Below are 72,089 nucleotides of genomic sequence, written 5' to 3'. Positions count from 1 at the left end.
ATTTATAAGCCTGTAAGATGTTTCTAATTTCCCTATCAAATACAGGAATGTTGGAAAGGGGTAGGCAGCTCATGTGAAAGGGAATGCCTCTTTAAACAAAAAAAATTATCATAACCAATTAACAATTGGTAATTTAGTGGTAAATACAGGGCCAAATACAGCATTTGACTGGAAGGGGGTGTCTTTGCACAGCAACATGACAGTTTTATAAATCCTCTACTACAGGAAATTCTTCTGCATGTTGAATTGTTAACAGCACATTGCATTCACAAGGTTATACAAAACCTGCCAGACATTACTCAGAGCAAACGTTGGAAAGCACTACTGAGGAGAAGGATCCTGGAAAGCACTACTGAGGAGAAGGATCTGGGAGTCCTGGTGGATAGTAAACTTTCCATGAGCCAGCAATGTGCCCTTGTTGCCAAGAGGGCCAATGGAATCCCGGGCTGCATAGGGAAGAGTGTGGCCAATAGGTCGAAGGAGGTCGTTCTCCTCCTCTACTCTGCACTGGTGAGACCACAACTGGAATACTGCGTCCAGTTCTGGGCTCCTCAGTTCAAGAGAGACAGGGAACTACTGGAGAGAGTCCAACGTAGGGCAACTAAGATGATTAAGGGATTGGAGCATCTCCCTTATGAAGAAAGGCTGAGAGAGCTGGCACTCTTTAGCCTGGAGACGAGAAGGCTGAGGGGAGACCTTATCTATGTTTACAAGTACCTAAAGGGTGGGTTGAAGGATGATGGAGCCAGACTCTTTTCAGTGGTTCCCAGTGAGAGGACGAGGGGCAACAGGCACAAGCTGGAACATAGGAAGTTCCATTCAAATAAGAGGAAAAACTTCTTCATGGTGAGGGTGACAGAGCACTGGAACAGGCTGCCCAGGGAGGTTGTGGAGTCCCCTTCTCTGGAGATTTTCAAGACCCACCTGGATGCAGTCCTGAGTAATGTGCTCTAGGCAACCCTGTTTTGGCAGGGCAGTTGGACTACATGATCCCTAGAGGTCCCTTCCAACTCTGACAATTCCGTGATTCCATGATTCCATGAAATGAGAGCCAAAGAACATCCAGCTTTTGAATGAATATTGTCAATAGGTTTGTACTGGGGAAATGGCTGTCGAAGCAGGCGGCTACGGATGTATTTATTATTCTCATTATTATTTATGTTACAACAGCATGTAGGCATTCTAGACAAATTTAGGCCTCCTTAGGCATGTTGCAAACACATAGGAAGAGATGTTGTCTTAGAGAGCTTAAATCTAAACAAGATAGACAAGACGAGGAAAAGCGAAGAGAGATGTGGTGACTTACTTGTGGCCAGGCAACAAGTGAGTGACAGGAGGACAGGTCAGGTCAAAGGAAGATTCCCCAAAGGAATCTACTCCTGCTCTGGCTGCTGGTCCAGCCAGCTGAACTACAATAGCAGCATCAAAGACCCATTTTGTAAAAGTGCCTAAAATGGTCTAAGACACCCCAGAAGATAATTTTGGATGGATCCGCCACCTGTCCTGTTCCCTGGTACTGCAGCCAACGACATTCCCTTCCTGGTCCCACCGTTAGGTCTATAAAACAGGATACTTAAGAGGCATGTAACCTAAGACAGCATTTATTATTTTATTTTTAAAAGCAAAAATATAAGCTGAACCACAGAAGTCGTGTACTTAGCTAATTTTTACGAATGTTTGCCCTTGTCCTGCCATTTTATCCCTTACATCTTTATGCATATTCTTGTCTCTGGGTGTATGCTACTAACTCTTCGGAACGCCGACTGTGTCTCCCTGCATACTAGTATTGTTCTTCAGCACAGTGAAACTGCAGACATTTAGCCTTTGCAATAATTGTAAAAATCGACATAAAAGCATAGAGATAAATTATATAAACTATAGAAATGAGACAAAACCACTAGAACAATAGTCTGGTGCAAATCTTCGTTATGGTAGAACAAATAAATATATGTGATTCAAACACTTTCATTATCTCCTGTCCTTAGTGACAGCTTGGGAGGACAAAGATGGGATAGAGGCTGCATGAAGACTTGAAAGAAGTCATACGCTTCCAAGGCCTGCTGCAGTCTGCTGTAAAAAATCTTCTAGTGCAGTCCAAATGACACCAGCTATGTAAGTCCTACTCTTCTCTTCCCTGTCACAGACCCTCAGTTCCAGCTACATATATAAGATCTGGTGGAGCTGCATTTAGAAAAGCAATTTCTTGATGCCTTAATGACTGTCAATTACCAGGACTCCACTACCTGTAGAAGTTGAGTACCTGTCCATATAAAATATTTATATACAGGCCACTGCTGGCTACTGCACAGGTGAGATGGAGTACAGGACAAGCACATCTAATGTATCTGTTCCCATCTTCTTTTGTTGAAAGTGCCTTGATTTAGACATCAAAGTTAGCTTGTTATCAGTGGCTATCATTACTCCCTCCTTGCTCAAGGTCTCCAGATATACATTGTTTAGTAAGGTACGGTATTTTTTATTTGCTCTTGGAACAGGCATTTGTTACCCTACAATGTTCTGCATGACTGAAAACCACCTCAGACCATGCATTTCAAATGGGTTGGTAAATCAGAGGTTCTGCATTGATAACATCTGTCACAATTACTCTTGTGTGATTAACAAGAATCTATTACAAATGTGACTTTTATTTTTGAATATTCAATTACAGTTTGTACCCACTTAATTGCATTCCCACTTCTTGTTTCCAGGACTACTCTGGCATACGATGCGAGCAGAGACAGGACCATTAGCCTTCATTACTAAACTGAGTAATGGAAACACTCAGAATTGTCCTGATACTGCCATTCAGTGTCATATTGCCAAATGCCTATTTTCTCTGACATTTCTGCTCGTAACTGCAGATACTGTAATTTCTGTGCGACCTCTGCATTTTTTGTGTGCTCATTTTTAAATGACAATGTTGTGAAATAAATCTGTTTACTGGCAGTTTCTCTAGTCTTATTAAAAACCTTTTCAATATTCCTTAGGCTGTTGGAAAGCAACATAAATCTACAGGAGATGACATGTTGAGAGGGAAATGGGTAAGCGGTGCAACTGTAAATGCTTTACTAGGTTAAGTAAAAGGGAATGTTATAGGAAATCCCTCAGACAAAGCCTTTCTTTCTCAACATATGGGCTACATGATTTATCTCATTTTTGGTTTTGCCTTGCCAATGGTGCATGTATTTTTCTCGTACCATATCTGAATAGAAAATGCTTATGAATGGAAATTAGTTATAAAAAGGCGGTGCCAAGTATCCCAAGTTTTGATGCAAGCAACCATGCAAGATGAGTTAAGCATACATTGTAGTCAGTTCACTGGGCATAGGACTGAACTGTTTGTACAGCCCAGATTTTCTTAAGTTTGTATTTTTGCTTTGAAGTAGCTTAAGCAGATTTAGTATTCAAGGAGCTAACCTTCAACTCTTTTTAAAAATGAAGTCTCCTTAAAATGTCAGCATTGAAATCCTGTGAGAGGTTCTGTTCAGAAGTGAAGGCTCCCTCTTTCCTTTTTAGCAGGGAAATAAGCTCCTTATGAAAATGTATCTTATTTATTTTCTTATTCAAATGTTACGTTATGCTGCTAAAAAGACATTTCCATTACGTTATGAGCAATTTTGATCAAGTGAAATCCTTGAGGACACTTCACCAGAAGTAGAGAAACGGATTTTAGACTGATAGAAAATACAAAGCTGTTTTTCAAACCTAAAATTGGGTAACTGTGCTTGCTCCTCAACATGGATTCATTACATGGATAGCTGCTGTGGTGAGTGCATAAACAAATATTAAACACTGTGCAAATATCATACTAATTTATCCAGTAAAGGAATAGCAATCAGCCTTTGGCAGTAACCATTACAACATCTCTGGATGACTAGAGTTTTAACTTGTTGGGTCCAAACCTTTCTTTTATTTTCTCCTGAGATAAGTGTGTCTACAACTTTTGCCTCCACATGTCCAGCTGATCCTGCTCAACAGCATGTTTCACATGTGTGATAGCAGGAAGGACATTCATGGTCTCATGGCTACAATCCAGAGGGTGTATAAGATGACTTTCCAGACATTTGCATTTTTATTGGTAGTTTTTATTGTCTTGACAATATTTGGAGTAAAAAAAAACCTCCCATGTGAACTAGGATTCATTATTCTTCTTTTTCTTTCCTAACACCATAACTCACAGCTTGGTGTTCTGTGTATCTTTATACAGATGGAATAATTCATTTTAATCGCCTACCTTAAAACTTTAAAACTTAAGGAATAGAAGCTGTCCTGTTTAGGCTGTCTAGTTACTGAAGTTTATCACTAATCTGCAATTAGTATATGGTTTTGAGACTATAATTAAAGTGTACATTTAACAATATCCTGCAGAACAGATAACTGATATAAAAGAACAAAATCTCTTCAAATATTACTTTCCTGATGGGCAGGAAAAAATAATGAAGCAGAAAAACTTACTAGTTCATTGCTTTTCTGGAACATAATATTTTTTCACAGTCACACAGAATAATAAAGTTTACATAGCTCTCTGGTATACTAGCCCTGAACAATTATATTACCTCTGGTATTCAGTTTACTTCTCTGTCATATTTCTGTCACCTCATTTTTGCATGTAAGAAACAAACTGTAGAGGCTAGAAATCTTTTTGTTGCTAGCTACTTATATTCCTCTTACATGCTAAGCAACTAGGCTTGCGCTCCGTGCAATGACAATAGTAGCTGTTGATCATTACTGCAGTGGGAAAACCTCATTGTGGAGGAAAGCAAATTAAGACACTGGATTTCAAAGGTGCTGGTATATAGGACAAAAAGAGAAAACCTTAAAATTTTTTCACTGAATTTCACTGAATTTTTTAGAGTTGGAAGGGACCATAGAGATCATGTAGTCCAACTCCCCTGCTGAAGCAGGATTGCCCAGAGCATGTCAGAGCATGTTACTCAGGACTGCATCCAGGCGGGTCTTGAAAATCTCCAAAGAAGGGGCTCCACAACCTCCCTGGGCAGCCTGTTCCAGTGCTCTGTCTCCCTCACCATGAAGAAGTTTTTTCTCATATTTGAGTGGAACCTCCTATGTTCCAGCTTGTGCCCGTTGCCCCTTGTCCTCTCACTGGCAACCACTGAAGAGAGTCTGGCTCCCTCCTCCTTCAACCCACCCTTTAGATACTTATAAGCATTGATAAGGTCTCCCTTCAGCCTTCTCGTCTCCAGGCTAAAGAGTCCCAGCTCTCTCAGCCTTTCTTCATAAGGGAGATGCTCCAATCCTTGAATCATCTTGAAATCCTTGAATCATTTTTGAAAGGATAGCTTGTGGAACTTGTCAGTATAGCATGCAATTGAGCACAGCAGAACTTCACTGGGTTTTTTTGTGATTCTATGGGATGATACGATCTTTTAAAGATGGCTCTCTTCTGTTGTTGACTGACTGTTGGTATGTAGGCTATATGCAAGTTCATACCCAGACAACCAGTCATGGTGCTGAAGACAGACTTAATCACTATGCTTGACCATAGACCAGAACAATGCAGGCACCAAAGGATGAAGAGACAGAGGCAAGACCTAGAGGCTGGTGGGCAGCAGACACTGTTTCATTTCTCTCACATGGCCGTGCTTCTGCACAACCTCAAAGGAGGACAAGCCTTTCACAGTCGTGGCTCTGCAGTGGTTATTGGCATAGCTAATGTGAAGTGGACATCTCTGTTGTCAAAATATCATCAAAGATAATCTGTTTTACCTAATCATGCAGAAATCACAAGAAATCAGGTAACTGAGCTGCCCCATTCCTTGAATGGCACGCCCCCAGTCATCCATCATTTTTGGGAGCATCTTTCCCTTTAAGTCTTTCTGAAAATTGTGTCCAATGCTTTGATGGATGTGAACTGCTAAGTAACAGTAACTGCTAAGTAACTGCGGCACTCTAATCTCTGTTATTAATACACAGATAATAATTATATTCCATTAGTGAATTGGCAGGATATATTCAATTCCTTTTGCTTGCAGTGAAATTCATTAGTAGCTTGGCAAAAAAAAATGGCTTAGTCCATTTCCAAATAAGTAAATGATTTTCAGTGCTTCAGTCATAATCACGGAAACTCTTACTTGGAAGAATTAACAAGTGGCTAAGAATTGATTTACTACTGGCATTTTACATTGAAGGATGCCACTTAAATGTACTTCAAGTGTGCTTAGACTCCTAAGATGATGTATATTAGGATCAGGAGCAACATGGGATGTAAGACTTCAACACACCCATGACCTGACCATCACTGCTGTTTCTTTCACAGGATCTATTTTAGCACTACTTCTGCTTTTTGTCTACAATATTCCAACTATTTCAGAAATTCAACAATTTGATGAGGAGTTTGTCTCTAATTCCCGTTCCAAATCTAGTCTATTGTATTGTATACCCATTTGTCTTTGAATTAATATATTTTCAGCTTAAATATCTCCTCTTGCTGCTCTTTGTATATGAAGATAATCCACTCTCAGCTTTCAATACAAGGTTATTTCCTATCACCAGATACTTTGTAATTCTTTATGTATGCAGCCCTTGTCTGCGCATTGACTGTTTGAGGAAGTAATCTATTACTATCAGGACTAAAACTAGTTATTTTCTGCCAATATAATATCTTTTTTCCCCCACTCTCTTCCAAATTTCAAATGTTTACATGATCAAGCAGTTTGAAGTAGTATTTCTTTCACCAATAATATTAAAAGTGTGTCCATCCACATTCAAGTTAAATTCTTCAGGCCTCTATAACCCAGTATATAACCTCATCAAATGCTCTTTTCAAAGCCTTTTCCATCTTGAGAGCTATTCTATCATGTTTCCCCCACTATGTAGCAGAGGTTTCACATCTTGCTTCAATAGTTCCAATTCTTCCACCTCATTACTTGTTTCCTGCATTAGCCCACAAACAACTTTCTTGTTTCCTTCTGACCTCACAATGTTTCCTAAATCAATTAAATATAGCCAACTTGATCAATTCTTCCATCCACGGAAGTACTTTCTTTTCCCGCCCTGCTGTCCTTATTTTTTAGCATAGAGAATATTCCTGAATACAGACTCATTTACATTGTTTTTTGCCTGTTACTTATTAACACCAATTGTGGAGATAGCATGTGTCTCTCCCAGTCACAACACATCCCTTCCAACCTAGATTGATGTTTTCCTTTATCTGTTTTTGTAATCTCGGTTGCACAAGGTCAGTGCTCCAGACAGTCAGGTGCAAACCCTCCCCTGAGAACTATGCTTTTCCTGTGAACGCTTCCTAAAGGTTAAATGCCCCAAAGTTGCCCTCCCAGGACTAATTCCTCAGCTCTCTGTTCGGGGTGATCATATTCATGGCTTCAACCTCCTTCTCAAGGAGAAAGAGAAAGGAGTGGGCCACATCTCACCAATGTTTAAACATTTGTATGACATTTCTATGGCGTGACTCACCTCACGGTAATGCATGCAATAGATTGAGATTAGTCATATTTGATAAGTGTCAGTTTCTCTCCTTTGACCCCAAAGGAAGCCCAAAAGGCCAGGTCAGGAGTGGAGAACTCTGAGGCTGTTATCTTCATCACTAAATGGAAGGTGCTGAGGCATGCTTCTGGGCACCATCCGGTGCGAGGCTACACTTTCCATCTCTGCCAGCCTTGCAAAGGGGGGGCTGATTGCAAAGCTCCTGTCGGGGAAGGCCCTCTGCAACCCTTGGAGCAGTCCAGCTCCCAAGCTGTGCCTGTGCATCTATTTGGGAGACTGACACTTGGCTTGAGACAAAAGAGGGCTGGAGATCACCTTAATGGCCTGGGAACATCTCTATGCATTTTTTCACGTATTAACATTGCCTTCTTTAAACCTCTTTGAAGTGTGTCCCAATCCTGGTGGGAAGTTCTCCAGCCTTTCTGGGAATGGGTCTGATACTGTCCCAGCTGGGAAGATTTCATGGCACTTGGATCTACCGAGGTTCGCTCTTTTCAAGTGGAAAACTACTCAGTATTTGCAGTCTTTTCAGTCCTTTTGATGAATTTTAAACTGCGCTTGGCAACTAAAATGTAAAGAGAAGGAGACTTCATACATTTCATGTCATTGCTTGGTATTCACCTGTCATCAGTCCTTGTGTGCCTGTGGTGGAAAGTGATTGGTTCAATATTCAATATTGATTAAAAATGCTTACATCAAAGACCTTAACTTCTTTCTCTACCCATTTGCTTCTCCACTGTTAGTTTTTGTGCTCACTGTCCCTTTTGTGAATTTGACATAAAAACATGCAAAAAAATCCCCTAAATTATTCTTTACAAAAAAAAGCTATTATTGGTTAAAAAAAAAAAAAAAAAAAAAAAAAGAAATTTCAAGTGATTTCTACATAGATTTTCCCAAGCAGGGTTTTGCTGTGATTTTGGCCACACATGGCATTTTACCTATGATGTCATGTAGTGATATAGCTCATTAATGCTTCTAAAGCAATTATCAGCACACCCTTACTTTATGCTTTTTCTTGCCTTTTTGAATGAGAAGGGTAATGGACTTGCTTTCATTCTGAGATACCAGTGACAAGATATTAAGGCTCTTGTCTTAAAACATGCTTCAGTTTTTCAAAGGTGCTGGTGGGAATCAAACTCTGAAATTGTAAGAGAAACCAGAGTGTTACGGCCTCAAGGGAATGTCTACACTATTTGACACTGTTTGAAAATCCCAGCCTGTGGTTCATTCCATGAGTGAGCACCTCAGTGCCCTGGAAAACAAGCCAGTGTGCCTTATTTTCCCCATCCATAACTGGACAACATTGTCCAGATATTTTTGCAAAGCATCTGGGGGATAAATACACCGTATATTTGGCATGTGTCATTTTAGTAGCATTTGGATAGCCACCCAGTTGTGTCTTTCCTTTGACTTCAACGGACGTTAGATCAAGCTCTTAATAGGAGGACAAAAGGACAGATTTAGTTTTCGGTCAGCTACAATTTTGATTTTTAAATAATTGTATTTATAACACATGCAATGCCCAGGATGACTTTATGGCCGACTACAACGGGAAAAACTATCAAACCCTTGCTTCAATCTGCTCACGTGAAAGATGGAACCCAGCTGAAATCTCTAAGCACGTGCATTCTTGCTCTCATAGCACATTTTGTGCTCCTTGCCAACTCTGCAGCCCAAACTACAGCCCTCGTACAACACTCCCAAGAGAAAGATCCCTGGCAAGGGGTGTGCAGGAAGGAGTCCCACTGGATGTAGATTGCCCTAGAACTCAGGAACCTCTGCTCTTTGCGGCCATGAGGACAAGGAGGAGATGACTGAAAAGAGAGCTCTGTCTCTAACACAGGAGCTGGTTTTTGGGGCAGGGCTGTAGTCACGGTGGCTGCTGATCCCCTGGGCTAATCTCCCACTCTACTGGGGCTGCCTCACCTCTGCGGAGCTGTGCCCATGACATAAAACTTCAGGTGATGCTGAGTGATAATAAAATAAAAGTCTTTATTTTTAATAGATGGACAAACCAGACCCCAAACCAGACAATATTTTCCTGAATTGCATGGGCACTACTGAATACAATACAAATGAAGTTAAAACATATATATTTATATTATGCTTCCTATCTGCTTTGTTAGGTATAGTTTTAATATAACATTTCTGACACAGACAAAAATATACTTTTTCTTTTTAACAATAGCCACAAATATTGCCCTGATTAATAGCAGACTTACAATAACTTACTGTATAACAGCACACGGTACTTGATCAAATACGCTTGAAGGGCAGAAGGAAAAATGAATAACAGTTTTTTTCCTATGATACTTATATTTGAAATCCTAAATTGTTGTACTATATGAAAATAAAAGACTAAATCTTTTACTTTACTTTATTTGATCCACTTAATGTTTACATTCAGTTCAGGTTCACAAAAGTATGTTTTGTTTATAGTACATATACCATCCCATATGGACAAATATAGATGAAACTTTTTTGACATCTCAGCTATGTTACTAACCTTGATTTTATGAACACATCTCATGCAAAGGAGGTAAAAAACTCTGTCAAATAAGTGTTATTCACAAATGTTAAGAATATGAAAGTAAAATGTATGATTGTGATATGAATATTTTATCTAGAAATTGTAGGCGCAGAAACAATAACCTCAGTGTCTGAAAATGAGCTGTTTGCTTCACTGATTACAGATCCAATTTAGTGCACAGTACTACTGTCTACAAATTGCAAAAGTGGAGAAGGAGCATCTGATGATTCCCATGAAAATAAAACTTACTTGAAGAATCATGTCCTGTTGGCATTTTGCTCATGAAAGTAACTGTGTTGTATTTTGTTTTGTTCTCTTTTTTTCTTTTTTTTTTTTTTTTTTTTCCCCAGCTATGAACCACAGATATGGCCTTTGGTTATATGAACAGCTCTGTATAAATTTAATGGTAGGATAGCTGAACTAAGGCAATAAAACTGGTAAACAGACTTTGCACAGGGCTATTCAGTTTGGCTTTTGGAGTTGTCCCACCACTACGCAGCCCGCCACCGCAACCACGGCAGCTCATGTTGGACTCATGCAAGGACATGCACAGAGACCTGGTATGTAGAAAGCAGAGTTATGGTCCCGTGATGCACAGTCTTCAGTGCCACTTCTCTCCTTTGCATGATAAACCTTCCATAGTGTGCTACTTGTAAAAGTGCAATAACCTTTCAATCTCTGCAGAGAGGATCGGAAAATTTTGTCGGAACCATTTTCCACCAGAAAACACATAGTTCCATCTAAACAGGAATACTTTGTGGAATCACAGTGATTTCACAAAAATATTCAATAGCATAAACAGTATAAAATATTCTGATAATGTTGAAAGCATCTCGCTTGAAATTTCTGGAATGATGCATTTTAATTTTTCACTTACCTTTTTCACTTTGAGCATTTTAAAAGCCTTTATGTTTTTATGGCAACAAGGGAATACATGGGAAAAGGAAAGATTTTTATTTTTCAACCAAAATTTCTTAAAAGATTACAGCTGAACCCCCTTCTCCTTCCCTTCTCCTCCCAGTATTGGGATTTTTGAAATAAATAATACAGAAATGTTGCTATATTCAAAACATCTGGCCACTATGCAGCTTCTCATAGTGAAATTCTAACAATTCCTAGGCAAAACTGAAGTAAGAGAAAATTTTCAGGAAGACATACAGGTGGCTGTAGAATGGGATCCCCTAACTTAATTTGGAACTGCAGCATAAGGCATTGGCTATGTAAGCGGGCTAAACTGTGGCTTGATATTTTCCATAAGAAGGTATTCAGGCTAGTGGATTTGAGCCAGAAATGGATAATAATTCAGCAGGGGCTCTGTTCTCCCCTCTCTTTCTTCCACACAATCTCTTTCCTCTTCTGTTTTCCATGGTTCATGGGGGAATGAAAACTGCGAGGCTCACATCTGGTTTGTGAGATCCTCAGGACCCTGAATTTCATCAATGGCTCGTTCACTCATTCCGCAGAAATTTTTAATTTCTTTGCTATATTGGCTCTTCCTGGTTTTTAGTGTAGATCGTGATTTTGATTCCCTTCCCCCAGAGCACACTCAGTGTTTGTTAGCACAGTAGTACCGCAGTTCACAATACATATTCAGAACTGAGACGCAGTGTTATTTTTAAATGCAGTGTATGGAGAAAAAAATCGGCATCTCTAAAATTGATTTTCTCTACATATAAAATATATATATGCTGTTAAAACTCCACAAAAGGAGCAAAAACATATCTAAGGATTCAACCTTGTGAAAGTTTATGTCAACATCAAATGCACAAGTTGATGGCTTCTTCCTTTAGCAGCAAAACCTATTCTTACATCTCCTATCCTCCAGGATAGCTCCTCGTGCTGTGAACATTAAAGAAGACATTTCACCGGTGACCAGCAACAGGAGGTTATCCAGATTTCACTTGAACATTTTGTGTCATGCCCAGATATTATAAAGAATTATTGGAGCATAACTCTTAGTTGTACAGAAATCCATCTATTAGATCTCCCACTGTGAAAGGCACATACCAATGGGGACAGACACAATCATCTCGGCCATGGGCAAATGGAAGCGACATTGCAGGCTACCTGCTGGCCAGGGTGAAGTCAGAAGAGGCCTCATCTCCCTGCTTTGCTGCTTCTGGCCAGCATTGCCATTCATGAGCAAAGTCTCGTTTCTGACTGGTCACTGCTGGTGCTCCTCAGAGTCACCGTGATCTCCCAGGATGGCAGCTGTTACTGAAGGAGTCCAGCGTTTAGTGGAGGACAACCCTGTCCCTTTCACTACGCTTGCGGGTTCAGCTCTCCTTTCAGTTCCCCTCCAAGCTGCTGCTGCTGTTTTTGGAGGTTGAAACTCACAGACATGGAAAGCTGTCCAGCAAGCCAGTTTTTCCCAGGGGAAATCAAATTTTTGAGAAAATGTGATTTTCCATGGAAAATCTACACTTTCCAGAGTAATACCAGCAAGTCCAACCCAAAACACTTTTTGATACCTTTGAGAAAACTTTTCTATTAAGTGAAAAATGGAAATTTTCCCCATGGAAAACCCTCTCAGCTGTTTTTTCAAGCCTTCTTGACTCTTCTTACATTTTAATATTTGTTCCATTGCTGTAGTTGCTTGGTGTCAGACTGCTTTGCTCAGTGTTCATTTTGATGACAAGTCAAGAGAAGGCTTCTTTTCTTCTTAACATTGCAAACTTCTATTTAGTTTATAAGAATTCTATCATTTTTCACAAGCTGAGTTTCAACTCCATTTATTGCTTTAAAAATTTTGTTATCCTCCATTGGTGACAGCCACTAGCCACAGGATAAAAAGAACACCTATAGTAACATACTTTGTTTAGGTTGTCTTGCATTAGATATAACATCGTTTTAAACTGGTGACTTCATTTTAACTTTCTTAATTAATATATGATGTTTAGCACTCCTATAAGGAATTTATTACTATTTGCGTGGTTTGCTGTCTTATACAAATAATAAAATACTAGATTTGTATTATTTGAATTTCTTTATGGGGAAAAAAACGGTCAGACCAAAAACCCAGGGAAGTTATCTATCTGTCTTTGCTCAAGCAACTAGCTCTTTAGTAATAAATCACTTATAGCTGTGACAATATATTTTCACTTAATGCCAATAAAATGTTGACTGATAGTATTTCAGAGTGACTGTATTATAACCTCTTCATATGATGTCCTAGATAAATAACTGTTGCACTTTTTCTGCTACATATATTTTCAATTGTAAATATTTTTTTTAATTACACAGTATATATTCTGGGTGGATAGTATGGGATCCGAGCGTATCTTTTGGTAAACACTCTATGATCTAATCCAACATGTTAGATAATAACAGAAAAGAGTTCCTCCCATGGGATACTCCTGCTCCTAGAAACAACTTAAAGAATTGTGCAGCTGCATTTTATTCCCAGTTCTTGCTTTTCTTCTGATAAAATGCCTCTTACCATTCTTTGTAGAATATCCTGCTTTTCATTGCTTTGCCTGTGGCTACCAGATTTTTTAATTATCTTCAGTGTTGGACAGCTCTGGACTCGAATCAACATAATTGAAGGCTTCCTTGTTTGTGAAAGTTGAGCTCAAAGTTAGACTGTGTCGTGGATTCACAGGTGCGAGTTCGTTTAACACAATATTGTCACTTTTTACAAGAGTTGCTTTGTCCATGTGTTCTCTACTGTACCTGGCAACAACAGCATCAAGGAAGTCCAGCTTTGGTGGCAAAGTCCCACTCTCAAATAAGTATTTGGCTAAGTAGGAGACTATAATGTTAGTAAAGAAGGAGGTAAGCATAGCGAGTGTTTTAAATGGGAATCGCTGGATATAGATATTATTTTCACCCAGATAGCAGCCAGGATAGTAGATCAAGGGCTGAAGGTAAAGGTACGGTTCTCCTCCAGTTATTCTGAGAACAAGGCCAAATAAGTATCCTGCAATGGCACCATAGGTATTGGTTCCTTTAATAAATAACACACACAGGAGCTGGGGGAATATGATGATATAAACAAGGTCAGAGCTGAGGTACCACAGGCCGTACACTGATGAAGCCAGCAGTGCCATTGCTGTTGCTGATGCTCCAAACAGAAAAACAGTGATTCTCATGACCCACACGATTTCCCTGTCTGAAGCCTGCAAAAAAAGGGCAGTGATAGGTGTTTTTTCATAGCAATATATGTATGCTTACATTTATGCACATAGTAGATATAAAATGCTACACTGTAAAAGGAAACTTTGCATGGCATATTCAACAATATTTACAAAAGTCTATCTCTGTATCTCCATCTCATGTGCAAAGAAAATAACCCAAAGGTTATGGTTGCCATTCCCAAAGCATAAGAAAAGTCTGATAAAGTGTCAGAACCCCCCCCCAAAAAAAAACAACAGCAGAGTGTTAGAAATAACGTTTAAATATAAGCACAATATGGCTCAACCAGAAAAAACTGTCAGCGTCATAATTTCTTCTTCTCCATTTCCTAAGAAAAACTCCAACTCACTAGCCCATTCTGATATCAAATGATTTCCTGATAAATCAATAATTCAGAAAGACGTCTCATTTTGTTAAGGATTTAAATAAAACTTATGGCTGCGACAATTATTAAGATTGTTTGGATAAACTGCAGAACCATGAGAACTCTTCAAAGCTTCCTCCCTCCCCTGAGCTAGCTTTTTCACCTCTGTTGTCAGTCACAACCATAAATACTTTTATGACTTTCAGTTTATTCAATATACTGTTAGGAATGAAATGTTATACTTTTTCTAGTCATACACAGGAACGTGAAAGAGGTGTTTCATTATGAAATTACAGTCTATGCATCACCTAGTTAAGTTCTCACCTAAAATTTTCTCTAAAAGTAAAAACAAAAATGTAATCTCACATTTTGCCGAAAGGAAAGCTGATAAATGTTCCGAGCAAACATAGAACTTGCTGATAAAATTGAAGAGTCAGCCGACGACATCACAGCAGCAGATACAGCGCCGAGGCCAAAGAACGAGATATAGACTGGGCAAAGATACTGCAGCACAATAGGTAGAATCATATCTGCTTCTTTTTTAGTTATGGGGTCAGGGACACCATACTCAGTCTCATTCCAGGCTGCAATATGGATGCGGGTATGTTATTAGTAACATTAGTAGTCATCAGCTACAGCATATTGCCACATTTTCACTCACACTTAATGACCAAACTGTTACTAGGGCCAGACTGACGGCATTTCAGAGAGGCAGTGTCTCACTGGTTTCTGTTAGGCAGATTTAGTCTGCTCAGCATTTTTCCTTACCTTTAAGTTAAGTCTGACCACTGGATACTGTGCTTATCCAGTAGGATGTTTAATATTAAAACTTTGCATTGCTCATAAATGTCATTTTCCTCAATAAATCAAGTCTGTGATACATGTTTAACTATCCTCTTCGATTACAGACTCAGAGCTCAAAGCGATGTGGTAAACATTTCCAACAGAATATTTCTAACAGTTTAGCTACGTGGTCACCGTGATGGGAGTCACTCTCACTATGACAAAGACCTTGATGAGGATGTTTTGGTCAAGAAAAGAAATTCCTGATAAATCATAGAATCATTTAGGTTGGAAAAGACCCTTAAGATCATTGAGTCCAACTGTAAACCTAACAAACTGCCAAAAACACCACTAAACCATGTCCTTAAGCACCACATCTACACAACTTTTAAATACCTCCAGGTCTGGTGACTCAACCACTTCCCTGGGCAGCCAGTTCCCATGCTTGACAACACTTTCAGTGAAGACATTTTTCCTAATATCCAATCTAAACGTCCCTTGGTGCAACTTAAAGCCATTTCCTCTCATCCTATCACTTGCTACTTGGGAGAAGAGACCAACGCCCACCTCACTATAACCCCCTCCTTTCAGGTAGTTGGAGAGAGAGAGGTAAGATCTCCCCTCAGCCTCCTTTTTTCCAGGCTAAACACCACCAGTTCCTTCACCCACTCCTCATTATTATCGTTAGGACCAAATTAAAGTACCAGAATCAAACTCAAACATTAAGTAGAAATATTACATCTGAAGATACCTAGAATATGCAAAATGAGTTAATCTCAGCCACTGAGGTAGGAGCAATTTCCCCTTGGAGAAATATTCTATAACATTATTTTTCAGCGTACTCTCCTGTTGAAGAAGTCATGAGTTGATTAACAATGTCACCTGGCTAGATTAAATCTAACATAAGCTTTATAGGGTTTTCACACATTTATTGTACTACTCATTTTACGTTTATTGTACTATTCATTTTTAATCATTTACCTGTAGATGCTCCAATTGCACCAATGAGTACTGCAGGAAGAGCCATCACAAGACAGCCAAAAGCAGCCAGAAATGACAGAACTTGAGCATATGTGGCAGAAGATGAGGAAAGAACTCGCTGGAAATATGCTTGCCACGGGATTCCTCCTAATGTCTGCAAACACAATGAGCAGCATCCTGTCACTGGGGGCTAACTCTGGAATTTTTTGCTATCATCATACAGAGAGCATGTAGAAGCACCACCTGAATGCTGAATGCCATGTTGCTGCTCTTTCATTTATTTATTGAATATCAGTCAGTCAGTAATAGCTGTAACTTCCATTCTCACAAGTAATGTCAAACCTTTGTAAGTCCACTTAAATCCCATTCTTTTATACAAGTTATTCCTTTGTAATAATACTTTGCACTTACATAGCCTCTGTAATCCCCAAGTATTGTGAGTTGTATAAATACTTGATAAAGCCTTATGAAAGGTTATAAAATACTATTGTCATATTTCAGATTTGTAGAATTTGGCCTCCACTACCCTCCCCCTGCCAAAAGTAGATTAGACTCTGATAGGATTTGAAAGCAAGATTTTATCTTCCTTTATGAATGCATGTGGCGATCTAAATAAGTCAATGTTCTGTATACACTGAACACAAGAATCTGAAAAATTATTCTCCCACTGTCTTAAGCAAACACGATACCAATAGACTTTAAAGAGAAAGCAGGAAAAGAAAGTTTTCTTTTATGGTGGCAACCCTTCTCTGGTTTTGGGTATGTAACAGTGAAAATCCTGATTAGATTTAAAATTATGTCTGCAAAATATGACACAAAAGAATATTACCAAAGACTAAAAATCTAGTGCTAACAGTTCTGTCCTGAGAGCAGGATCTGAATAGTCTCCACTAAGTAAGTAAGTGCCTATGACTAAACACCATGGAATGAAAATAAAGCAAATTGCTCACTAAACGTGCACAATTCAGTTCTACATACTAAATGAGGCAGGAGGCATTTGGACCAAACAGTGTGTATACAGGTGTTTCATACACATTTCATGCACACACAGGGACCAAATGAATGCTTCACAGGCAACTCAGATTTGACTTGCTATTTATGACTGTTTTCCTTTGAAGCCTTAATACCGTTCCTTTAACAAAGCTTTCCAAGCATGTGTAAATTTCTTGAGCTATGATGAAACAAATGAGATTAGAAGAAAATGTGTCACAATTTGGCAACATCAGAGTTTTCCTTTGGTCATCAGCAGAGATGAAACCTTCAGGCTTACCAGACAGAATACAGCTGCTTGAGCTAGTGTCATACTTTGGCTCTCTGAAAATGTCTAAAAAATTTACGCTGGATAAACCAATATATTTTAATAGCCCAATTATCAGAAAACTCTGAACATTTTTAGTTGAGGTCATTTAAAAAAAAAATGACAGAGAAAGGAATCCCGAAGTACAACATGATAGTAAAAACGGTGTAGAGTTGCTCAGGGACACCGAGAATGGAAAATGTTAGCATGTGTTGCTAGATCTTCTAATGGAAAGTACTTAATAACCACCAATCCCATGTGTAATACATAGGTATTAAATAATGAAAGCCCTCAGTTCATTCTGGCATGTGTACACGTATGAATTCATCCATCCATCCATCCATCTCTACAAAGCTTTTCTACATCACCTATACCTAAGGCATATTTAATCATCTGTATAACATATTTATTGCCTTCTGCAATACATAAATTCATCTGCCAACAATGACATCAGTTAAACTGCACACTTTTAATTAATTTTAGCATAAGTCAACCCTTTCAGCCTGATGATATTTAAATTGCATTCCTGGCAATGCTGACTTTGACAGCTGTGCTACAATACTCTACTGATATTTCACTGAAATCCTTCAAATGCGCAGAAATATTGAGCAGAAGTCAAGAGGGTAAAAGTTTTCAGTTTGCTGGAAACTCTTAACTAGACTCTCTATTATTTTCAGCTGTCACAGTAACACAGCGCGAGTGCTCAAATGCTTCATTCCTTCATTCAAGCCATTGCTTACCAGTAAAAGGAAATTGTCCAGCCATGTGTAAATGTCAAGTGAGTTGACAGATCCAAGCCAAGGTGCTTGGTATACCTGCTGCACAGCTGTGAGCCCAATGTCTGTCACTGCAGGATGGGACATCGCAAAGGGTACGCTGATCCACTGTAACCAAAGAGTAACACTTTGTTCAGGTCTAAAGAAAGCACTCTAAATCGGTGAAATTTAATATTAACACTGATCTGTTTTTCTTCTTCTTGCATGCTACAGATTAAAAGCCAAGTTGCCGAGCTGACTTGCAGAAAAGTCAGGTTATGTGCTGGTGGTGATGGAGTCAATAAATAGTAGTGTGTCCTGGTTTCAGCTGGGAAAGAGTTAATTTCTCTTTCTAGTGATTGCTGTGAAAGGAATGTCAATAATACCTATTGGTTTTAACTGTTGTTAAATGAAGTTTACATTATTCAAGGGCTTTTTTTTTTTAAGTTTCCCATAGAAAAATAGACAGAACAATGAAACGGCCAATGAAATATTCCATACCATGGATGTTGTGCTCAGTATATAAATGGGGATTAGCCAGGCGGGTGGGAACCTGTGGTCAGTGCTTGGGATGGTGCCAATTCACCGGATGGTGAGAGTGTCTGGTGTCATTGTTATTATTGTTATTATTATTTTTCCTTTTCTGATGCTGTTCTATAAAATGTTCTTCATCTCAACCCACGAGTTTTTTCCTTCCCCCTCCTGTTCTCCCTCTTCTCCCTTGCGGGGGGAAGGGGAATGAGAGAGTGGCTGCGTGGTGTGGTTAAACCACGACATGGGGATGCAGGGCAGGATCAGGGAAAGACTGACTGGGCAAGATAAAGACAAAGAGCTGAGAATTGCAGATGTGGGTACCAGAGAGTGAGGAAGGAAGGAGAGAGACTACATGGGATTGTAAGGAGAAAACCAGGGAAGTACATGGAGTGGCTGAAGTAGATGTTGTGGAAGTCTAAGGAAGAAGCTGTGGCTGAAATGAAGAGCCAGGGTAGAAAACAGAAGTGATTAGAAGATCTCCTCTTGGGTAAGGAACAGGAGGGGCACATTAGAGGAATGAGCACTAAAGCTCTGTAACAGTGGGAATACAAACTGCTCCAGAGCCTGGAGGGGAAGCTGGGATACCTGTGACAACATCTGCAGTGACACCTACTGTGAAAGCGTCCCATCTCATCTAAAACTGCCTCACCTAGGCATAACCATTTAGATGCTATCTGAGACTTCGAGCCCCACTAATGATGTTCCCTCTATATGATAGTATTGCTGTTTATTTCAAATGGGAAATTACATAAAGAGCCCAACCTGAATTAAAAGAATGCTAGTAAAGCTACGGATCCAACCATTTAGAAGACTGCTATGCAACCTTCATCTGCCTTCCCCTCCCTCTGACGTTCATGCTGCCTTTAATAAAGGATCACATGTTATTCCCACGGGATCAGGGTCTTTAGTGGTGTGTGAGTTGTTTTCATCGGAAAAGCAGTTTTGTATTTTGATTTATCTACAATTTTGGGACTTTCTGTAATGCACACCATCTGTAGAAACTGAATGGTTCACAAATATTAACATGCATGTTAGAGAAGGACCACTACTGTGCAGGTGAAGGACAAAGGTATGAGAGAAGAAGATCTAGAATAATTTCCTATTTGAGGTGGCCAGCTAAAACTTGGATTTGCTTTTTCAGGGTATCTAGCACTATTCCCATAAAGTCAGTTACAACAGGGAATGCTTAGCACTTCTGCAAATAAGGCCATAGGCCTCACAGTAGGATACCACAGGGTGAGGACACACACAGGGTTGGTTAGTGACCACCTGTGTGACTTCTGGCTGAAGCAATTTCCCCAGAGCTGCACAAGAACTCCAGTGAAAGCAGAGAAAGAACTCCAGGTCCCCAAGGTGCCATTCAGTTCCTTCACCTTGAGCCAATCCATTTATTTCAGCCTGTCTTAGATCTTTGCACACCTGTGACCACCTATTACTGCCACTGGAAAGCAAAGACAGCAGCTTCTTTGATTGCACCCCTGTGATCCGAGCCCTGTTCCACTGATGTTTTTCAGAGTAGGGCTTAAAGAACAGCAGTAAATAAAAGAAAAGGCTACCCACTAGCATATCACTGATAGCTGATGAGGGGATATTCATAGCAGCATATTCAAACAGCAAGGTCAGCTGGTGAGACTTCCTATACTATGGTCTCCAAGGACAATGGAGGGAAATGAGAGAAAACTCAAGAAGGTGATTTAAAGCAGGAGGTTAACCAAGCTGCCAGAATAGGTGACAGCTACAGGAAAGAGAAGCAGGAGAGTATCAGATCAGCAAGCCCACTGCCAGTGTTTCTGGACTGGTGTATGATGCCTCCTTCCACTGCCTGTGCCACAGTCCTATGGATAGATAAGGAAGTCTGATCCTAAGTTAGATACAGACTCAGCAGGAATATTATTAGTTCCTCAGGGGTCGGTACTGGGACCAGTGCTGTTCAACATCTTTGTCGGAGACATGGACAGTGGGATAGAGTGCACCCTCAGCAAGTTTGCCAACGACACCAAGCTCGGTGGTGCGGTCGACACGCTGGAGGGAAAGGATGCCATCCAGAGGGACCCGGACAGGCTTGAGAGATGGGCTCGTGCAAATCGCATGAAGTTCAACCAGGCCAAGTGCAGGGTCCTGCACCTGGGACGTGGCAATCCCAGGCACAAATACAGGTTGGGCGGAGAATGGCTGGAGAGCAGCCCTGAGGAGAAGGACTTGGGGGTGTTGGTGGATGAGAAGCTCAACATGAGCCGGCAATGTGCGCTGGCAGCCCAGAAAGCCAACCGCATCCTGGGCTGCATCAAGAGAAGTGTGGCCAGCAGGTCGCGGGAGGTGATTCTACCCCTCTACTCTGCGCTCGTGAGACCCCACCTGGAATACTGTGTCCAGCTTTGGAGTCCTCAACACAGGAAGGACATGGACCTGTTGGAACGGGTCCAGCGGAGGGCCGTGAAGATGATCAGAGGGATGGAGCACATCCCCTATGAAGACAGGCTGAGAGAGCTGGGGTTGTTCAGCCTGGAGAAGAGAAGGCTCCGGGGAGACCTCATAGCAGCCTTCCAATATCTGAAGGGAGCCTACAGGAGAGACGGAGGGGGACTCTTTGTCAGGAAGTGTAGTGACAGGACAAGGGGTAATGGTTTTAAATTGGAAGAGGGGAGATTTAGATTAGATATTAGGAGGAAATTCTTTACTGTAAGGGTAGTGAAGCACTGGAACATGTTGCCCAGGGAAGTTGTGGATGCCCCATCCCTGGAAGTGTTTAAGGCCAGGCTGGATGGGGCTTTGAGCAACCTGGTCTAGTGGAGGTGTCCCTGCCCATGGCAGGGAGGTTGGAACCCGATGATCTTTAAGGTCCCTTCCAACTCTAACCATTCTATGATTCTATGATTCTATGATTATGAGAGTCATAATCATATGGACTGGTTGGAAAAATGCCAAAGAATCGGGCCTCTCAGGCAACATTATTGTTGAAGCACTTGTTATTGTTGAACATTATTGTTCAGCACAACATTATTGTTGAAGTATGTTGATATAAATGCCGACTCCTTAAAGTCAGGGCTCTGTAAGTGGGAGTATTCCCTCTCCACACTTTCAGTGAAGACATAGTTCCAAAACCAAAGGTGGGCAATACGTTGTAGGCATCATCATAACACTCGGGGCAAAATCCTCAACAAAGAAGGGAAAAAACCAGACAAACTTACCAGTCCCAGGAAGATGCAGAAGAGCTGAACTACATCGGTGTAGGCCACAGAATAAAGCCCACCCACAAGCGTGTACATAGTTGCAATCAGGGCAGAAATAATGACTGAAATATTGACATTAATGTCAATGATCACACTTATAGTGGCACCTATGGGGAAAACCAAAACACTGTATGTTAGTATATAGTATACGTCGCAGTATGTTTGATAAGAAGGCTCACCTTTGTTAAGTTGCATATACAGGTGCTGTTTTGCTATGCAGTTTGACACTTAGCAACAGCATGAACATATTCCCCTATTTTCTGCACACCCCTTCTGCATCTGTGAAGGGAGTGGAAAAAGGAAGGCTCCTTTTGCTCTAAGTTCAGCATCTGTCATGTTTTAGGTTCTTACCTGAACCTGCCTTTCCTTACACTGCTCAAGGTCCGGAAGGACCACACTCTCTTGTTCTGCCTGGGCAAAAGCAGCCACACACCAACAGCTGAAGACTCCCTGGGTGACTTTCAGCTGCATGGGAACAAGTGTATCATTGCAGTGGCTAGGGAAGGTCTTCTGCAGCATATCACACCCTTTTGTATCTCAATTATGCTCTGAGCTAGCCCCTTTTGACCAAGGAAGGAATAGTAGAGAAGGCATCAGCTATAGGAACGATTGTCCACTGACCACTTTAGAAAATACCCTTGAATTGTTTACATTGGAAAAGGCTGGCTTTCTTTGAAAACTGAAGGATCCATCCTCCATTGATGACCTAGACACCAAGAACTTCTTCAAGCACCATCAGTCAGACTTCATTTGTAGAGAAGAAACAACAATGTTGAGCTGCCAGTCTCCACAAACCAACTCACTGAATAAAAGAGTTGCTAAGGCTGAAAGGTGCCTCTAGAGATTCTGAAGTCCAAGTCCCCACTCAAGCAGTGTCAACTGGAGCAGGTTGCTCAGGATCAAGTTCAGTCAGGTCTTGAATATCTGCAAGGATGGAGACTCTACAACTTCTCTGGGCAATCTCTGCCAGTGTTTGACCCCTTCCACTGTAAAAAAAAAAAGTTTTTTCTTAAGTTTAAATGGAATTTCCAGTAGTTAAATTTGCACCCATTACCTCTTGTCCTGTCACTGGGCAGCACTGAGAGGAGTTTGACTCTGTCTTCTTTATTCCACTCCCTCCACTGCTAAATCAGGTATTTATGCACATGAATAAATGTCTTCTCCTCTCCAGGCTGAACAGTCCTAGCTGTCTCAGCCTCTCCTTATATGCCAGATACCCCAGTCCATTAATCGTCTCCGTGGTTCTTCACTGGACTCTCTCCAGTATGTCCATGTCTCTTGTATTGGTGGGTCCACCACTGGACCCAGCACTCCAAACGTGTCTCACTAGTGCTGAATAGAGGGCAAGGATCACCTCCCTCAACTTGCTGGTAATGGTCTTTCTAATGCAGCCAAGGATGCCATTGGCTTTCTTTGCCACAAGGGCACATTGCTGGATCATGTTCAACTTCATTGTGCTCTAGGACTCCCAGGTCTTTCTCTGAAAACCAGCTTTCCAGCTGGTCAGCCCCTAGTATTTACTGGGCCATCAGGTTGTTCCTCCTCAGGTGCAAGACTTAGCATCTCCCTTTGTTGAACTTCATGAGGTTCCTGTTGGCTCATTTCTGCAGCTTAAGGTCCTTCTGAATGGCAGTACAACCATCAGATCTGTCAGCAACTCCTCACAACTTTTACTTTCTGCAAACTACCTGAATGTGCACTTGGTCCCATTAGCCAGGTCATTAATGAATACATTACACAATACAGGACTCAATATTGACACCTGGGGTACTCCACTGGTGACTGGCCATGCAGTGGCTTCCATGCTGGTGCATCACATACCTCTTAGTCCAGCAGTTCAGCCGGTTTTCAATCCCCCTCACTGTCCACTTATCTAGTCTGTAGTTCATCTGTTTGTCTACAAAGACATTATGGGAGATGCTGCAAAAAGCCCTTGCTGGTCTTACCAGCAAAGAATGAAGCAGAGAAGGCGTTGAGTGCCTCAGCCTTTTCCATATCCTTTGCCACCAGGTTCCTTGTCCCATTCAACGGGAGCCCACATTTTTCCTAATTTATGTACTTGTAGAAGCCTTTCCTGCTGCCCTTCATGGCCAGACTCAAATCCATGTGGACTTTGGCTTTTGTAACTCCATCTCTGCATGCTTGGACAGTGTCTCCCCATTCCTTCCAAGTCACTTGTCCTTGCTTCTGCCTCTTGAACACTTCTTTTTATGTCTGACTCTAGTCAGGAGCTCCTTTTCATCCATGCAGACCTCCCGCCTCATTTGCTTGTTCTTCTGGTTGTCAGGATGGACTATTCTTGAGCTTGGAGGAGGTGACCCTTGAATATCAACCAGCTCTCCTGGACTTCTCTCCAGGGCTGCTATGGAGAGGCCTAACTCTACTCTCCTGAAGTCCATTGTTACAGTCCTGATTTGTGCCTTGTTTCCTCCTCTCAGGACTGTGAACTCCACGACCTCATGAACACTGCAGCTAAGGCTGCTTCCGAGCTTCACATCCCTAACTTGTTCCTCCTTGATTGTAAATAACAGGTGTAACAGAGCACCTCCCTTCATCAGCTCCATGATCATTTGTCAGGAAGCTGTTGTCAGTGCAGTCAAGAAATCTGAATTACTTGTGCCCTCCTGCACTGCCCTTCCAGCAGCTATTGCAGTGGTTATACATTTCCCTTAGATGTATCAGCTATTGCAAGGGATTGCAGTCTTTTAAAACCATGTTTTTTAAAAAAAATCCTCTCCTTCTAATTAGGATAATTTAAATAAAATGCGTTCCAATAACTTTCAGTACTTGCAGGTATTGTAGACGGATATCCTTGACCATATAGGTGGAAAAGTTCTGACAGTAGAACACAAGATGACATGTTGTATAAAAGAGCTGCTGGGAGCTGCCAGGTATTTTTTTATTGTACAGGGAGTCTTTAGAGTTCATGTGCTTAAGGATTACAAACTCAGACCTCTTTCGCAAGCTGGAAGCCCTGTCTTTCCCTTCTATAACCCGCCCAAGCAAGGAGTCTTGAGGAAGATCAAGAAGAGAACTAGGATTTAATATCTGTAAGTGAGGATAGGTGTGCAAATCAGGAGGAATAATAGAACTAAATCTATTCACAGAATAGTTACAATAATAGTTAAAATCAAACCCCTCAATGACCTTTATAATCATGGACAATCTTTAACTGTCAGTTGTTAATATAAACCCACTAGAAAGGTATTCATACCATTTGCTTTGCAATAGCACAGATTAGCTTGTCCTCAATCAAAAAGAAAGTATATTCCAAATACTCAGAGTGTTCTTCAAGTTATTCAACTCCTATCACCTCAGCATGTAGTTTGTTCTTAGTCCTTTAAGGGTTTTGTGATGAAATCGTGGTAAACAAGCTCCCCATTGCTTTGCAGTTCATCAGAGCACAGTTGGAGAGTACCTTCAAAGTTTATTTTCTGTTTAAAATAGCTTGTGCTAGAAAGCATTACCACATGCATGTGCACTATGAGTATGATTAGCTGGTAAAAGTCAACTACTGGTGCTTCAACTCAAGGGCTTTCTCAATTCTTGAAGGGATTGCTAAATTCAGGCCTGAAATATAATTAAAAACCCTGGAAACCGATTTTTTTCTCAGAACTGGATGAGTAGTTGGGTGATTTTCTATTGAGTCATAGTTCCACTAATTCTCTGAATCCTTTCTTGAATCCTAAGTATTTTCTTCATTTTGTTGAGTAGAAAGCCATTTAGAATTCAGTAATACTTCAATTTACTGATCAGCATCTGTTTTACTTCTATTAGTTGTGCCATGGAAAGTTCTGTATATGGTGGTCTCCTACATTCAAAGGATTATTTTGTTTAGATGCATTTGCAATAATGTTTCATATCTTTAAGTGAAATTTTGATTGGCTTCTGTCATCGCAGTGGTGTAAAAGAGAAGCCTGGACATAAAGGGACACTTGCAATTACTCATGTCACCCTCACAATTAAAGGAAATTTGGTGCTAAATCTTTTCATACTCTTTGAAGAGGGGCAACTTAAAGATACCTGAAAATGAATAGATACCTTGTGTGTTTTTCCATTACCAAAATAATCAACAGGGCGCCATTACTAGGTTTAATTACTACTGAGAACTGTCCCATTCCAGATCATTTGGCTAGGAGAGTTAGCATTTGAAGCCAAAATTTCAATGCATTTCTGATTTATCCTTTCCATCTGTGATAAATTAATATTTATACTGCTTATTCCTTACCTAAGGCAGAGAAGATGGCAGCAGCCCAAAACATTTCCCCCATTAAAGCTGGAATAAAGAGTAGCCCTCCCATCCTTTTTCCATAAAGCTGCTGAAAAGGGTCTAGCATTGTCACATAGCCTTTGGAGCGCATGGGTTTTGCGAAAAAAAGACCACCTACAAAGAAAAGTAGCATAAGACACCAGCTGCAGTGGAGAAATGCATTGCCATTAAGGGGTGAAACACCGATTGTCAGTTAAGGGTACAAATATGTCAGTATTACTGTTTGTTGTTTTTGTTGCTTTTTTTAAAGCACTAAGCACAGTTAAAATATTCTCTAAGAACTCTTACCTTACATCTGTCTACAATTACATAAACACATTCACACCATTGATGTCTATGGCCTGACAATGAAAAATAAGTTTCTCTTATTTTCTCTGGTTCAGTTTACTTCACCTGACATTATGGATGCTGTCAGAGTTCTGTCTAATTTTGGATCAGCCTAAGGAAATGGCTTTTCTATCTAATACTGTTTATTCTCAAACCAGAATCCAGCAAGAATTTTCACAGGGTCCTACTCAAAAAATAAAACTGTCTGGGATTCCTGGGTCAGAAATATGAGTTCACACATGGTTTAGTGCACACACAGAAAATCTGATTCTTTCAGGACAATTCAAATTTCTTATGTATCCTTATAAACTTGCAGGGTAGGTCAGACGCCTTCTGGGCTCTGCAGGTGTCAGGCTCCCTGAACATTTGTCATACACCTATTTTACTTATGCATGTTCAGGAATTTTGATGTATTGCAATTCTGCTCTGCCTGGCTGGCATATGGGCTGGATATGCACATAAATGTGCAAAGGCCACACCTTTCTAATGTAGAGTCCTCAAATTCTTTCCGGCTGGGGAAAAAAAAAAAGGGCATATCTCAGGAAAGCTGAAAGAGCCCTTGGATAGAAACCTGTGAATTTGAGTCCTGCACCTGACTACAAATAAATAGACTTTTACCACAGTAAAACTGCTGAAATGCAATATACAAGGTACAATTGAAAAACCTGGAAAATCAGTCAGTTCCCAATAAAAACCAATCTGCTGTATTTTGCAACCCTTAGTTAGGTTCTTCATCACAAGATAAATAATTTATTCATTGTACTGTACAGAAGATTTTCCACATTTCTATGTATTGCCTTACACCACCCATATTTCTTCATTTCATTAAGTGCCCTGAACAGAAGGTACCGGCTTACCAATCACAATTTATTTATACTGCTTATGGTAACGCTGTCTTTAGGCAGGTTGTCTGGATGCAGAAACTCCAGCATTTTTTAACTATTCTTGAATTGGCCATGGATTCTGTTCCTATTCTACTTGTTATGTCATCATTACAAAAGACAACTAAAAGAAGAAAAAAAGAGTCACTGGTGTTATAATCTATTAGGACGTTCAAGCATCTGCCAAATGAAATCACAGACATTCTAACCATTAAATATAAATTGCTTGAAAAATTAGGAAAAGTGGTATGCAGCACAACATTGAACTAACAGGGAGATTATATCAATCTTAAATCCTTCCAGTCTGAAGCAGCAATATTTCTTCTAGCCTTACATTTATAATTTTGCTTATTTTTTTTAAAAAAGAAATATAAACAACTCCTCCTCGCAAACCTGCACGTACCAATCATGCCACAGAAATGCTTTCCTCTCTGTGCTCTGCAGAGAGATTTATGGCCACATGATACAGACTTCTTTGCTCTGTAGTGACCATGATAATTTCCAGGAAAAAAAAAGTCTGGATATCTTTAAAAACAGCTGGAAACGAAGGGAGAGGCTAACTCAAGCCCTTCTTGGCTATTATTACTTTGTGTCAATTCTACAGAGGCTGAGTCAGGAAGCTGCTTGTGCCTAGGATCCTAACGACCACTTAATGACATCAATGGATGATGACCCTCATGACCTCATAATGACATCAACTGATCTGCAGGCAAACATCTACCTTTATTATTTTCCTTACAGGAAACAGAGCTGCTTTCAGGGATGGGAACTACTACTGGAACTGGAGCTGGCCCGCACGTGCCAGAGAGGAGTACCTACGATAGGGAAGGTTTCTGCCTGGGAAGAGAGGAGAACCACGACAGGCCATAAGAAAGCATTTCTGAGGGGAAAAATGAGTCAGGAGGGCAACCCAGTTATATAGGAATAAATAAAAGGGGCAAGAAGACCTGGATAAAGCAATCAAAGGAAGCAAAGGCACAGAGTAGGTGGGAGGACCATGAGAAAAGACTCAAAATAAACTGAGAGGTCAAGTATTATTAGAAAGGAGAATACACCAGCCACATTAATTAACGATGAAGAACACAGGATCTTTTTTGTAACGACATTCTTTTAAACTGTTGCATCAGCTGCTGCCTTAGGGATATGATGTGTTCACAAACTAAAAGGATGTAGCTGACAACTTTGTGGCGTATTCGTCATGGCTCAGAAGGCAATACTTTTGTTGTGAGCTGCTCCACAATCTTAAGACACAGTGAGGAATTTTTTATTGTTATTATTTTTAAGAAAAGTAAGGGAGTTCTGAGACTACATTTCTGGAATTAGAGGCCACAGCATTAAAAATTATAATGCTGTCTGTATTTTACACTGCATATAGTAGGATGGTGTATTTGCATTTTGACACGTGATTTGGAGTTTTGTACCGCATTTAAGAAGATACGTGGTCCAATTTTACGGAAATAGACTGGTTCTACTACAGACTTCCTACACAAAATTAGACAAGTTACTTGGTGAAGAGCTGTAAGGCATAAACACTTCTCTAACTTGAAGAGATATTTGCTGCTCTTGAATTCCAAGATTTATAGGTGCCCTGATACTATCATGTTCCAGATCACATAGGCACTTAAGGAAAATCTGAAAGTATAAAAATTAGCATATATAATTACAAAAAAATCCGATGACAAAACCTTTATTATTGTGATCTCCATAGATCACTATGCTCGTAATAATCAAAGAGGTCTTGCCAAGGCATTCAAGAGACTGAAGATAGCAAACTATTTATAGCGCTTTTCTGGTTTTCATTTTAAAAGCCAAAGCTATCAGCAGAAGGGATCCAGTTTACCTCAGTATCCTTTTATCAGATACTAGTTGTTCCACTTCAAATGACGGAATTGTCATCAGAACTGTTTAAAATGAGAGACTATTAGCTTTAGTTCTTTGCTTACCTAAAACCAGACTAAGGGAATATCCGATAGGTGCCTGAGCCCAAGCTAGACCGTAGCCTGGGACATACACAGCTTCTGCTGTCCCATTGATGTAACCTCCTCCAACCCATGTGGCTGAAAAAGAAGAGATGGAAGTCTTGAACGTGCACAAGGAAAGAAAGCCTCCCACATTATAGAATAAAATTGTCATCACTTATAATATTGCTATTTTTTATTATATGTACTGTACAAGTGCCAGACATGGCAACCTTCTATAAAAGATAGTCTTAATTCAAAAAACTTCCAACCTAAGCATTCAAAAAAAAAAGTTCAATGGACTGAGACAATAATCAAGATGTCTAAGTGTCTGTGTAGTCACTGAAGATGTGAGGGCTGAGTTCCCCACTACTTGAAGCACTTTACCGTTTTCTTTGCGTTAGTCCAAATGAAGGAGAGATGTAAAGGGGAAACTGAAGAACAATAAACACACAGTGATAAAACCACCCCAGCTGGGAAAACAAAGCATTTACATTAGACAAGAGTTTAAAATTGCTTTTAAAACCTTGCTAAATTTTAAATTTTGGCTACACGAAGCCCATTTAGTAAACTCTGATTTCCCTAAATGCTGTATTTCCATATGGGGCTGTGATGGTTCTCTCTTGCCATTTAAGTTTTAAACTTTGGCTCATTTGTTTTTGTGCTTCCTGAAGACATATTCCAGAAGTGAAGTGTGCTATCTATAATGTTTCTGATTTTATTTTTCTAAAAGCCAGCAGTATTTTTAATATACCAGCTTCAGACCTGGAATGAATTCATTCTCTACCTTGAAGGGAAGTTTCTACATTTGAGAATTTGGGACCTACAGTATGTATGAAAGAAAATCTCCAACATAGAAATGTATTTTGATTACATCTGCAAAAATAATTCATAACAAATTACGTAATAAAGTTTATCTCTTTCTGTTAGCAGATTCCATGCAAAGTGTTCTTGATTTCCTCTAATGTACAATGAGTAATTTTTATGAATCTGGGTCTGTAGTTTGAACAAGGGCGGGCAGATCATTTTAAGTACTAGATTTTTGTAATGCTGTTTTAATTTGCCTCAGAAGCCTTTGCCTTCTTAGAGTAGTTCAGGCTTTCTGTGTAATAATCCACAATTGTAAGAATTTTCCTTAATCATTCTTCAGAATTTTCCCAGTGTCCACCATCATACAAGAAAACTTGATTTTGTTTTTAAGACAAACAATTGCAGATAAACAGAAATGAAGAAAATGTAATTAAAATTCCTAAAGAAATTCCATTAAAATCTAAATGACCACTCTTTTCCACTTAGCTGTGATATCTCTCAAATACTACCAGAGGGGATTTTTTTCAGTTCAATGCTAAATTACATCATGGCTTTAGAAACAAAGATCTCTGGCAACCAGAGCATTACAGCTGTCTCCCTTACAGCATTTTGAAGCACAGGAATGGAACATTCTGTTGGTGCAAATAGTCTAATGGGCTTGTATGAGGGATGTGTATGCAGAGAAAGTCTGAAACAAAAGAAGTGACCCAAGGAACCCTGTTATCGATACTTTTGGTTATCAAGATCTGTTGTGCCCTACAGAGGCAAGAAAAGAGGTGAGTGAAGCCCACGTAGGACCACATGGAAAAGACAGATGAACAGTGATACTTGATAGGAACAGCAGGGATACAGAATCTACATAAAAAGTTGTCAGACATTTGGAATTTTGTGCATCTTGAAAGTGTGAGTTAAGGTAGGTGGGAATATGATACTTGGGTTACCAGAGTCTAGAATCATAGAATTGTGGAATGATTTGGGTTGGAAGGGCCTTTAAAGACCATCTATTTCCAGCCCCCCTGCCATGGGCAGGAACACCTTCCACTAGGTCAAGTTGCTCAAAGCCCCATCCAACCAAGCCTTGAACACTTCCAGGGATGGGGCATCCACAACTTCCCTGGGCAACCTGTTCCAGTGTCTCACCACCCTCACAGTAAAGAATTTCTTCCTAATATCTAATCTAAATCTCCCCTCTTTCAGTTTAAAACCATTACCCATCATCCTGTCGCTACACTCCCTGATAAAGAGTTCCTCTCCATATTTCCTGCAGGCCCCCTTTAGGCAATGGAAGGCTGCTATGAGGTCTTCCTGGAGCCTTCTCTTCTCCAGGCTGAACAACCCCAACTCTCTCAGCCTGTCCTCAAAGAAGAGGTGCTCCAGCCCCCTGATCATCTTTGTGGCCCTCCGCTGGACCCACTCCAACAGGTCCATGTCTTTCTCATGCTGGGGGCCCCAGAGCTGGACACAGTACTTCAGGTGGGGTCTCATAAGAGCAGAGTAGAGGGGCAGAATCACCTCCCTCAGCCTGCTGGCCACGCTTCTTTTTATGCAGCCCAGGATATGTTTGGCTTTCTGGGCTGCAAGTGCACATTGCTGACTCATGTTGAGCATCAACCAATATGCCCAAGCCTTTCTTGCCTTGTCCGAGGGCTCCTCTCAATCGACTTATCATCCAGCCTGTATCCATGTTTGGAATTGCCCCAAACCAAGTGCAGGACCTTGACCTTGGCCTTGTTGAAATTCATGAAGCTGTCACGGGCCCACCTCTCAAGCCTGTCCAGGTCCCTCTGGATGGCATCCCTTCCCTCCACCATGTTGATCGCACCACACAGCTTGGTGTCATCTGCAAACTTGCTGAGGGTGCACTCAATCCCACTGTCTATGTCCCCAACAAAGATATTAAATAATAGTGGTCCCAATACTGATCCCTGAGGGACACCACTTGTCACTGGTCTCCATCCAGACATTGAGCCATTGACTGTTGAGTCCATGACTATCTGGCATGTGTGTTGCTTATTGTGTCTCAAGCAGCATAATCTTACGGAATAGATTGTAAGCACCTGTATGCAATATCAAAAGTAAATATTTAGAAAAGGAATTGTATTTGTCTCCTTCCCTAGAAAAAGCATAAGCATGAATTCTGCATGAAGAATACCCACTTCCAGATGAGGAATAATATCCCATAGTCAAGGACAGATGCCCAGCATGGCTGCAGCTATGGTGCAAAGAGGCTTCAACATCTGGCATCGATATGCCTGGGGTTGCTACTGAGGTAGCAGGTATTCTCCAAGGGGCACTTGGGTGCTATGCCTAGGTCCCTTATTTTCTTCTGGAGGGGGCCAGGTGAATTCCCTTCTGTGTGACGTTGCAGGCGCCATTGCCTATAGGTATTGCTGAGTAAAGTGTCATGGAGGATTTAGCACTTATTTTCATTTTTATTTCTTGATTTCTGGATTGGGGTTTAAAGAATAGCTGCTGATCAGCTTCTCTGTGCTCATGACTGTTCTGGAACCTCTGCCAAGGACCCCAGGAGGAGGGGTGCTATATGGCTTTTTGTGAGGGGGTGAATGGGTAGTCAGTATATACACTGACATCAGTAAATACATTTGAAAAGAAATAATGGGGTATGATAGGATGAGATTTCAACCTTAGATATTAATTTTCTGATCCTCAGTTTGCTAAGCCATAATTTAAAGTTAGTTTAATACCTTTTTTGTGAAATTCTTTTTTTTCTAAATCAGACAAAAGGAATATAAAATTTAATAATCTATAGAAACACTCGTGGTAATCTATTTTAATCCTCTCTTTGCCTGCTGTCTGAAGGACCAAAAAATGCAGCAAATACCAGCATCCATTTAAAACATGCACCCTAAAAAATGATCAGACAAATACTGGGGATACGGAGTGCATTTCTGCTCCTAGTTCACATGAGGAACACAGAAATTAATCTCAGAGTTCTTTATCTATATTGATAAATAACAGAAAATCAGATTTTTTGGCATTTTTTTTGTGAATGATTCCTTGTCTGACCACTCAAATTATTGAATCAACCCATCAAGTTCTGTAAAATTAAAATCCTGACCTAAGGATTACCAAAAAATAGAATTTTGCAGTATTTCTTTTTTTTTTTTTCTTGTGGAAGGATATGGAGCTCCATCCAACTAAAATGAATAAATGACATCAATAGATTGTTACCTTTTTGGTTGTGTTTGTAAGCATTTGATTATGTCATATCAACTACTTCCTTTGGGGTTTAAACTCAGTCACGGAAATGAGAATAGACTCAAGTTTGTTGCAGATACCACTTCCTAAGAATTTCACCCACAAATTAAGGAATGCCAATACTCAATGCAACATTTTACGTATAATTATATAAAAATAATACACAAATTAAAGGCGTGTCTACTATGGTACTATGTTAGCTCATTTTGATATGAGCTGTTGTGACCCATCCACAATTCAAGCTTCTCACTCTTTCTGTTTTGATAATTGCAGACACACTCTGCCTTCAACAGGCTTTGTGTTTAGGTGTTTCAGTAGCTAGTTGATACAGCTTCTTCTTCAAGATCATAGTATACATCTAAGTAAGTCCACAGCCATTATTCATAGGGAGTGCACTTATTTTAAGGTTTTTAAATGCCATTTAGAAAATCAATTATAATTACTCAGGAATCTTAGAGTCCGTCCCTATGAAGTCATGATGCTTATTCTATGAATTTGATTTTAAGTTTATAGGCTGAATTCTGTCATCCTCCCCACCAAGAAGCCCCAGAACCTGTTAGCATTTTCATAGCTGATATCCATGAACATGGTAGTGTTTGTCTCAAGCAAGAAAGACAGAATTAGGCCTTATCTCATAACCTGAAGTACTTCATGTCCATATGAATATCCTTTCCGGAGATCTTTAAAAATCTCTTGTTTTCCTTTTGCGGGATAAGCTTTGCTTTCTAATTTATATTTAGACAATTAAAGCTGTAAAATATTAAGACGATGTTGGAATAGCCATATATCTCTAGAGGTATGGTTACGAGTTGCAAAATATGCATCTACTGTTATTAAAGAAGCAAATATGCCCTTGAACAATGTGATCATTTAGTAAAAATTAGTGCAGATTTTAATCAGCTTACCTTTGCAATTATTTTATGGCTTTACAAACTAAGTATCCCAATCACCCTCACCGAGACAAAATTCAGAATAAACCCTGATTCAGTAGACTTATGCCCACACCTAACTTTGTGTGCCCGGCGCGGTTCCCCAAAACTGAAAGTGTTAATTTACTTGCCATCTCAAGCTTTAACTGGCAGATTTATGGAAGCAGAGGTGAGAAAGTATGTGAACCCTAACAGTATAAAATCCATGAGTGTTTAGGCTGTGCAAAGGCTTTACGATCAGCCTGATATTCTACCACAGAGGTGATATACTATTCCCTCTCTAAAAGTTGCATGAAACGGAATGCGCGTGTGTGGGTGTGAATTGTGCTGGCTATAGAAATTGCCTGCAATATAGGAAGCCTCAGTTCAAGTCTCATCTCTGCTTCAGCTGCTATGAAAAATATTCCTGTAAAATAGGATTAAGGAGACCAGAATTTGTGTCTTCTTCCACAAGCAAAGCTGTTCATCATAACCGCTTGTGCGGGGAATGTCTTGTTTCGTCTCCACTCCTCTGATCTAATGATTACAGTTTTGTGGCAAGGAATACCTCTGCAAAAATATGCTGGTATCAGTGCTCTTGAAAACATTTCGTTCAGCAGAAAGCTGTCAAACCAGCTCCTGCTATGAGCAGAATCTCATCATATCTGATGCTTCAGTAGCAAATGGATACGTGATACAGAAAATTATAGCAAAGTGTTAAAACTAGAACATCTGCCTGTATTCAAACTTTCTTGACTGTTACAAATATTCTTTACTCAATATCCAAATATTCAGTCTTTGAATGAGCAAAAAGCCCCTGCAAGGGGATAGGAATGTCTCTTGGTTAAAGAACACAGAATTGTGGCCGCAGTTTTTATGTATCTCTTCCTTATTAGATAATTGTGAAACCATAACAGGGCAAAAGAGCAAAACATAAATATAACCTGATAAATCCAATTTGGCAGTTGAAAGAGCTTGGCCTGAATAGGATTTAGCATACCAAAAAAAAACCCCACCAACCAACAAAGTGTGCTTAAAAATTAAATTGCTTAAATAAAAATGGCGGACCAATTCACTCTTGTTATAATGTGTTTTTGTTCCAATGCCATATGTTATCTGTAAGACTTGAGATTTTGGACCACACCATAGATATCTTGTTTAGGCAGGTGAGACACCTGGTTTGACTGGCTCTGGGAGTCAGACAGCACTGCTTACAGAATTAGTGAAGAACTCCTCCTTCGCCCAGGCTTTTCCTACTGATATTACTATTTTGTCAAACTGCTGCAAAAGAATCTAAAAGAATCCACAAAGTAAGTTTGCTGAAATCAGTGGAATCGCAAGTTTGGATTTATGACAATTTTCTTTTAGAAACTTATTCTTAATTGATGCTGCACCCCTCCACCCCCCATCTTTTTACAGATAAACTTTGTTTCACTCAGATAAAACAAAAATAACTCAGCAATTTGGATGGCTTTAACAACAATAACAGTTATTTTAAAACTGGATTTCTTATTAAACTAAATAAATTCTATACTTCTGTGCCGAATATATCTGACCTACAGATGAATATAAAAGCAAGGAATAAGAAATACATTCTTCCTGTATGATTTTTAAATATTTGTTGTTTTTATACAGGTGCTACATTTCGTTGTTCACTAAAAAATGTTAGCAGCAATCGGAAAGAAAGTATTTATATTTTCTCCATTTTGCATTATTCAACATGCAGATACCACTTCTTCATTCAGATGGAAAACTGACAAGTCATACACTGGTTAGGAAAAAAAAGAAAAAGGTGGTTTTTACATACCAGTCATTGTAAATCCACCAACTAGCAAGCCAATGTCTCTTCCACCGACTATAATAGCTTCGCTGCGATCTCCTTCGCTGCCCGTGTTCTTGGTTTTCCAAGCAGCCCATATCCCAACTGCCAGGATAGCCAGGTAGAATACAACTATGGCCACCAGCCCCTCCACATGGAAAGCCATGTTGAAGTCCCAACTGTTTCTTTGATTGCTATTTCATTAAGACCTCTGGAGAGAATGCAATAATACACCTGCTTTTAACAAACCTGGTAAGATGCTTTTTAGAATCAGCGTAAAAAGAAAGTGCAGATGAATATTAAAGAGACTATTCTGGTGAATTTAGGAAATGAGTATTTCAGACGTAATTGAAATTAAGTTTGCATGCCAATTAAAATGCCTGTGGAGCAACAACCAACAATTGTAACCTGTGACTACAGTGGGAGACGAATGATGTGGCTGAAAGCTACGCAAGTCTTAGAAATCAGTTACTGAGCACTGAATTATTTTAGTGTCACCAAGCCCCCAGAGTCTGGGAATTCTTCAGTCAAGAAATAGTTTGGTACATGGAATAGGATACAAGATCTTGGCCATGTGGGCTGTTATAGAAGTCTCCATTTAGTTAGAAGACAAGCCACAAAACTGTTTTAAGTTATGTAAGAACTATGTAGTAATAGCTACAACAGCAAAACACATCTTCTGAGTCTCTGTGTTGGAATGCTTTCTTTTGCTCTTTCTATCATCTCCCGTATTTAAAAATCTGCATTTTCTTTTATGCAACATGTAATTGTCCAGCATTAAAAGTATTAATCTATTCTCCTTCACAATTCGAGAAGTAAACGGAAAGCTTAAAAGCTGTCGAAGGGCAGAAATGTTAAGGTATAGGAACTACAACGGGGGAAAAACTCCCTGGCGACATAAGCAGCGGCTGCCCTGTACTCAGCCTTTCCCGGAGCCCCCTCCCAGCCCTCTCCACAACCGCTGCCCCACAGCCGCGCCGACAACACCCGTCCGCGCTCCCGACGGCTCCGCGGCAGCCCTACGCGGAGCCCTGCGCGGAGCCAGCCCGCGGAACCAGCCCTACCTACCGGGGGGATCTCGGCACGCCGAGCTCCGCGGAGGCGCCGCGCCGCCCTGCGCCCCCGTGCACCCCCTCCCCGCGCCCGCGGCGGGGCTCCCCCCCCGCCCGCCGCCCCCGGCTCCGCGCCGTCGGGGAGCGGCGCCCGCCGCCCCATCGCCCCACCTGCGCTCCGCCGCCGCGCTGCCCCCCAGCCCCCGGGGCACGGCCACCCATCCCTCGGGGCGGCGTCGGGGCTGAGCCGCGGGGGGCTTTGCCTTCCCCCGGGGTTTTCTCGCTTAGGGGGGGAAGGGGGCGGGGGGGGGAAGCGAAGGCGCAAAGGCAGAATCGTCTCTTCCCCCGCGGTGCCGGCGGTGCTGAGGCTGCGACGGGGGGCTCGTGGATTAAAAAGAGGAAAATCCCTTTATAAAGGAGGAGGGTTGAGTGGGGTGAGAGAACCGTGTCCGTCAGAGCTGGGGGGAGGAAGGGGGGAAAGACGTCAGAGTGCTAGGGGACGTTGGGGGGAAGTAAGGATGACTCAAGGGAGAGTGATTGTCGTGTCATGGCAGGGAAACAGGGTTAGGAAGTTAAACTGGGGTGAGAAAAGAAACGGGAATGAGGGGGAGAAAGGAAGGAACAGGATCATGCCAAAACAACGTGAAAGAGGAAGAAAAGAAAGGGCTGATCAAAAGAGACATGCTGAAAAGAGGGCTGGAGGAAGGGGAGGGAGCAAGGGTAGGGAGAGGGAAGCTGGGCTCTGTGCTCTCATTGCCCTCCCTGGCGCCCTTCCCGCACCACCCTTGGGCCTAACACCAAGCAAGCACCAAGCCAAGGCATGGCTGCATGGGGCTGGCCAGGACCATCTTTCCCCCCAGCTCCCTTCCAAACCTGGTTGAATGTGCAGCCACGTTTCCCAGCTGCAGGGCAGCTAGTTCTTGGGGGTCTCCCCTTTTGCCTTGCCTCTTATAGACCTCACCTGCAGAGCTATGGTGATACCAGCTTTCCCGCGAAAGGACTCTTGCTCTCTGTATCCAAATGATGCTTGACAATGAGCCTCTTAAGTGCTGAGAGTAAGGGTACATGTGCAAAAAGGACCCACACGTGCCCTTGACCTAGTTTTTACAAAGCGAAGATCATGCTGAGCCGTAGCAGTCACTGTCAGCTCTTGAGAGGCCGGTAGCATGGGCCATTGGCTCATGAAGGATGGAAAAGTAGAAATAAAAAGCCCACAGGAGTACAGAACTGAGACTGGTAAAAGAACTAATCTGAAGCGGAAAATATAAAATCATCCTAGACTCAAGAGGAAAACCGCAATGTGGGAAGATGTAAGAACAGGGAGCAGGAAGGTGGCAAATCAGCAACATTCAGCCCACTGCAAGGAGCGACCCAAGGGCTGGCACTTTCTGGCCTGTTTGCCAACTGCCTGGTCAGCAGAGCTGCTTTGGCTGTCGGCTTATGGACTGCTGAGCATATTGTGCCAAGTAGCATGTTAGCCCCAGCCATTGATTATGTGCATTATGTCCAATAAATTATGATTGCATACTCATAAGTTGTGTGCATAACACTGCTTTCAAGTCCCTGGGCTCGGTTGAAGAAGCCTAAATAAAGGTGGCCAAATAATTAAAGGTTAGAAATGTTACTATTTTTGTCAGCCAATCTCATGGATTGTTGGGTGACGCTAGCGATGCAACGTTTGCTTTGGGAGTCTGCAGTAAAAACCTCCTCCCAGTAAAAGGCAACAGAAACACATTTTAGACACAGGGGAGCATCAAGGTGGCATCTAAGCAGAAATCCTGTCTTAAGTAAACAATATAAATAAGAAGTAGAAGTCAAGAGACATTGGAAACAATGTTGAGTGTGTCTCAATTAGGAATACATAAACAAGGTCCAGCAATTAAAATGTGATAGAAAATACTTGGATACTAAAATGGATGTTAAATTAAATTCACAGAAAGTTTTAATTACATTTTACTCTGTTTTTCTCCAGCGTAATACAGAGAAAGAAATCATGACAACACAAAGTATGGAAAACTCTAGGGAAAAGTGTTAGCCAAAATCTGTCTTAGGCAAATTAAAAAAAAATGCTAACCAATGGCAAAAAAAATATAAAAAATCCTTTCTTAGACTGAATCCCAACTTTGGTCTTCACTGAAGACTTTAACAAATTCTGGTTGTCCTGAGTGGGCCTAATTAACACTTGCTTTTCATTATGAGTCCTGCAAATTTGTTAGTTTTTATTTGTTTAGCCTCTTTTGACAAGTTTTATCTCCTTGGTACTCAGGAATGGTTTGCAACCTTCCACCCAATGAATCAACTGCGCTGGCTGAGTTTTACCTTACATGTGCATCTATTCCTGTAGTTACTTAACCGCAAATAAGTTACATCATACATTCTTTCATGAGGTGTTAATTTAAGCTATAGGCCCCTTGACCTGATACAGCTTTGAGTTTTGAAGTTGCCTTCACCTGGATGCAGCTTGGAAAGGCCGAGAAAATAATTTTGGTGAGGTGTGAACATTAGTTGATTTAATAAATTACTATCCCTTCTTTGCTCATCCACTATTGCTGTTTAAGATAGTTTTCTGGTGCTTTGTCTTGGGAAAGGGCGCTGCTATGCTGGATCCCTGTGTGCACTCTGTCAGCTGCACCCTAACAGCATCCATCAACCAAAGCTCAATTCTCCTGATATCTGAGGGTGTGAACAAATGAGTAAATTTTACGACTCTTGGGAAAAGATGCGCTATGGTGCCGGAGATACTAACTGCAACTGCAAGGCATATTCTGTACTAGACCTGACCACATTTCCAAAGATAATTACCTCTGCTATCAAAACACTTAGAACTGAAGTCATCTTTTCCAGGAAAGATGCAGCCCATTGACACTGTGGCTTCTAAAACAATTCTTCTTTATTTGAACTTTTTTTTTTTTTTTTTTTTTAAAGAATATAGCTTGAAAACACACTGTTCAAAAAAGAAATCTTAAAACTTAATTTTCATATTTAAGAAAGCTGTCACAGAAACCTACATTTACTCACCTTGAATCATGTTCAAGTTTTTCTGTCCTTGTTGGCTGTGGTTTGTGGCTGCCATCACCATGGGTTGTCTCTGCCCCTTGTAAAAGTCTTGCGCTGAACAGTAGCAGTAGTAGACTTGATAACCCTGTAGTGGGGCAGTCCAAAGTTGACAGGTAGGGTGGGTCAACAGAAGATCCCTTACTGCTCTTTGATTTTAGGTTAAGTTAGATGAATCGGTATGAAGCCCTAAAGAGCAATCTGATGAGTACCGTTGCCTTGCTAAATAAAGTTTTGCAAACAACCCTCCATCCTTCCTCCTGCCTGCTGCAAGCTTCCAAGGGCTCATCCTGCACTGGGCTATCCAGGTCTCAGTTTTACCTTGTAGGCTTTATGAAACAATGATGAAGGGCCAGGTTTTACTTTAATTAGCCACAGTGCAAACCTGGAACAATTCAAACTAAGTTGCTGAATGCACTTGAGATTTACTCCACTACCGGAAACTGTCCTCAAGTCCTCTTTTTTGTCTGGCCACTTTCCAGATACTAAGATGAATGTTTATTTGAGTGGCAGTCAAAACTTTTGCATACTTTTGTGGAGATTTTCTGCAGAGGCAAATACTTATCAAGGAGCAGAAGGCTAAGGGTACAGGTCCTTATTAAAATTGTTTCAGAACACAGTTTTTCATCCCAAATCAGATGGCTTAACCTGAGCTTTTATTTTTTCGACCAGTCCTTGCTATGCAGCTATACCTGGTACTCTTTTCTCCTTAATTTTTTTACACAGCTATTGAGTATTGTTTTGTAGAAACAATGGAATTTAGCGTTCTTGTACAATATCTGTCATTTTTTTAAGCAAAGATGTTACAATATTTCCAAAGATTGCTTGAGCCTACATATAGTTATTTGAAATCCCCCTTGGTAAAGATTTTTGTGTTTTAAAGCTATGTCCGTCACTGAGACTTTGCTTAGAAAAAAGTCACCCTGGATACAATTCATGGTGCTGATCAAAATAAAAACATTTGTTTAGGGCCAGTCAGGCTATGCTGCCAGTGTCTTTTTCTTAATCCTTCTTGCTAGTTGGTCTTTCAGAGGAGTCTGAACAATAGGAAATGTGAGGAGCAGAAACTGAAGTCTTACCCCAGTCAATATCTATATTAAGGACTGTGATTCACAGTATTTGAGAAGCCACAGGTTTAAGTCATGATGTAAACCCTCTAAAGAATCAATATCTAGCTGGCTAACCATACCTTTGAGGTAAAATTCTATTTTCTGATAGATTTCTATGTTTAAATTTTGCATGGTGCAATTATGCATTTTGTAAGATTGGTTTACGGAATTACTTAAAAAAACACTAACACTAAGTTCCTTAAAAAAAAAAAAAAAAAAGCAGGGTTTTGATGAGTGTTCCCTTAGTAAGAAAGATTTTACTACAGCTTAGTTTAAGGCCTGTAATAAAAGCTTTCCTGAGACATGCTACAGAAAGGTTTGTGGTAGAATTATTCTAAAAAAGGGCCTCTCGATCAGTGTGTGGGTTTTGGGAGAGCATCCATCTTAGATTCTCTCTGCAGTTTCTTTATTAACCATGTAGTCCCCAAAGAAATTATCCATCCATTTGCTCAACAGCTCAGAAAAACCACCTGGAGGAGAACTCTTTTGGAAGATATATTTGATAGGTATTAACAGTCCCCAGTTACCTTTTGGGAAGATACAGATACAGCTGCAGTTCTGAGCTTTCGAGATTTCAGACAGTGTACATTACTGATGTGACTCTTTTGATAGTAAGCTGAATAAAATGTCAACGAAACAGCTCTTTATTTTGTAATGTGGCAAATAGTACACATGACATTGTTTAATACTGTGTGCCATAATTTCTGTCAGTATATAATATTAAAGATACAGTAAAAAATGAAAAGGCCTGTAAAGTTTAGTACTTAAAACATAAGAAAGTCAGTTAAGGCTGCGTGTGGAATCTTAATACAGTCCTCTTGCCCACATACTTTTTATGATAGTCTTTAACTGCGTGATCACATACTACTTTTTCCCTGAGATGCCTGTCTCTTTAAATAAGAGTAAATCTTCGCTATTTCTGTCTATCTTCCTCATTAGTCGTGTGGCCTTACACATTATACTTCATTCAGACTTTGCAATGAAAACAAAACTGGTGATTTTCTGCAGGCGTTTCTGCAGTGCAGAGCATTAGTGCTTCACAAACACGGATAATTTTATCTACGGAGCACACTAAGGAAATAGGTGGCATTTTTGTACAGATTTATATATTTAAAATACAGCTCCAGCCAATTTCTGTTGCTGCTTGATTCAGTGTTTATGCAAATCTCAGAAGAAACTAATATTGTTTTTTCTGAAATGCTGAAGAAAAGAAAATCAATATTCAATCTAAGTCAGACATCTGGCGTGAAAAATTTCAGCTGGTAGCCTGATGCCTGGCAAAGTTGTGTGCAATTAAAAGTAGGGCTTTTATTGTGAGAAATGTCAGGCAACCTGAACTGAACTAGCTTTTCAGCACCTGTTGTAAGAAAGCTGTCATAAAAAATTTGAAATTCAGGGATGAAAGAGAAAATAGAATGTGTTCTTTTTTTTTTTTTCATTCTCTTACACCATCTGTATTCCATTATTCCTGTTTTACTTTAGTGTAAATAAGAGTGAATCAGATCAAAGACATACACTGCTTTATGGTGAACTCATATTTGAACAATACTGAGCATATGATTAAAATGAAGCAAGGGAGGAAGTTGTGTATTATTATCATTATTTAATATTGATATTGCCAGTATCTCCCAGAAGCTAGTCACATCAAAGCTCCACTGCAATAAGTGGAGCTGCAAACGTATTGTAAAGTGAAGACCCTGATACAGAAATTACATGATTTCCTTTAGGCTTTTCTGCATTGTTGATCAGCATCACTGAACAACATGAGGAGTAAGCAAAATAAAATAACTCTAACAAGATAAAGCTATAATGCAAATTAGTGATTCTTAATATAAGACATCATGCAAAATAGCTATTTGGCAAGCTATTTGGAGGTAATGCTTGTAATTCTTTTGATTTTTGAAAAGGGCTGCAAGTTAGGACCAACAAAGGGGAATAGACAAAGCAAGGATCCACCTTTCTTTGGTGTGCCTTGAACTAAACAAGATCAAGCTGATTGAAATGCTTATCAGATTTCTGGGGAAATCTATTCCTGAGCAATAAATCTGTCTGAATGGAGACCCACCATTTATCAAGCTTACAGCAGAAGGCCTTTGAACTGGTGGACAGTTGGCATAGAAACACCCTCAGCTAGGCTAGCATTTCTGCCAATTATAATTAGCATTGTGTGATGACTTACAGTGTGTCAGTGACCAATCACATACCCAGGAAGGCAAAGAGCCTGCCTACATGGGCATTGTGATCTTGAAACCACATTAGTACTTCTCATCCACATGGGAAACAGAAATCCAAATGCAACGCAAAGCTGAAAAGAGGAGCGTGGTGAATGGAGGGTCCCAGAGCTTTACCCCAGCAAATAAAGTCACAGTGACGTGTGTCAACTGATGCAGAAGTGGGCCACGGATCTCTTTGCAAACGATGGAGACAATCAAGTGCCATATCACAGCAAAGAGAGAGCCTGGAGCAAAGAGAGAGGGAAAAGGAGGGAGACCAGTTTCTGAAACACTTTTTGAACTATTACTGACTATATGAATATTTTTAACTCATGCTGAAGATGGCTTGTAATCCTAAGTTTGGCTTTCAACTGAAAGGGATGCAAGAAAAAGCAAAGACTGGCAGATGAGTTTAAGCCACTCTTAGTTGTTGTTTGCAGTCTGCTACTTAGCCCTGCAGTGGCAGTCATGAAGCCTTTACATTGATCTGTCTGAATTCAAATTGTCCATTATTTACTAGCCAGTTTCCTGATGCTGTTTTTTGGGGGGAAAAAAAAAGAAGGAACGGAGAAAGTGTTTTGAGAACATTAAAATTTCAAATTTAGTTTGGGAAGGATTTTTTTTTTTTTGGTGATTGCATGGAGGAGATCTTTATAAAGGCGGTTTTAGGAGAATTTAGAAAAGTGTGCTTCTGTACCTTCACCAAAAAGACCCAATCACCAGCTTCATGCTGTTTCAGTCTTTGCTCTAATAGGACTTCTGTCTTTTGAGGAAAGCTGTAAAAAGGTTTTGGTAAAGCCTTTGATGACTCGTTCTTTTTCATTATGAACTTTACATGAGCAATGTACCTTCTAGAGATCCATGAATATCACCTTCTGCTAAGAAATCAGAAAGCAGACTGAATTAAAAGCAAAAAACATAATAAAAATGTTAAGCACTAAATGAAACCACACAGAAATTGTACTTTGTTAACTATGATCTGAAAATACTGTCTAAACTTTAAGTGCCACTGTTATTAGTGGGCATGGTACTCATGTTCTTACAATAGGCATGTTTAAATAAACCCTCTGATCCTTTTCAGTGCATAATTTTGACCAAGTAGAAACTGGCAAAAAAGTTGAAGAAAATCCCATTGAGATTTAACCATGGGAATTTCCATGGAAGCATGTAATGAGGGCAATGTGAAAAACTGACCTTTCAGGCATCACTACCAGTAACTGATCCTAAACAGTATAAAATAATTTTCCCTATGGCACTGAGTAGACTGATATATCAAAACCTGGTGCTATTTGGACTTAATTGCTCTTTATTCCCATCTCCATATATTTTGGCTAAAGAATCAATGATTCTTTATCAATGATTCAGGGAAAACCTGAAAACATTGATTGGATTCTGTGAGGATTTTAGGATTAGATAAATCAAAAATTTTTGTTGTTGTTGTTTTGGCTTTTTTTTTTTTTTTTTTTTTTTTTTTTGACAGCAGTAGCTTTTGAGTAGTATAGCTGAAATATCCACACAGCATAAATCAGATTACCCTATCTGGGCAATGATTTAGTCTGTTGCTATGCACATGGTCTGTATTAATGAAAAAGTTGAAACTAATGTCAGCCAATTTCAAAATACTGAGAGAGAAAAAACATGTCTCACCTTGAAATTAGTTTGTAATGGAACCCTTGCCAGAACAATTTACAGACCTCCTGTATAATAGTTACAGAAATCTAATTAAGGTCTATACGTGCTTAGCTTGTTGTGAAAGTCCTATAAAATGTGATTTTAGCTAACATATTTTGTTTCACAGTGAAAGTGGGGCATGTGTAGATGGTCAGTCCTTGGCAAGCAGTAACCCATTAAACCATGATGTCTCTGTGCTTGTTCACACTTGTAAAGCTTTCAGAGTAAACATGAGACCTATCTTCTGCAGAGGTTTGAAATTTATTCTATCTTTCATAGAATCATAGAATCATAGAATGGTTAGAGTTGGAAGGGACCTTAAAGATCATCGGGTTTCAACCCCACTGCCATGGGCAGGGACACCTCCACTAGACCAGGTTGCTCAAAGCCCCATCCAGCCTGGCCTTAAACACTTCCAGGGATGGGGCATCCACAACTTCCCTGGGCAACATGTTCTAGTGCTTCACCACTCTCACAGTAAAGAATTTCCTCCTAATATCTAATCTAAATCTCCCCTCTTCCAATTTAAAACCATTACCCCTTGTCCTGTCACTACACTTCCTGACAAAGAGTCCCCCTCCGTCTCTCCTGTAGGCTCCCTTCAGATATTGGAAGGCTGCTATGAGGTCTCCCCGGAGCCTTCTCTTCTCCAGGCTGAACAACCCCAGCTCTCTTAGCCTGTCTTCATAGGGGAGGTGCTCCATCCCTCTGATCATCTTCACGGCCCTCCGCTGGACCCGTTCCAACAGGTCCATGTCCTTCCTGTGTTGAGGACTCCAAAGCTGGACACAGTATTCCAGGTGGGGTCTCACGAGCGCAGAGTAGAGGGGTAGAATCACCTCCCGCGACCTGCTGGCCACACTTCTCTTGATGCAGCCCAGGATATGTTTGGCTTTCTGGGCTGCCAGCGCACATTGCTGGCTCATGTTGAGCTTCTCATCCACCAACACCCCCAAGTCCTTCTCCTCAGGGCTGCTCTCCAGCCATTCTCCGCCCAACCTGTATTTGTGCCTGGGATTGCCACGTCCCAGGTGCAGGACCCTGCACTTGGCCTGGTTGAACTTCATGCGATTTGCACGAGCCCATCTCTCAAGCCTGTCCGGGTCCCTCTGGATGGCATCCTTTCCCTCCAGCGTGTCGACCGCACCACCGAGCTTGGTGTCGTTGGCAAACTTGCTGAGGGTGCACTCTATCCCACTGTCCATGTCTCCGACAAAGATGTTGAACAGCACTGGTCCCAGTACCGACCCCTGAGGAACTCCGCTCGTCACTGGCCGCCAATTGGACATTGAACCATTGACCACAACCCTTTGAGTGCAGCCTTTCAGCCAGTTCCTTATCCACCGAGTGGTCCATCCGACGAACCCATGACTTTCCAATTTTGAGACCAGGATGTCGTGCGGGACAGTGTCAAACACTTTGCATAAGTCCAGGTAGATGACATCTGTTGCTCTGCCCTTGTCCACCAAGCCTGTGGCAGTATTGTAAAAGGCCACCAAATTTGTCAGGCACAATTTGCCCTTGGTGAAGCCATGCTGGCTGTCTCCAATCACGTCTTTATTTTCCATGTGCCTTAGCAGAGATTCCAGGAGGATATGCTCCATGATCTTGCCAGGCACAGAGGTGAGGCTGCCTGGCCTATAGTTGCCTGGGTCTTCCTTTTTTCCTTTTTTGAATATTGGGGTTATGTTCCCCTTTTTCCAGTCAGCGGGAACTTCGCCAGATTGCCACGATTTCTCAAATATGATGGAAAGCGGCTTAGCAACTTCGTCCGCCAGCTCCCTCAGGACCCGTGGGTGGATTTCATCAGCTCCCATAGACTTATGCACCTTCAGGTTCCTTAATAGGTCTCAAACCTGATTTTCTCCTACTGTGGGCAGTTCTTCATTCGCAGAGCCCTTGTTTTTGCCTTCCGTGATTTGGGCAGTGTGGTTAGAGCCCTTGCCGGTGAAGACTGAGGCAAAAAAGTTGTTCAGTAGCTCAGCTTTATCCATATCCTGGGAGGCCAGGTCTCCCGTTTCCTTCCGGAGAGGGCCCACAACTTCTCTAGTCTTGCCTTTGTCCCTGACATATCTGTAGAAGTTTTTCTTATTGTTTTTGATGTCCCTGGCTAGATTTAGTTCTGCCTGGGCTTTCGCTTGCCTGATCTGGTTCCTGGCCACTCGGACAGTTTCTTTATATTCTGCCCATTCTACCCATCCCTACTTCCACCCTCTATAGGCCTCCTTTTTGGTCCTGAGCTTGTCCAGCATCTCCTTGTTCATCCACACAGGCCCTGCTGGCTATTTTGCCTGACTTCTTCTTTTTTGGGAGGCACCTCTCCTGAGCGTGGAGGAGGCGATCCTTGAATGCCAACCAGCTTTCTTGGGCCCCTCTCCCCTCCAGTTCTTTCTCCTACACTACCCTGCCAATCAGATCTCTCAGGAGAGCAAAGTCTGCTCTTCTGAAGTTCAGGGTAGCGAGCTTGCTGCACACCCTCCTCGCTGCCCTATGAATCTTGAATCCTACCATTTCGTGGTCACTGCAGCCGAGGCTACCCTTGAACTTGACATCCCCCACCAGTCCCTCCTTGTTGGTAAGGACAAGGTCCAACACGGCTCCTCTCCTTGTTGGCTCCTTGATCATTTGAAGAAGAAAATTATCATTAATGCATTCCAAGAACTTCCTGGATTTCACGTGCCCTGCTGTGTTGTTCTTCCAACACATATCGGGGTGGTTGAAGTCCCCCATGAAGACCAGGGTGTGCGAGCGTGATGCTGATTCTATCTGTCTGTAGAGGGTCCCATCCTCCCTGTCACTCTGATCTGGTGGTCTGTAGCAGACCCCTACTGTAATGTCACTTGCCCCTGTTCTTCCTTTAATCCTGACCCATAAGCTCTCTGTCGGGTCTCCATCCATCCCCAGGTGGAGCTCCACACACTCCATCTGGTCATTGACATAGAGGGCAACACCCCCACCCCGTCTGCCCAGCCTATCCTTCCTGAAGAGTCTGTAACCCTCCATTCCAACACTCCAGTCATAAGAGCCATCCCACCACGTCTCAGTAATGCCAATAAGATCGTAGCCCTGGGGGCGTGCGTGCGCCTCTAACTCCTCTTGCTTGTTCCCCATGCTGTGTGCATTTGTGTAAAGGCACTTCAGCTGGGCACCCAATGGGGCTGACTTACTAGCTGGAATGGCTACATTTCATGTTACCCAGTATCTCTTCAAACATCTGTATTGGTTCACTTGCTCCAGTGCTCCATTCCTTCAGGAAAATTAAAGTATATACTTACTGATGTCTTGAAATGCACACACAAGACAAAGTGCATGGGCAAACAGATGAGAACCAAAATTGTAACCCTTACTATAAAAGCTACTCATACTTTAAATAAAAGCGTCAGCTTCTCAGTGGCCAATGAGCTGCATACAGCCATCAGGGCACAATTCAGACCTGTCTTTTGAATTCTGTGATCTAATTTATATGTGATCTATGAGAAATGCAATTTGATCTTTTCAAATTAAATCATCCGTCTAAATAAAAATGGAAAATGTATCATTTCACTACTGTTAAGCCAGAGAACTTAAAATAGTATTTGCAGCCTAAATGAGAACAAAAAGTAAAATGATTCTGATTTTATCCCCTTTGAAGTCATTCTTCTCATCAACTTAAACTGATAGGAGATTATTTTATAAGCACATCTACTTCTACCGGGGATTTGTAAACAGAGTTTGTAATTAGAGTGGGAAAATAACATCATAGTAGATATATCCTTGGAGAAATGTGAAGGAAACGTGTGTTTGAGTTTTGGCTTAGTAATAGAGTATATAGGAGTTTATAAAGACACTATTCAACTGCAAACTCTACAGTAGTTAAAATTCATTAAAGATATCCTGAATTTATGTAAAGTTGTCAAATTTGAAAACTTGCCCATTGAATGACAAAGTTCACAAAGCCTATATTTCTGGCCTGAAATATTGTCCTGTTTTACTAGGACAGTCCTTTTTAGCCACAAGTTATTATTTTATGTCTGCTGAATGACCTCAAACTTCACAGAAGTACATTGGTTTGTATTTTTTTCATTTACTAATGCACATTCATAAATGTTGTCTAACACAGTACCATAACACTTGGTCAAAGCTGACTGGAGTAGTTCTGCTTGTTTTAGAACAAGTTTGTTGAAATTGATGGGATTAAAAAAGCACCTCTAATTTCAAGAAAAAAGTCTTCCTTTTGAAATCGTACAGTAGTTTCAAAGGATTTGGAACAGAATGGGAAGACAACTGGATTAACATGATAACCTTGGCATTTTTAAAGATACAAAATAAAAATATTTCTCTCAGTTCAAGGACTTCAGTAAAACTTAGACACTGCCTGGGCATTCTGTAGGCCCTTGTGTACAGATGTATTTGACACAAAACATAGTTCTTCCTTTTGTGTTTATCACTTTGTAATTTGTTTCAGTCATTGCTGCTTACGTACAAATATTTTGTTTACCATGTTGATGAAATCTATTTGAAACAAATATTATTTCTGTGTTGTGGTGTCCATTGCCACTACTTAGTAACCGGGCTCTGCTTTTAGCAATTCAGGTCTTTCTATGGATAACTTATTGCTAATTAGACTAACCCTGTAGATTTCGGTGGTTTCACTATTAGGATTACAAACATCTTTCAATAGAACCACAGTACCGATAGGTATCTTGAAACCGATATGTCAAAGCTAAAAAATACTTCCAGTGAGAAGTTCTTAGCTGTGGACAGAAACATCTTAACTCCTCTTTTTTTTTTGCGAGAATGCTTTCTTCCAGAAAGCATTGTTTATTTCTGTCTTTCTCTGACTAAGTGTTAGTACTTTAAATGCAGTCAGAAAGCATTTGGCACACAAATCCATATTGATAAAATTCTGAATAATGTCTTGATATAGCTCCTGTGTATCAGAAGTGCATAATCCAAATTCAAGGGGACTGCTCCGGTGCCTGGCAGAATTACTGTAACTGACTTCAGTCAAATTTGGATCAGGACATAAAAAAATGGTGAATTAGATAAATAAAATTTGAATCCCCAAATGCCATAGATTTATTACAGGAGTCTTGGTCTTCAAAGCAGAATGTAAATGACAAAAAATATTCCATGTTGTGACACAGGGATACTTGATCAAAGAGCGTCTGATCACAGGGAGAAGGATTTTGAAAGAAGACTTTGGGACTTTAATGGCCAATCTTGGCCAGAAAACCTTGTACCTACAGCTACTTATCTTCTTGGTACTGTTTGCAAGGCATTCTGGGTTCTCTGTGTGTCAAAAATCACACTTCATAATCATACTTTTTGCCAGTTGTTGATATACTCAAGGGAGGGAGCAGGTGACCTTTAAAAATCTATGGTTCCTGCAGCCCTGGGTCATAGCAGAACAAGAGAGAAGGAAGCTTCCATAACATTGCCAAATCTGTTTGTGGATCTGTAAGAAGCTTAAGTATTTAGTTTAAAATATGTAATTGTTGCTAAAACAGTGGTGGAACCGACACTATCAGAAAAGCTTTCTTTGGCAGTTTTGACTAATTCAATTTTTAATTAGAATAATTACTTCTATTGCTTTATTTATTAAAAAAAATCTAAATAAGCGAGTTCACATTTATGAACTAATCCTTAATGTATTGTTGCTTTGATACATTTGGGAGGCAAATGCAAATAGCATGAGAGCTGGTATTTTTCTATGATTTGTTGTTCATTGAGCTTGAAGCTGGGAAAAGTGGTATTAAAAATTGAAGTGAACCTGGTGACAATTCCATAGATGCATTTCACTTGGGGAATTTGCTAAAAATGTGTTTTGGAGCATGATTTTGGAAAGGGCTCATAAATTAGCCGAGGTGAAAAATTCAAAAATAAGAAAAGAAAAGAAGCTAGGCTCCATTACCCAGTACTCTAGCAGATTTATTGGGAAGTCACCCTTTCAGCTAGTGTTTTTATAACTTAAACAAATTACAAGTAAACATCATATTTGTATGTGACTTTTCATGAAAGCAATGTTTCAAAGTGATTCATTATTTATTACATGCTCTGTGGTATACAGACTATCCATCCTGCAGCTGTTAGGCATAATGAGAAAAAGAAAAAGACCTTGTGTGCTTTAGCAGAAGATATCAAACCTGAAGTAACTTTTCCAACAATATTAAAAAGAAGCATTTTACATACGAAACTCTTGAAACTGATCTCAACAAATGAGACGCTCTTCTGAAACTCAGTATCCCTTCCCACTTGCCTCTTGACTCTGACGTAGTGCTTCAATATATGTGCTTTATGGTTATACATTGTCTTAAAATGAATTTGCATATACATATTCAAAATGAAATTCCTCCATCTCTGCATAGAGTAATAGAAAATATCAGCGTATGGAAGAAAGCTGAAAGGCATTTGTCTTTGTGAATTTTCTTGATCTTGTTAACTTATTTTTTGTAATCTGTAGGCGGCTCTTGTGGTGTAATGTCAAGAAATACAAATTGGTACATAAAAATTATGGTAATATTTATACCACCATATTAATTATTAATTGTTTTATTTAGAATATAGTTAATATGAAATATTTTTAAGTTACTTTAGCCATTTTGAAACTCCATAATTTCACTGGCTTTCCGTTAAAACTATTATTTTTCCTTTTTTTTTTTTTTTTTTTTTTAAATATATATATTATTCCCAACACTGTTGTCAATTAGGGCAGCAGGAACCGGGCAGGCGTCCGAGGCAATCAGCACCATGGACAGAGGCCGCGGTGGCGGGCGTCTCTCGGGCTGCCCCGGGGGACACCTCCCCACGCAAACGCCAGCCGCCTCCCGAGGGACCGATGGCCTGAAACCAATCCTGGCCTGCAGCACAGCCTGGCACTGGCGTCAGACATCAGCTTCAGTCACCCAAATAACCCGTGTGTGGTGGGAGCAAGGAGAGAAAGATTACTGTGTACGAAGGTGAAGGTCTGCTGTGCTCTAAGACCTCAGAGTATAGGCTGCAATGAAAAATGGAGTAAATCATGCTTTACCAGCTAAACTGTGTTGACACTGTTAACTCTTTGATGTAAGGACTGTATTTTCCTTCGTTTTTTAGGCAATGCCTGGCATATTGCAGATACTCTTGAAATATGATAGGGAGACAACTTTGAAAATAATGGTCTGAACAAGTAGTATGAGTTATGACTCCCCTACTTCTTCAGTAACAACCATTAAATTATGGACTAGATAGCTACTGGATGACTGAACTGCAAAGTTTCCTGAGCAACATCAGAGAACAACATTAGTCAAATTATCACACTATTTTGTTCTTTTCCTCCCTTCCCATGGAGAAAAACAACACTGGACAGTCTCACTGGGAGGTGGGCTAGACTCCCACACAACAGAAATGTTGGAGCATATGTGGTATTTGACACTGCATTTATTAAAAAAACCCACAAAACCAAAACCAAAATCCTGTCAATGACATTAGTTTATCATGATTCCAATCCAAGAATGGCTTGGGATTAAATGACTTAAATTTTCCATTAAGTCAGCTGAAAACCTGCATCAAAACCAGGTACTGTGGTGGCAGTAGATAACGTCTGTGGTTCATCTGTGACAATCTTAACAAAAAGAAGCAGCCTTCTTCCCTAACTTCAGACACCAACATCATAGACATCTTCACGTGAGCTAGTCACTCCAGACTCCCTTTATGGTCAGTGAAGTGTGTGTTCACCTGAAGTGAAGGGTGCAGGTCACCTGAATCTTTGAAGACATCTGCTAAGGACAAGACAAACCGTAGTCTGATTCTTTCCAATGGTTAAAAAAGGACACTGGGGTAACTTATTTCAGAAGCAGACACATCCACTGCAAATGCCTGTTTTTATTATCCAGATAACCCCTTGAACACTGACACTAAGCAGTATGCAAGCAACTGGGCAAGCATCCAGAAGTGCCAATGTCTTTGGGAGGATTAAGTATCTAGGGGTGGGGAGGCTGCTGGGAAGCCCCACGCAACCCCATACTTGTCTGGAGAATGTGCCATCAGATGATAGATAGTATCTGATTTGTTCAAATACTTCCACTCATACTAAAATACAGCCTAATGGCAAAAGTCCACAAACGGCCGCACATTAAACTTCCTGTGTATGCATTTTATACCTCAAATATAAGTCTCTAACAAAAGTATTGTATATGAGACCGTAACTAATTTAGCTTCACATTTTTCTCACTATCTTGGATGCTTGTTATACTTCACTAGTTTATTTAATTTTTCAACATCCCTCCCACTAAAATTTTCAATCAAAACAAGTGAGATGACTCAAGAGACACTGAAAGCTGAAAAATATGTCTCAATTCAACTGCTTTTTTTTTTTTTTTTTAGGTATCTACTGTTGATACAGAAAAATAGAGTGAAAAGATAGAGATAAAATTTATATTATAGGATAGAGGTGATTAAAGGAAAAGTATTTAAAACTCCCTCTTTTGGATTCAGGGTCTGCTTTGAATGAAACCTCTTCCTATAAGTCCTAGGAAAATCAAATGCAGAAAAGATTAATGCAGTATTGTCTTCCTAAGTCTGCAGGCAGCCTGGAGCAACAGTCTAGTCTGTTACCCAGAGCACCTCCACAATTCTTGTCACAGAATTTAGACCCACTTGGGGACATCAGGGATCATGGAGCAGATCTCTCCTCTCCTCTCCTCTCCTCTCCTCTCCTCTCCTCTCCTCTCCTCTCCTCTCCTCTCCTCTCCTCTCCTCTCCTCTCCTCTCCTCTCCTCTCCTCTCCTCTCCTCTCCTCTCCTCTCCTCTCCTCTCCTCTCCTCTCCTCTCCTCTCCTCTCCTCTCCTCTCCTCTCCTCTCCTCTCCTCTCCTCTCCTCTCCTCTCCTTTTTTTTCCTCCTCTTTATGTGATTCTCCTCCTAACAATATTATTTCCTCTCATCCAGCATAGCTGTGCTGTAATAACAGCAGAACAAGAAAAAGCAATGGCCACATTTGGCTTCCCTGCTTCTACATTGCTTTGGGGGAAATTGTTTGTGACAATCCTATTTTACGTCTAGACTGCATCCCACTCTTCAATAGCCAGGCTATGCTGAGGGGCCATTCCCCCTCCTGCTTTGTTCCTCACTCTATTTATTCCTAGTTCATTCACACAGAGGGAAGGGTCATGGACCACAGAGATATCCTTATTTTATGTGTGAGAGCCTGCAATACTGGAAGCTAATTTGATGAAGTAAAATGGTATTTTACTGCCCTATGCCAGTGTGTTATGTAGGTGACAGATGTATTAAAAGAAGTCATCTGTTTATTTATATTTTTCCTAAATACTACCCACAGCACAATGTACTGTTCAGTTATCATTTGCAATTTAGTGTCATAGGTAATTTACAGAGTAACATGTTACCACTCAGGGTAACTGAATACATACTATTTGTTTAAGCCTGTGGAACTGATGCCTCACACGTGTCAGACTGTGAGCATGCAAGGTGCCCTGAGGCAGGGCAGGCGCACAGGTGCCATTGAGGGGCACAGCAAAAGGAAGGAATCCCTTCCAGACAGGCACCCTTCCAGTTCTGGCTTTGCTTCTGTATGCTATCAGGCTAGACAAAAAGCAGAAATAAGATGCCTGGGAAGTTGGTAGTATAATCAATAGTTGGTACCAATCGCATACCCATTCTCTTGGTCAGTAGGAGGGGTAATCAGCAATCACCAGCCTCGGCACCCAAACCTGGAGGTATATGGAGGTGATACCAAACTGTGAGCGTCCCGTGAGCAGGCATATGGTCTAGGCTACAGTCCAGCACAGACCCAGTAGCAGAGTTCAAGAAGGCCCTCACTGCAGTCTATTGCACACAGTTGTGATTATTCAGGAATAAGGTGGCAATTTTATTGAACAAAATATATTTTAAAAAAGGGGAAAATAAGTAAGACTTGAATGATTTAATCAGTTTTGGTAATTTTCAGTGCATTCCAATGGTAACTACAACAAAAGTACAGTTTTATCTTTTTCTTTTTTTTTTTTTTTCCCAAAGGGAAATACAATCTCAGCATTTCCAGACTGTAATAAATCTAAATTGTGGTAATGAATCACTGAAGTATGACCCCATAGAAACAACAAAATGCATGCAACCAAAACCACAATGATTTTTGGAAAGATGGAGCAAAATCACTGTCAGCAAGGAAATGATTTCATATGGCTCTGACACCGACTTCTCAGTTTTTCTGTCCCTCCCCCATACTTTTCCCCTTTTTCATCTCTTTTGAAAGGGCTACATGGAAAGCGTAGCTCATTGTTAAATGATCTGAGAAAACAGGCAGAAAAGAGAAAAGGGCAAGTAATTTCACTTGTACAGATGAGCAGACAGAAAAACAATAACAAGGCAATCGATTGAGCAAACAGAGGCTGGGGCAGTAACACAAACGATTATGTACACACCATTCTCAAAATTGGAGATGCAAACAAATTTGTAGATTATTCTATCAAATAGGTTTGCTTATAGAAGGACTTTTATCTGTGCCTATAAACCGCTAAAATACTAAACAAAAATTATTCTTCTATGCAAGATTTTAGATTAGATCTTCCATGGCTCTGAGTTACCATGCTTCTGTGGCATTCATGATACTTTGTTGACATACATTACCTGAAGTTTGGGTTCTTTGTATACAGTTTAGTAATGGTAAAGATGGATACAAAAATAAAGTCTGAAGATGAAGCCCTATCTCTGTTCAAGATATGAACACATCCTGGGAAATGCAACCTTTCTTGCATCACATGAAGATCTCAGAAGCAAACGGCCAGCAGTGGAAGCAAGCATACAAAGATTACAGTGTATTCTTATTTGTAAAGGCAAAAAGGCACCCCAAGAGGCCATTAAGTCTGTTTTCCATTCTATTTTAGCCTTTAGCTTCGGAAATGGTGGGAATTTCTCTTAACAGAAACTCTTCAATTGGGTTTAAGTACCTCTTAGGTCTGGTTTGTTCAGAGGATGTTAAATACAAAGATGTGATCAAATTTAGTCACAGCTGATCACCTAATTCCTTTAGTACCACTTAAAAACTGCATTGATTAGGCAAACTTCAAAAATGCCCTTTGATATCAAGTGCCTGGCATCCAGAGGGTTCAAAATTCAGTTACTCTTTCAATATTTGGCTCAATTTGGGAAACCATTTTAATACAAACTGAAGACCCACAGAAGCTAGCAAATATTAAACTTGTGTTAAAAGTTGAGAACATAGAATCACAGGAAGAAATATGGCTTTCCATTCCATGCTTTGCTGCAAGGTAGGATTAATTACACATAGATCACCTATGAAAAATACTTGGTCAATACCTGCCCAAAGATCTGCCAATGACAGACCAACTCTCCAAGCAATCTGTTCCAGGGCTTGTCTCTACTATTGGAATCTGTTCTGTAATGTCTAACCGTAATCTGCCTTTTTGTTATTTAAACACATTGTTGCCCACCAGTGAAGAGGAGGTTCTTCCTTCCTAAGACAATTTTTTATGTACTGTAAAGTGGTCATCTCCTTCTTCTTTTATAGTGATTTTAATTTATGCTTGTTTTTCTCATAGGTAAAGTTATATGACCTTTAGTCAGTTTCTGCTTTCTCCGTCTTTGATGGATTCATATCCTCCTCAAAAGATTGTACTTAAAGGAAAATGCATTACTCCAGTAGGGTTACTCTCAGAGCTGAGTATATCAGGTGGATTACTTCAATATTTCAGAGTCTGTAATCTTGTTCTAATATTTGTCAGAATTGCGCTTGTGCTTTTGCAGCTTTATTGAATATCTATATGACTTGCCCAGAGACATGTTAGATGCCACATCTCTGGAAACATTCAGGGTCAGGTTGGATGGAGCTCTGAGCAACCTGACCTAGTTGAAGGTATTCCCTGCTCATTGCAGGGGGGTTGGACTAGATGACCCTAAAGGGTCCCTTCCAACCCAAACTGTTCTATGATACTATGATTCTATGACTTGCTGTTGGTTTATAATTTTAATTCTTTTGTTCTCCATTGTTTTCTTTTTTTTTGCATTTTGTGCATCTCAGTATGTACAGCTAAAAATTAAAGATTGATATATTTTCTCTAATGAATTCAGTGAAATGAATTTTGCCACTGTTTTCAGTAGAGCCTAGAATTTATAGCAAGATAGCCCAATAGAGATGTTAATCATAAGAACGTTACCTTGAAACTTGAGATATTTAAAGCATTTCTAATTAGAATTCTCTGTTACCAGCCATAAAATATCATGTATATATATATATTTACTGCACTTTCTACTAAATGCTTGAGAATGATGTTTCTTAGTAGCAAATATATGCATTTCAAAGAAAGTTAATCATTTATATTTAGTAGCTAGATATTTTTATTCTAGGTATACTTTCTAAACCTTGAAGTTTTACGGGTCTCAAAAGAAGTAGAAGTAGCCTCATTTCACTAGGAAAAAAAATGTGAAAGGGGGATTTAGCTGGCTGAGTGCAAGAGCAGGAGTGTGTCCTTTAGATTCAATTCTGTGATAAAAGCAGAGTTGTGAAGCATGGGAGAAGCAGTCTGCATGCTGATAACACACATGAGAAACTACAAAGAAGGCAGCTGACAAAGACATACTTGTTAAAGACGGTCAGTAAAGGTGTGTTAATAATAGCAATTGCTAAGTATGTTGAAAATAGTTCTTTAGCACATAATATCATAAGCATTTCTCCATTTCTCAGTTAAGAAAACTAACCTGGTAATTGTGGCAGGAAGGCTCAACTGATTGTGGATTATGAAAAAGTTGACAGGTTATAATTGTTTGATCACATAGAAATGTGAAAGCAGCCCATTTCTATAATGGATTGTCAAGAAAGCATTTGCTCTGAAGTGGTTAAGATATACTTGGTGATTCTCAAATTCTTTGAGGTATCTTATTCTTCACAATGAAATATGCTTCCTTCATTTCAGTGAGACTGAGAATCAATAGAAACATGCATCAAGTTATATATCCAGGGATTGATTGCGGTAATCTGTTTAATTCCAATTTAAGAAAGCATTATAAGGAGATGCATTTCACAACAAATGGTCCAACTTCCTAGCATCTATTAACACTTCTCAGTAAACAAGCTATACAAATGGAAATGGCCTTATGGAAATGCTCCTTAAGGAGCATGCTCATATAAACTTTGAAATAAATAGAGCAAAGTTTTCATCAAACACCTGAGTGTTAGAACTTGTGTTCTTTAATATTTGATTCAGCATCCAGCCCATTAGCAGGACTTACATTCAATTGTTAGCATACAAGGTGCCTGCTGACATGGTATGGCATTCCTTGTTTTCCATTACTGTGCTGAACCTACCACAGCTAATATGACCCACCTCTTCTGGGTAACGTCATGTTTAAGAAGAAGGAGCTAATGAGCAATATTGTAATGTAGATTTTAGAGCAGTCGTGAGAAGAAAGAATCACAGATGCAGCTGAAAGCTTGTTTTACTTTTAAAAAATCACCTTTGATTCTTGAGCTTTTTAATATTTTCTTTCTTTTCTAAAGGCATTTTATTCTGGAAAGCTGAACACAGTCCCATTAGCAACATTTTCAGTCAAGAGCATCTGGGAAAATATATTTGTTGTGTTAAAAAACCATATAAATATTCCCACATTTGCTTTGCGGGGGATAACACATAGCAGCTGTATTGTAAAACCTCATGCTTTGCAGAACACAGTCCATCAGAAGAGACGTGTTTTGGTTCATCTGAGAGAGAGATGGCTATAAATCACCAGGTGGCAATAGGAATTGTCTGGGAAAGCTCTGCTCAGCAGCAGAGGAATGGAGGCACAGAGGAGGGCTCAGTGGGAGATCAGATTTCCTGCCCGCCTGTTGTTCCTCTGTGGCTCCTGGCACCGTCACTCCTTCCCTGTGCCCCTACTGCCGTGCGCCCCCTATTGTATTTTCCTGCCCCAGGCACGTCAACTTCCCCCTGCTGTCAGCACGGCTCCCACCTCCCCAGGCAGAGATGCCTCTGCCTCAAGCAGAAGGGCCCCTCCATCCCTTTCCTACCACCCGCTTCCCTGAGTAGGCTGCAGAGTTATTTTATTTACTGACACGTTATTCGAGAGTTGCCTGCCTGTTAATAGGTGTGATTGCATCAGCAGAGTACTCCTGAAAAGCCTGGCTGCTTTTCTGTCAGGCACATGCGATGCTCAACACAGGTGAGAATGAGTGCCTCAATATCATAAGATGATTTCCTAATGGAGGTTCAGACCTTGGAGACGGTGAGAAGCGTAGGCGGTTAGTGTGTGACATTGGATCTGACTGTATATCCGCTTTATATTAATGGAGATGGGAAGCTGCTAAGAGAGCTATGATTAGCTCCCAGCTGGGTAAGTGTAGGTACCTTCCAAACTCCACTGGGATAATTCAGCTCCTTCGACAATTCCCAAAATTTCTGGAAAAGTAAGTTCTTTTGGTAGCCACTTGGTGATTTCTTCGGCTTTTATTTGGCATAGAAAGGCAAAGCTGGTTTAGAATGTTTATTTTTTTTCTCTGGGTAGAAGTCTTGTCTATCTAATCAGTCAATGGCATCTAGCCTTGCAAAATGTTTCCCTTGTTCATGTTTCTTAAAAAAGTTTCTGAACAAATATACTGTTGTCCAGTCTATTTTGTCTTCTATTCATGACAAACAGCCAAATTTTGGCCCAAGAATCCTGGTGGTGTGGTGTTTTTAAGATAGACCACCAGGGGTTAGATGTTTTTAGAAATGCTGCAGTAATAGTACTGAGTAATAAAAATAATTTGATGTTTGCTTTGAGGTACTGAAATTTAATTAAAACAGAGGAAGGGTGAAAGGATGGTACTGATGTGATTCCTTTTATGTCTGTCCATTTTATTGAAGAATATTTCTGTGTTTGAGGCATACTTTTTGGGAGTTATACTGTGGTTGTGAAATACTATATTTCCATACAATCTCTGAGATAATTCCCTTGGATTTGCCACAAATACTTGCAGATAAGACCCTGCATGGTGCAGCAGGGTCTGAAGTACGAGAGGCACTGGAGCCAGCAGATGCAACTGGAGATGTTACCACAGATCCTTTCATCCTGCTGCTGGCTTGTGTCTTGGGCCCCAAAGAAAATTTCTGTGAGTCTGACAGGCAGGAGGGGCTTTTGTATGCTGTATTATTTGGAACTGAAGTTGCAGGATGGTGGCTGCAGAGGCCAGCTATGAATCTACAGTGTTGAGCCTGGGGTCAAGGTGGGTCCCTTACTGAGGAACACAAGGCACCGCTGCATCCAGCTGCCTCTCAAACTCCTCCGGGAGTAGAAAAAGAAAAAAAAAAAGCCAGTTTAAAGGTACTGTGATTCCAGACCTTTTGTGTGAGAAGAGCCACTTGAGACTAGTAAAGATTACAGCCAAGCGTATGATATCCGCTGGAGTGTGAAAAGCCTGGAATTAGCAAAGGCAATTACTCACCAAGCAGCTCAGGGAAGGGAAGCTGCTCCTGCAGTGTCACACAGTGATGACCTCCAACAAAGCCGGTGGGCAAACAGAACACTTGTCATCTCTCCTCAGCATTTGGTGGAAACAGGGCTTCCTTTCCCTAAGTGGGTGCAAGGGGGCACGGATGGGAAGCTCACTCTTTAATTCTCTTACCAGAGATCAGAGATACCTGGACACAGTTTCTGTTGCTTGGATCATTCAAGGAGAGCAAAGAGAAGAGGGGTATAGTTTTCACTCCTTCCTCAGGCCTTTTATTTAGAAGAAGCACTGTGAAAAACAGAACCAATTTTTTATGCCCTTTATCCCATCTGCTACTAGGGTAACAAGGTCGTACAGATGTGCCATATTGTGTCTTTCTTGAGGAAAACCAGAGACTATCGAAAAAATCAAGATTGTGATATATAAAGATTGAGGTTTTTTTCTCGTAGGCAGCTCTTGTTGCACTTTTACTATGGTCATTTTTAAATGGAAAGCATAAAACAAATTGATGACCTCTTTTTATAAAATGTTATGAAGCTTAGATCATGGTTAGCTTTATGGATAGTGAACGTAACCTAGTTAGTGAAGGGAGATTAATCTATACTAGATTACAAGCATCCTTCTATTAATCTGCATTAGAAAGGATAGATATGTATACTTGGCTGGACAGAAATAACAAAGCTACAACCAGTATGGTTACTTCAATAGGTTACCCCACAAGGTTCATCAGCACAACCCTTTTATTTATTCAGCGTTTGTCACTCGGCAAGGGCCATGGCAGCAACAACACTGTAAAAGCTTGGGGCCAGATTCTTTTCCACGGTGCCTGGCAACAGGACAAGGGGCAAAAGGGAGAAGCTGGAACACAGGAAATTCTACCTCAACATGAGGAAAAACTTCATCACTTTGAGGTGACAGAGCACTAGAGCAAGCTGCCCAGAGAGGGTGTGGAGTCTCCTTCTCTGGAGATATTCCAAACCCGCCTGGATGCATTCCTGTGCAACTTGCTCTAGGTGAACCTGCTTTGACAGGGGGGTTGGACTCAACGATTCCCAAAGGTTCCTTCCAACCCCTAACATTCTGTGATTCTGTGAAAAGCACAAGACTCTCCACATCTGAAAATTTGCAGTCCAGGGAGGTTGTCATCTCCCTCAGATCTATATTTCCTTCACTAGACCTCATTGTGTTAAACGTGCTTCCAAGTAGCAAACCACTGAGGTCTTACAGAGCTACAGCCCAGCAGTCCTTGCAGATTGCGGTGGCTGGGTCCAGCAGCTGGGATGGTCTGGACCTGCTTAGGTCTCCACTTGCGGGATTGGGCATTCGCTGTAATGGCTGCAATAGGAACGAACACTGTTTCTGAGGGATGCTTCTGTCTGGCACGTGGAGCAAAATCTTTGGTGGTGAGGTCATTATTAGGTGTGCAAACATGGCACAGAAAGCAGATCAGCTTCCTCCCAGGTTGGAGAAGAAGCCATCAATACTGCTAGTGTTTTTGTGATCGTTACAGCAGTGTCCAGACCTTTTGGTTGCTGTGCACAAGCACCTCGAGTGAGATCTCTAATTTTACTCACCGCAAACCCAGCTTTTCACTGCCTTCATGAATAATGGTCTTGGAGCTCACTATATCCACAGGTGGAAAGGAAAAAGGACAGAACAACACTATTTACTTTGTCCCCTGCCTCCAAACATAGTCACAAAAAACAACTATTTACAGCAAAATAAGTTAGTAAAGAGCAAGGGATAATCTGGGAAAATTCTGTTGCTTCCAACTCACAATTCAGACCTAACACATGCAGAAGGTATTAACATATTGCAAGTGTTGGGTGGCTGCTATGAATTAGTGTCGTGGTTTAGGCCAAAATGGGCCTACAACAGCAACAGATGCTCTCCCCCCACTTCTCCAGTGCGAGAGAGAAGCAGGAGAGATAAAGAGATTTACGATTTAGAATGAACTAAACTACTTTAATGAAATATTAATATTAAAATTAAAAGGAAATAATGAGATAGATACAATATATACCAAACCATATCAAGCTCCTGGGGTGATGTCACCAGCAGGCACTGGGGAAGTCCCAAACTGGACTCAGCTATGGATGGGAACTGGATTCCACCAGGTTCAAAGGCAGATGAACACACAGGGTCCTCTTTGGATGTTGGCCATTGAAGAAAGAGGGACTGAACCTTTGATCCCTCAGGTTTTATACTGAACATGGGGCAGATGGGATGGAATACCCTTTTTGGTCAGTTTTGGGTCACCTGTCCTGTCTGTTCCTCTCTGCACGTGGGACCACTCTACGCTTTTCTATTTCTGACCCTTCAACGGGGCAAATAACAAAATTAGCTGACCTTGGTTGTTAAAGTAATAAGTATAAGCAAGAGCCTCTCTGCATACCGTTCCTTGGCATGAAGTACAAACATTGGTCTTATCACTCTGAGAACAAGCAGTTTTCTCCACAATATGCTGTTAATTTCAGAGAGTTAGAAGAGGCCTAGCTAAAATGTAAAATTACTGAACAGAAAGTTGGTTCTATCTTACCTCAAACTGGGACAAGGAGCTAATGGTCTCAGTGTAAATCTTCACCGACCTTAGAACAAAACTATATCCAGAACTACTGGAGATGCACTTTTGCTTCCAGTTCAGGTTAGACTCTCAGATATCCTAATCATCAAGGACTTTGTATGCATCTCAGAAGGTCTTTGCAGGCGTGGACATCACATTCAGGAGGAAGTATATTTACTATTATTTATTCCACTGCTATTCCATATTGGCATATCCTACCTCATTGGTAAACATGGGGCAGCTTTATCTCGGTTTCACTTAGGGATTAGCTGCCTCTCAATTATCTTGTGGTAAACACAAGCAGTTACCACAGTGGAGCTGACATGTTACAAATCAATATTTTCCTTTATGCAGTGGTATGTTATTCTTGTGCTCATAAGCAAAATGATGTACCTGTCATCTGTCATGTCTGGCTTTCCCTGGCAAGTGACTTCAGCTTCATCAGAGACACCATTACCTTACTGACATATTCTAAGGATATATTTAGCTTTCGTGATAGTGGGCTCTGCTTTTTGTTTGTTTACATGGTGCATCTCCCTCTGGAGTTGAGCTGATTCATATGTTGGCATAGAAATAGGGGACTGGACCTGTTTTACTGTAGCAGAGACAGCATCAGAGCAGCACTGGTGCTGCTACTCATGATAGGCTTGTTATGTGAATAAATACAGATGTCCCATTTCTGATGCTGCCAGTTAGAGACCTTTTACAAGTTCAAAATTTACAGAAATGCCAAAAGAAAAAAATAGATAGAGAGTCAGACCTGGCTGCATCAACAAAGACCTGGAAGCTGAGTGGGTGGGAGTCCTGTCTATGGTCATGCTCAGAGACTTCTGGTCTTTTGGAGTAGAGGATAGTGGAGGTTTTCCAGATCACTAGAATTTAATAATGTCAGATAAATGATGATACAACTCTTCGTATGTCTTGAATAGTCTTTTTTTTTTTTCCCTTGGAATACACATCATATTTCATTGAATACACAAACGTGAATGAACATGTTCCCACAAAAAATACCTTTGCACTTGAGTAATACGAGTAACATGAGTTTCTTAAGACTGTCTCTTGGAATACGGTGGGAATTTACATCCAGCCTTTGGTCAGTCAGAAAACATCAGAGACTGGAAGTGAAAAATCTTAGCTGTAACCCCCTTCTCACCAAATGATTTGGTAGCACTATGATTTCAGATTTTAAAGTTTAAAAAAAAAAAGTTGGGGAAATGAAACAGGGAAGATTGTCAGAGCACTATGAAGTTAGGTGTGCTGCATATCCTGTTTATTTTATGAGAAAAAATATATATCTTATAGCAAGGTATAAACAATATCCTATTGTAATAAAACATAAAATAATTTGCAGTGATGAAGCAAAAAAAAAAAAATCCTAGTAAACTATATATTTAAAGAGAAAAAATGTTCATATAAGACTATATAAAGTATACATCTATATGGTATGTGGTTAAGTGTAGTTTTGGAGGCAGTCTCAAATTTAATATCTAAAAATAAAGTATTAGGTCATGAAGAATAATGAATAATGAAGCAAATATTCCAAAAGAGCTTAAAACTTGTGTTGCTCATTCCTTACATTATCTATTCTTTGGAGGCAAGCCAGGAAATGACAGAACTGTCTCAGAGAAGAAAGGTAAACAGAAAAAGAGGAGTAGGAACGTTAAACAGTGAAATCCTTCGGAGTGATAGAGCTTCACAGAAAGGAGACGGCGGAGCAGTTGCAAGTCCTCTTGGGGAAGGAGTGATGCTGAACTTGGAAACATGAAGCTAATCCACCTGGAGAAAAATTAAGCTGACACACATGTATGCAATGGGAAGGAAAAACCTGTGGTGCAGTAATGCTAAAAGCAAAAAGGATGTATGGGTCAGTATTTGCAATGCAATATATCTTAAAAAGAAAAGGCTGGTAGAAAAAGCATCTGGATGGAGGGCAAAGGGGGGATGTGAGGACATATATCAGATGCTGGGAAGTAGCAGCTCTCTTCCTACACGACTCTGTTGGCTCTAGGCTTTGTTGGTTACACATGGTTAAAAATACTCCAGAGGTAAGAGGGACTGATTTATACCAAAAGTTTAAAAAAGAAAAGAAAAAATTTTCATCTTGACTGAAGAAAGGGCTCCTAAGAGGTAGCAAATAGCAATTAATTGACAGGTGAAAGCATCAAGGGAAAGAATTTATTATTATTTTATATTAACCAATCAAATAATTTTATAGTGACAAGCAGAATGAATATTCTGATAATGTGATGTGTTCAAAGGCAGAAGAGTGAATCAATTCTTGTGTGGAAAATGGAAAAGGAGAGTAAGAACGCAAAGTAGTAATAAAGGAACAATATTGAAAAAAATGTTGTCTAAAGCTGTGCTTAAATAAGAAGCTTTGTATGAAAGGTGTTGAACACTCAGGCTTTAAAGGATAAAGCTCTAATCTGTGGCTTAGAGCTCTTTGGCCAGATACTTGCTGAATCGCGATACATTTTTGGGGGAACCCAACAGGGATGGCAGCACAGAACCAAGTTTACCCTTCATTGGTGAAAGTGGCCACAGGAGAAGGCAGGTGGCGAGGGTGACTGTCCCATTGCGGTTCCTGCCTTGTGTTCCTCCTCAGCCAAGCCTTAACTTTGGAGTGCAGAGCTGCCATCCCTCTTCTGACATGCAATCTCACATTTCAGAAATATCCCCTCAGCCTCACCCTCTGGCTGTAACCAGCACCTTGTCTCACAGAGTAGGAGACCCTGTGCTTGTGGATGGGGATGTGATGTTTGATGAGGGCTGTGTGCTCAGAGCTTCATTTCCCAGCTGACTCGTGCAGTTATGGTCCCTGCAGCATGTCCCAGTTTGACAAGCTAAAGCGACCCCTCTCGTGGGACCTAAGGAGGCTCTAACTTGTTGGGAAAGATGCCTGACAGACATGTAGCTAAGCTGGGGAAACACTGGTGTGGACAGTGTGAATCCTTTCTGACTAATAACATTTAACCTCTTAAATGACCTCCTTACCTGCAGACAAGAGGGAGAACAAACACATTTGTCAAAGGAGCTTAATGGCTCGATCTATTTTGATAGCATTTCCAAGTTTCATTTGTGATCAGGCAATGAAATGCAGGCCAAAGGAAACAACTTTATCTCCCTTTTTATCTCCCTTTTTTTTTTTTTTTTTGAAAGGCCCTATATACCTCCTGGGGATAGCAATAGTGGGATCAGGGATGAGGGAAGAGCACAGGGCACTGGGGGAGCCCGGGCTGAGCTGAGACTGCACAAGGACAGCGGCTGTCTTTTTTTTTTTTTTTTTTTCCCCTTGCTTTCGAGTGACTTTGTAGGAGAAAAAGAAGTAGGAGGGTTCCACCTGCCGGACAAACAATTAAGCCAATTGCTTCTGAAAACGAGATGGAGAAGGTTGCCATCTGTGATTCTATGTTTTCACCTGTTCGAGGCAGAGAGAGACCGGCAGCACAGGTCTAACTGCTTTGCTCTCCGTGCCCAGCAAGGTAGTTGGGTATAGATTGCTGTAACGTCTTCTCTTTGCAATGATTTTCTCTTGGGGTTAGTAGATTAGTATCAGAGGTTTCCAGATTTCCTAATTAGCTACAGACCTAATAGCAATTAGCTCAGATCTATTTACATGCAAAAAACTTCTACTCCTGGTTCCTGAAATAAGTAATATAACTCTTCACGAGTTCTCTCCCTTGTGACTAATAGGTCCTGAGAGTTGCGGGGCACAATATTCATTACCTAATAGGAGGATTTTTTTCTTGTGAGTCAGAGCTAACCCGATGCCCCAGCATGGAAAACCGAGACACTGTTTATTATTCAAGAGTCACAGAAAACAGAACCTTGTCACTCTTAGAAACTGAAATTTGAAACACAGATAATAAATTACTGCTTTTCTGTCTCTCTGCAAGTTTTATCCAAAATACCACTACAGCTGGTTGAACTTCTTGCAGATCCCACCTGATCTGACTCATGACCTTGTCTGTTGACACCGTTTGGAAATCAAAAGAGCACCAATTTGGCCTCTTCATGACTTTATATAAAGTTGTGTCCTTTGTCTTTAGACATCTTGAGGCAGGTGCTGCCTCATACTGGGGATGTGAGCTGCTCCAAGCCCTACTACATCACTGGCAAAACCAGTTGCAGGAATTTGCCACCATGCTGGCATTCTCCTGGAAGAAAGAGGAGCTAAGTGTATACATGTATAGAACTCTATCTATATACACATTATGTGCACATAATATATGTAACATATAGTACTGCAGTTAGTAACATTATTTCCACTGATTTTTCACCTGGTTTCTTGCCTCCTCTGAGATATTGAATTGGCTGTAGGGTAGAAGATATCTGAAAAAGGTGTACAGACTGCTAGAAAGACATTGATTTCCTTTTTCTCTCTAAAATGTACATTCTCACAGTACATCCTGCAGCAGAGCAAACCAGTAACACCAATTAGCAAGTGTGTTTCTTAAAAATCTTGTGCACGTCAGGAATGCACAGAGCAGAGAGCAACAGTTTAAAAAAAAGAAAAAAAGGAAAAGGATCACTAATGCTGGCAGACAAATCTGCTTTTATAATGTCATAACAGTATCAGAACAAAAAAGCAACAGAGATCTGTGGAATGCAAATCTGCAGAAGTCAAGGATGCCTGCAGTTATAGTATGTAAACAGTATCTAGTTTTGTGGTGGAACTGATTAGAAGCACCACTTGTCCTCAAAAGAGCTAGCTAACATTTTTTAAAATCAATCTGTAGCTGAATAAATGTATGATTGAAAAGGCTCATCAAATCTTCAGGCTTAAATGGATTCTTGTTACAGGTTAACCATGATGGAAAGGTAGCATTAGTCTTCCCTCATCACCCTCTTGGGACTCACTTTCTTACCTGCTATGTATTAATCACACATTTGATCAGGGAGAGAGATACCACCTTGTGGAACTGGTTAAGTGTTCCCTCTTGATTTCAAATTCATCGTCTTAGAAAAATACTGCACTTTTGCAGGATGTAAAGATGAAACCAAACGCCCTCTTTGTAGGACTGTTGAAATGTGACTGTTGGGCATGCTCATTAAACAACTGGCAAATCGGTGCGTGAAGGAAGGACCACTCCAAAACAGAGATCTGGACCTCCAAGCAGCAGGGAAGTTTGCAAGTTGGCTTCTTACTTTCCTGCTCCAGCAAAAACATTCACCAAATGCAACGAGTCAGATTCTGCCTTTGGCTTTGTGTTAAGAAAGGAATATGGACCTGGAGATTATAATGATTGTCTTTAGGTAGTGGTGGGAGAAAGGCAAATATATGTACTGTTTACCTGTGTTTTATTGGTGGAGGATGGAAAATATTTCATGTGCTGTACTTGCTGGCCAGATAGGAAGCTTTAATTTTGGCTTTAAACCTTGGCTTTAAACCAGTAGGACTGCAGTCGTCTGTTTTAGGGTGCTGCGTGGCCATATAACCATACTGTCTGCATTTTCAAGGGAAGACATATATGACTCACCTAATATGAATTACTATTTTTGATGTGCTGTTGCACCAGAAGATGGTGTCAGGAGGATGTAAATAATTGCACTGGCTGCTGGTCTCCGTACTGCTACTTTCTATAATACCAAATTAATTGAGATGCAGCTGATGGAGAGACCTGAATCCAAACATCCTCCAAGATACTCTTCAAAGTGCAATAACCATATCCCATTTACTAGTCAGATTTAATCCAGGACTGACACCAGCTGCCTAGATGCTGTCATCAGCATTTATTAATTCATTCATCTTGCTTACGTTTTGTTAGCAGAACAAACGATGGAGCGATTTTTCTTTTTCAAACACCTAGAGTCTTACAATCACCGGGAAAGGCTGAGTCACTCCTACCGCTGGGAACCGAAAAGAAAAGGGAACTACAGAGAAAAATCCACTGGCCAAAGTTCTGCGTGCCGTGCAGGTCTCGTTTCTTTGGCGGAAGAGCACTCCAGGCTGTGTAATGAGGCTTAAAAAGGGGGAAAAAAAAAAAAAAAATTAAAAAGAAAACCAGCTGCGGCCCGAGAGTTAATTCCTGCAGGCGCAGCAGGCGGGGGACAGGAGGTGACAGCGGCTGCCTGTCCCTCCCGCGCGCTGCCGGCGCCGCCGCTCCGCCAGGGGGCGCCAGAGGAGCGGCCTTGCGGCTGGAGCGCGGCGGGGCGAAGTTCTGATTTCAGCTGGTTTCAAGCCCCAAAAAGGGTTTCCTCTGCGGGGCGGCGTCTTATTGACACCGGGCCACGGGCCTTTGGAAAGCTTCCCCTTCCCTTTAGCAAGGGCCTGTGGCCCGTTACAGGAGACCCCGCGGTGGCACTTTCCACCTTGAATCCCTTACTCCCTTTGAGAGTCAAAATATAGAAAACGCAGTGCCGCTGCGTATAGTATATAAATCCGTGTGGGTCAGCTGGCAATGTGCCAGGCGCTGGGATAATTTCTGCCTTATTCTGGCTAGGGAATGGATGACTGGGCATTTGTATGGCGCTTGTGAAAGGAGAAAGTTTCTCTTCAGGCCAGGCAGGGAGCTGGCATCTGCAGCTCACCTTTCCTTGTGTGGGTTGTTGGTTTTGTTTTGTTTTTTTTTTTGCCAATGCCATCAATCTACACCACCCTTTATAAGAGCGAAAGGCAATCTGAGAACAGCAGAGTAGCTACCTTAAATCAAAATAAACCCACAATGACAGATGAAGCTCACAGCACAAACCCCACTTGTTCCAGCCACAGGGTAACAATCCTCTCCTGAGACTGCCCTGCCCAAAGGGGTCCGGGCAAAGAAGGGCATGTGGATCAATGGAGAGGGGTCCTGGTTGCTGAATAACGCCCTTGTTCAGGAAGTGAAAGTGTGGAGGTGTCCAGCACAGATGGCAGAGACAAGTGTTGATATGGAAAAATCTGTTCCACCATCCCTAGACGTAGAGGCAACACTGAGCTGGGGAGGGCAGGGGGAAGGAACAATAGTTTTGGGATGGCACCTGTGGAAAAGGGGTCAGGAGAAGGGAAAGTTAAGAGGGAGGAGGAAGGAAAAATGAGGGTGTGCATAGTGCTCTTTAGGGAAGGGGGGAAATAGGCAATAGAACTGATCTACAAGGGAAACGAGCAATCAAGTATGTCATTGCAGCCAGGAGCAGCAAGAGATTTCTTTTTTTCTTTTCTTTTTTTTTTTTCCTTAAATTACAGAACAATTGGTATTTCATTCCATTTCGAAATGGAAAGCCGTTCCTTATTCATTAAAAATGTACGTTCCATAAAATATGGATCAGCAGCAGGCCCCTCTGGTGAACAGTGAGTTACAGTCCTCCCAATTTGAACTAAATTATTTGTGTTGGTTTTACGATCTGGAATGCAAAGTCCTGTGCTCCAGTGCTTCTTTCCAATGATTTTAAGCAATTTTATTATAATACTTGCAGCTTTTTAATGTCTGAACAAAGTAATACATTCAGGGGTTATGAAAGGAAAAAGGGAAAGGAGACCAGAAAAGCACCACTTATAATGCAAAATAATAATAAAAAAGTTGTAAAGCACTCCTGTGTAGGGGAGAGGGAAGTGGGATTGAGTAATGGAACCTCAACGTGCAATCTCTTCAAACTTTTAAGTGCTTCATACAGAATCATTTGACTTGAATCTGAACCTACAGCTGCAATTACAGGTCAGGTCTGGAACGTGAAGGGCCTTGTTGCCTTGCACAAATACAGACAGTTTTGCCTAAGGATCCTCCTTTCAAACCCAGTCTCACTTCAGCACAGCCTTGTATTGAAACTCAACTAATCTTACATGACATACATCATTAGCTATAGCCATGAAAGAACATCAGAAGATCATGGAGAAATGGTATGTTTTGTCACTACACAATCAAGCCCAATCTTGGCCTGATCTCAGATTTGAATTTACAATGCTTTTCCTATAAATTTGCTCAAAACCAAAACTAATGAAGCTCTTGAGCTGTCCTGAATTGAAAGGAACTATTATCTCTGAATCTTAAATTAGAATCAGGATGCAAAATGTACATTTCTTTTTCTTTCTAAATAGTTTTGTTATATAGGAGTATGCAAAATCTCTGTTTCTTCATTGTAGGTGTTCTGGAAAAAAAAAAATCTCACTTTTACTATTTACTTAAAATGTGTAGGTTTTCTTTTCTTTTTCCTGCAAAAAATTAAAACAGGTTGAAGAGAACTCCTGATTAATGAAGGCATAAGCTTGAAATCCATATGAAGATTAAGGGCACTGTCTTCTCTATGGAGTCACACTAAATTGAATGTTATTTATAATTTATAGGAATGCTGAGTAGGAGGAGACTACTGCAATATATAAGCTTTCATCCATTAATCTGATGAATATAATTATTCCCTAAATCTTATACATAATTCTTGCCATGTTGAAAGAGTAGTCTGTACAGATTTTTCAGAGTATTAACACTAAACCTCTCTAAACTTCTCTCAACTTACTTTATTTGAGATGCACTGAAAATTACCTCACACTTTTGGGTACAGCATTACTACCCACTTTGTAGGCTCCTACCACACATATTCATAAATATTGTAGTGCAAAATATACATTATATAGAATTATTCACCAACCAGATGTAAATGCATTTGCTCCTAAGGCCTGAGCTGTGTCCTGCTGAGCACCCCTTCTCTAGCTGAAAATTGATGAAATGTCTTTGAACTTCAGAGCTGGTCACTGGAGTCTGATGCAGCTCCCACTGAAGTCAGTGTGGGTGTCTCTACTGATTTCAGGGAGAGCTGGTTTTGCTCTTCAAAGTAAA

The 72,089-nt window shown here is 40.7% G+C and overlaps 1 protein-coding gene across 1 annotated transcript; it reads right to left on the bottom strand.

The window, feature by feature from the left end:
- Positions 1-13,488: 13,488 nt before the first annotated feature.
- SLC5A7 (solute carrier family 5 member 7) lies at positions 13,489-36,430 on the bottom strand. The gene is made up of 8 exons (XM_074156861.1): positions 36,253-36,430; positions 29,494-29,607; positions 26,301-26,456; positions 22,031-22,179; positions 18,294-18,437; positions 16,257-16,410; positions 14,859-15,076; positions 13,489-14,112 (listed from the first exon to the last, which is right to left on the bottom strand). Exons 1-8 carry the CDS (start codon positions 36,428-36,430, stop codon positions 13,489-13,491), a joined length of 1,737 nt encoding a protein of 578 aa, XP_074012962.1.
- Between the last annotated feature and the right edge of the window lie 35,659 nt (positions 36,431-72,089).

This window comes from Numenius arquata, chromosome 1 (genome assembly GCF_964106895.1).
Source record: "Numenius arquata chromosome 1, bNumArq3.hap1.1, whole genome shotgun sequence".
In the NCBI taxonomy this organism is placed as follows: Eukaryota; Metazoa; Chordata; class Aves; order Charadriiformes; family Scolopacidae; genus Numenius; species Numenius arquata.
Note: the sequence above shows the minus strand (reverse complement) of the source record. Positions and strands in the feature narration are given on the sequence as shown.

Coding starts and splice junctions, on each gene's coding strand:
- SLC5A7 (XM_074156861.1), bottom strand. CDS start 36,430: ATGGCTTTCCATGTGGAGGGGCTGGTGGCCATAGTTGTATTCTACCTG. Junction 18,438..22,030: donor TCTGCATCTTCCTGGGACTG/GTAAGTTTGTCT, acceptor CTTTGGTTACAG/TGGATCAGCGTACCCTTTGC. Junction 16,411..18,293: donor TGGACAATTTCCTTTTACTG/GTAAGCAATGGC, acceptor TTGTGTTTGCAG/ACATTAGGAGGAATCCCGTG.